At 38.5% G+C, this 72,089-nt stretch overlaps 2 protein-coding genes and 1 pseudogene across 2 annotated transcripts; all 3 read right to left on the bottom strand.

Annotated features, from left to right (window-relative positions):
• Nucleotides 1-24,585: 24,585 nt before the first annotated feature.
• On the bottom strand, nucleotides 24,586-24,875 carry LOC126079617 (60S ribosomal protein L37-like; annotated as a pseudogene).
• Nucleotides 24,876-33,606: 8,731 nt separating this feature from the next.
• Nucleotides 33,607-47,017, bottom strand: MS4A13 (membrane spanning 4-domains A13). The gene is made up of 5 exons (XM_049891840.1): nucleotides 46,883-47,017; nucleotides 43,432-43,488; nucleotides 42,339-42,458; nucleotides 34,474-34,569; nucleotides 33,607-33,768 (listed from the first exon to the last, which is right to left on the bottom strand). Exons 1-5 carry the CDS (start codon nucleotides 47,009-47,011, stop codon nucleotides 33,607-33,609), a joined length of 564 nt encoding a protein of 187 aa, XP_049747797.1. The 5' UTR covers nucleotides 47,012-47,017.
• A 5,042-nt stretch (nucleotides 47,018-52,059) lies between these two features.
• On the bottom strand, nucleotides 52,060-70,205 carry MS4A12 (membrane spanning 4-domains A12). Its single transcript, XM_049891839.1, has 8 exons — nucleotides 70,194-70,205; nucleotides 68,835-69,107; nucleotides 63,762-63,899; nucleotides 62,924-62,980; nucleotides 60,574-60,690; nucleotides 56,499-56,606; nucleotides 54,895-54,952; nucleotides 52,060-52,274 (listed from the first exon to the last, which is right to left on the bottom strand). The coding sequence occupies exons 1-8, from the start codon at nucleotides 70,203-70,205 to the stop codon at nucleotides 52,060-52,062; spliced, it is 978 nt and encodes a 325-aa protein (XP_049747796.1).
• Between the last annotated feature and the right edge of the window lie 1,884 nt (nucleotides 70,206-72,089).

Below are 72,089 nucleotides of genomic sequence, written 5' to 3'. Positions count from 1 at the left end.
ATGGTGAGGGCCTTTAGATGGGGCTTGGATTTTCTAAGGCACCATTTGGCCACCCTTTTTAAAGATTTATGTCTAGTTTCTTGTGGACGTTTGTCTTGCCAGCTCTGGGCTTTCTCCATGGGAAATGTTATTTGCATATATAGCTTATACTACAACCTTAAAAATAACTTTTAAGGCCTAATTTCCATCTTAGAATGCTCTCCTGAATTCCTAGACTCATATCTCCAACTTCCTACTAAATGTTTCTATGTGGATTATCCAGAACCACCTTAGATAAAAAATAACCCAATCTGAACTCATGATTTTCCCATAAAGCTTTTATCTTTCCTGCATTCCAATGAACAGCATCACCCATCCAGGTAACTGGGAGCCATTCCCCAAAATAACCAATCTCTAAATCCTTTTGATTTTATTTCCTAAACACAAAAAATTTCCTCCTTCTCTTCATCTCCCCATTAATCTAGTGTCAGCACGTATCATCTCACCCTGGAACACTGCACTAACATTCTAACTTAGAAAACCTGCTTTTAGTAGACTAATCTCCTCAGTTCCATTCTCCACATTGCTGCTATAATGAACTAATCAAGAGTGTAATCATGAGTCTACTTATTGTGCTTCCACAGAAGTCCGTCACTTCTAGGATGAAAATCCTAGGGTGTCATTAAGGTGATGTCAGGATCTTCCCTTATCTACATCACAGCCTTATTTCCCACTTGCTCTACTTTGACACTGTGCTTTATCCTCATCAAGCTACTTACTTTTCTGCAAATATGCTGTTCTTTTTACCCTTGGTCAGATCAGGTCAAGTTGCCTTGGCAATACGGAGACATTTTGATTAGAACTCTATTTTTGAATGACTCTGGTAAAGTTGGATAAGCAGGGAAATACCATTATCAGACATTATCACTTTTTTCTTGGACAGCATTTATCTATTTTCCATTTTCATTCAGTGCTCAGAGGCTGGCTCTTAATTTTAAATGACTGAAAACATTTTATTTTCTAAAATGTTTGGGTTTAATGTCAGTCTAGACAGCTTTAGTTCTTGAAAATTTGAATAAATTTAATAAAACTGAGGCATTATTTTCAAATTATCTTTATATTTTTACTTCCTCATTGCTTGATCTTCTATGAAAATGTCCCTTTGGGATTTTTTTTTTTTTCATATTTCAGTTACTAAGTCTTTATTGACAGATACTCCTTCCCTACCCTCTGACACATTTGTTACGAATAAGACCCAAAAGTCTTGCATCTGATTTGTAAATGAATGTGTTTATTGATTTCATATTCTCCCAGCCTAAAGGTCATAAACATTCTTAGTGTTCCTCACATTTCTTCACACAACTGTACTCTGTTTTTATTTCCTCTCTCTCTCTTTTTTTCAGATCAATGGCTGATCTACTATCAGTCATTTTTACTTCAATATGAATAAATTTCAAAGTCAGAGCTGCTGTTAGTCTATTCCCAGGAGAACCTGTGAGTAGAAAAAAGGGTTATATGGGCATTACTGGTTTTAACCAGACACATATGCAGTGTCTGAGAACTGGTCCTATTACCACCTGATTCCTGATCTCCTCCTACCTCCCCAAATCCCAACCCTCGGCACTTCCCTCAATCCAAATATTCCTCCAGTTCCAATGCTCCCAGGTGGCATGAATACAGAATATATTCCCATTAATCCCTGACTTCCCATGCCCTTTTGGAGTTTAGACAAATGCTCTTCATATTGTTGGAACCTAGTACTGTTTCTGGATTGCTCCTTTGGTTTGGGCCTGTGACATGAGTTTTGAAACTCAGTAGGCATGGAAGTGGAAGGGTCTATGACAAGAGTTCTCTGAATCAGTGTTGGATGAAACCAGAAGATAAATTTTCCAGATTTGGGATAGTAAGTGTAGAGAGGGTAGACTGATTTATGTACCCACCTACCTATCTGTCCATCTCTTTCTCTCTCTATTACCTATCTATCTATCTATCTATCTATCTATCTATCTATCTATCTATCTATCTATCTATCTATCTATCTATCTATCTATCTATCTATCTATCTATCTATCTATCTATCTATCTATCTATCTATCTATCTATCTATCTATCTATCTATCTATCTATCTATCTATCTATCTATCTATCTATCTATCTATCTATCTATCTATCTAATCTATCTATCTATCTATCTATCTATCTATCTATCTATCTATCTATCTATCTATCTATCTATCTATCTATCTATCTATCTATCTATCTATCTATCTACCTATCTACCTATCTATCTAATCAATCATCTACCTATCTACCATCTATCTATCATCTATCAATCTATCTAATCTATCATCTATCTATCTATGTCTATCTATTTATCTAATCTACCTACCTAATCTGTCTATCTATCATCTATCTGTCTTTGTCGAATAGTTTCTTCGCCAACTTTTCCTGCTGTCTCAATTCCCTAGCTCTAAAACAGCTAATTTTGAAAACATTAGAATATCCTGTATTTTTAGATCCAGCTTGTTCTACCAAATTATTAAATATAAGCCTGTTGCTGTCGAGTCAATTCCAACTCATAGTTACCCTATAGGACACAGTAGAACTGCCCCATGGTGTTTTTACAAGGAGCAGCTGGTGGATTCAAACTGCCAACCTTTTGGTTAGCAGCATGAGCTCTTAACCACTGCACTACCAGGACTTCAGGTTAAATATATAGGTCACATTTTTCAGTATGTCTATAATCCTGTGCCTCTGAATAATAACAAACTTCTTTGGTCCTGAGGGAATCTATGTTGAATAAAACAGGCCTGAGACAGAAAATGATACTATCCTCCTCTATTCTTTTACAAGGGTGGAGATATAGAAAAACAAAAACAAAAAAAGAAACCGAATTCATTCACAGTTTTATGTAGGATTAAAAAAACAAAAAAACTCAATTTTAAGCCAAGCAGACAAATAAAACAACAAACAAAAAAAACCCAAAGTGCTGAATTTGTCTAGACATTTTCAGCTTCCAGGAAAACTCTTTAGAGGGAACACTTTCAATGCGGTAATTCTATCAGTACCTTAGCACCTCAGAGTGGATTTTTAATAGGAGACTTATTTCCTGATTTATCAGAGAGAAGAGAAACACTATCAGTTATAGTTTTTAAAAATATATTGCTTTCCATGTCCAGTGAGATTCTGTGTTGAATATGAATAAAATATCTTTCTACAAGTTTGAAAAGAAAAATGCATAACTCACATATACATATATATATTTGTTTATGTTTTTATTGTTAGGTGCTGTCAAGCCAGTTTCAACTCATCGTGACCCCATATATGACAGAACAAAATACTGCCCAGTCCTGCACCATCCTCACATTCATTGTTATGCTTGAGTCCATTGTTGTAGGCCACTATGTCAATCTATCTCATTGATGGTCTTCCTCTTTTTTGCTGTCCTTCTCCAGGTAACGTGTCCAAAGTACATGAGATAAAGTCTCACCATCTTCACACCTAAGGAGCATTTTGGCCAAACTTCTTCCACAACAGATTTGTTCATTCTTCTGGCAATCCATGGTATATTCAATATTCTTTGCCAACACCATAATTCAAAAGCATCGATTCTTCATCAATCTTGCTTATTCACTGTCCAGCTTTCACATGCATATGAGGTGATTGAAAACATCATGGCTTGGGTCAGGTATACCTTAGTCCTTAAAGTGACATCTGCTTTTTAACACTTTGAAGAGATCTTTTGCAGCAGATTTGCCCAGTGCAATGAGTTGTTTGATTTCTTGACTGCTGCTTCCATGGGTGTTGATTGTGGATCCAAGTAAAATGAAATCCTTTACAACTTCAATTTTTTTGTTTTTTATCATGATGTCACTTATTGGTCCAGTTGTGAGGATTTTTGTTTTCTTTATGTGGAGATGTAATCCACACTGAAGGCTGTAGTCTCTGATTTTCATCAGTAAGTGCTTCAAGTCCTGTTCACTTTCAGCAAGCAAGGTTGTATCATGTGCATATAGAAGGTTGTTAAATGAGTTTTCCACCAATCTTGATGCCCAGGTCTTCTTCATATAGTCCAGCTTCTTAGATTATTTGCTCAGCACACAGACTGAATAAGTATGGTGAAAGGATATAACCTTAGCATATACCTTTATTTATTTATTTACTGTACTTTAGATGAAGGTTTACAGAGCAAATTAGTTTCTTACTAAACAACTAATACACATTGTTTTGTGACATTGGTTGCCAATTCCGTGATGAGTCAACACTCTCCCGTTCTTGACCTTGGATTCCCTGTTACCAGCTTTCCTGTCTCCTCCTGCCTTCTTGTCCTTGCTCCTGAACCAGTGTGCCCTGGGTCTGTCTAAGCTTTGGCTGAAGGGTGAACATGAGGAGTGACTTCAGTACTAAGTTAAAAGGGTGTCTGAGGGCCATACTCTCGGGGATTCTCCAGTCTCTGTCAGAGCATTAAGTCTGGTTGTTTTTTTGTGGGTTAGAATTTTCTTCTACATTTTTCTCCAGCTCTGTCTGGGACTTTCTACTGTGATCCATGTCATAGCAGTCGGTGGTAGCCAGGCACCGTCTAGTTGTGCTGGACTCAGACCGGAAGAGGCTGTGGTAGTTGTGGTCCATTAGTCCTTTGGACTAATCTTTCCCTTGTGCCTTTGGTTTTCTTCATTCTCCCTTGCTCCAGACAGGGTGACCACTCACAAGCTTTTAAGACCCCAGATGTCTCACCAAAGTAGGATGTAGAACATTTTCTGTATAAACTGTGTTATCCCAACTGAGCTAGATGTCCCCCGAGACCATGATCCCCAGCCCTCAGCCCAGTAATTCAGCCCCTCAGAGAGTTTGGATATGTCTATGAAGCTTCCATGACCTTGCCTTGGTCAAGTTGTGCTGACTTCCCTAGTATTGTGTACTGTTTTACCCTTCACCTTTTCGTGAGTTTTTATAATAGTGGTCTCATATAGTATTTGTCCTTTTGTGACTGACTTATTTCAGTCAGCATAATGCCCTCCAGATTCATCCATGTTGTGAGGTGTTTCACAGATTCATCATTGTTCTTTACTGTTGCGTAGTATTCCATTGTGATGCACACCTTTCTTGACTTTAAACCATGAAGTATCACCTTGTTCTTTTGAACGATTGCCTTTTGGTCTATATATAGGTTCTTCATGAGCTCAATTAAGTGTTTTGGAATTCTTGTTTTTTGCAATGTTATCCATAATTTGTTATGTTCCACACAGTTGAACGCCTTTGCGTAGTCAATAAAACACAGGTAAACACCTTTCCGGTATTCTCTGCTTTCAGCCAAGATCCATCTGACATTATCAATGATATCCCTGGTTGCACGTCCTCTTCTGAATCCAGCTTGAATTTCTTGCAGTTCCCTATCAATGTACGGTTGCAACCGCTTTTGAATGACCTTCAGCAAAATTTTACTTGTGTGTGATAGTAATGATATTGTTTGATAATTTCTGCTTTTGGTTGGATCACCTTTCTTTGGAATAGGCATAATTATGGACCCCTTTCAGTTTGTTGGCCAGGTAGCTGCCTTCCAAATTTCTTGGCATAGACGAGTGAGTACCTCCAACACTGCATCCATTTGCTGAAACATCTCAATTGGTATTCTAACAGTTCCTGGAGCCTTGTTTTTTCCCAATGCCTTCAGTGCAGCTTGGACCTCTTTTTTCAGTACCATTGGTTCTTGTTCCTATGCTACCCCCTGAAATGGTTGAAATTTGACCAATTCTTTTTCATACAGTGACTCCGTGTATTCCTTCCATCTTCTTTTGATGGTTCCTGTATTGTTTAATATTTTCCCTGTAGAATCCTTCAATATTGCAACTTGAAGCCTGAATTTTTTCTTCAGTTCTTTCAGCTTGAGAAATGCTGAGCATGTCCTTCCGTTTTGGTTTTCTAACTCCAGATCTTTGCACACTTCATTATAATGCTTTACTCTGTCTTCTTGAGCCACCCTTCGAAATCTTCTGTTCAGCTATTTTATTTCATCATTTCTTCCTTTCCCTTTAGTTACTCTATGTTCAAGAGCAAATTTTAGAGTCTTTTCTGACATCCGTTTCGGTCTTTTCTTTCCTGTCTTTTTCATGACCTCTTGCTTTCTTCATGTATGATGTCCTTGATGTCATTTCACAACTCATTTGGTCTTTGGACTTTAGTGTTCAACAAGTCAAATCTATTCTGATCTATAAATTCAGGTGGGATATACTCAAGGTAGTACTTTGGCTCTTGTGGACTTGTTCTAATTTTCTTCATCTTCAACTTGAACTTGTGTATGAGCAATTGATGTTCTGTCCCACAGTTGGTCCATAGCCTTGTTCTGACTGATGATATTGAGCTTTTAAATCATCTCTTTCCACAGATGTAGTTGATATGATTCCTGTGTATTCCATCTGGTGAAGTCCATGTGTATAGTCACTGTTTATGTTGTTGAAAAAAGATAGTTGCAATGAAGAAGTCCTTGGTCTTGCAAAATTCTATCATGCGAGCTCCAGCGTCATTTCTATCATCAAAGCCATATTTTCCAACTACCAATTCTTTTTCTTTGTTTCCAACTTTTGTATTCCAATAGCCAGTAATTACCAATGAGTCTTGATTGCATTATATGTTTATATATATGTATACGCAGGAAAAATTTTTAAGTATACAATAATGTAATATTATAAGTTCATAAAATAAATGAGAATAGAATAATGATTTTATGAATTATTCATATCAATATCTTTACCCAGTCGATACATTATTAACAGGTACTATTTATTATGTGAAATTTAAACTTAAAAATATGTCACAAGGTGTTTGGTGTGACAAAACTGGATAGACTTTTCAGTAGAGTGAGCTGTTTATCATTTCTCTGTATAAGTGGATATAGAAAGTTATCTTGGTGTTCATCTTTTTGGGTTCTTCCCTGAGCATATATGTAGTTATACAAATTTAAGGAGATTGGCACCTAATGTACAAAGAGAAAGAATGTAATAGAATTTCTTTTTATTGACAGGGGTAAGGGCTTGACAAAGAATGCCTTTCCTAGTACTTATTGGTATGCTGAGGTGGTTTTTGTGGATTAAAAAAAAAAAAAAACCCAAATCCGTTGCTGTCGAGTCAATTCTGACTCATAGGGGCCCTATAGAACTGAATAGAACTACTGAGGATAAAATGAATGCATTTGCATCGAGGACTAGAGGCACCTGGGGAGAAGGGAACTGAGATTATGACACATGTCCCTTTAGTTACCCTTACTAAGTGCACCTCCCTTGTGGACTGACATAGTCCCAATTAGATGTACTGTCAAGAAAAACCAGTATAAGGAACTCACCCAGAAGAAGAGATCTGGATGGGTGACTTTGGGCTCAACAAAAAGGCATAAGGGTTCTGGGATCTTCAATCAGAGAGACTGAAAGGAAACATTAACATTAAAAGTGTATTAGTAAAAATTCACAAAACTAAGTAAATATAAAAAGAATTTAAATAATTAAACTTTCAAATGATCTGTTGTGTAAGTTTGTAATATTTATACTTCTGAAATTATCATAGCTTAAAACTATATTAAGCCTTTTAGAACACTCTGTGTATTTTGATATATCTTCCCCTAGTCTGTGGCTTCCCTTTTCACTCTTTTAACAGGGACCTTTGAGGAACCAAACCAAACCGAATCACTCAGTTCCAACTCATAGCAACCCTATAGGACAGAGGGTTTCCAAGATGTGTTAGAATTGCTGACCTTTTGGTTAGCAGCTGAGCTCTTAACAACTGTGCCACCAGGGCTCCCTTTTGAGGAATAGATATTCTTAATTTTAATGTATACCATTTTATAAATATTTTTTCCCCTCATGGCCAGTGTTTTCTGTATCTATTTAAGAAATCTTTACCTTTCTCAAGATCATGAAGATATTCTCCTATGTTATAATCTAGAAGGCTGTATTACCTTTTACAGTTAGATCTACAATCTACCTAGAATTAATTTTTTTATTATGAAGAACTATTTATTGAAGGCACTATTCTTTATCTAGTACTCTGAAGTATGCTCTTTGTCATAAATTGAGGTTCATCTATATGTGCATCTACTTCTGAACTCTCTTTGGCCTGTTTTCCATATGCACTGTCTCAATAACTGTAGCTTGATAGTAAGTCTTGAGATCTGGTATCTGGTATCTTCATATCAACTTGGACATTCTTGGCACTTTTCATTTCCGCGTGGATTTAGAATCAGCCTGTTAATTTCAGTGATACTCAGCTGGTGGATGGGTTGGTCTGAAGGATCTGGGATGGCTTCACTAAGATGTTTGGCACATTAGCAGGTAAAGCTGACTCAGCTGGGTCTGTGAGGATAGCCTCTACAGGTGACCTCTTGGTGTGGAGTTCTCAGAGTAGTAGGGCTTTCTATATGGCAGCTCAGAGCTCCCAGAGACAGTGTTCTAAGATATAGGAAGTGAAGGCTTTGCTCTCTTCAGGCCTAGGTTCAGAATCACGCTGTCAACTCCACCGTATTCTATTACCAAAACATTCAAAATCCATTTAGATTTAAGGGAAGGGGGCATAGACTTGATCTCTGTATGGAAGGAGTGTCAAACAACTTGGGACCACTTTTAAACTACCACAGAGAGAACTGGCATCTTAAAAAAATTGAGCCCTCCAATCTATAAACAGGGCTTATCCCTCTACTTAAGTTTTGTTTGAATTATTTCAATAATATTATATAATTTTTACTTGGAGATCTTCCACAGTTTTTGCTAGATTTATTCTTTTTTGTTGTTGTTAGGTGCTGTTGAGTCCATTCTGACTCATAGTGACCCTACGTGCAACAGAATGAAACACTGCCAGGTCTTATGCTATCCTCAAAATCATTGTTATGCTTGAGCCCATTGTTGCAGTCATTGTGTCAATTCGTCTGATTGAAGGTTTTCCTTTTTTTCACTGACCCTCTACTTTACCAAGCATGATGTCCTTCTCTGGGGACTGATCCCTCCTGATAACATGTCCAAAGTATGTGAGATACAGTCTCGCCATCCTTACTTCTAAGGAGCATTCTGGTTGTACTTCTACCAAGACAGATTTATTTGTTCTTCTGGTAGTCCATGGTATATTCAATATTCTTTGCCAATGCCATAATTCAAAGTTGTCAATTCTTCTTTGGTCTTCCTTATTCATTGTCCAGCTTTTGCATGCATGTGAGGCTATTGAAAATACCATGGCTTGGGTCATGTGCACCTTAGTCTTCAACATGACATCTTTGCTTTTGAACACTTTAAAAGGGTCTTTTGCAGATTTGTCCGGTGCAGTGTGTTGTTTGATATCTTTTTGAGGCTATTATAAATGATATCCAAAAAAAAATCCCTTTTCTAATAGTTTGCTGTAGAAATACCATTTTTTTTATTGACATCATATCTCCAGTGACCTTGCTAAATTTGTTAATTTTAATTAATCTGTAGATTCTTTTGAATTTTCTACATACAGTAATAGCATGTTGTCTGTGAATAACGATAGATTCATTTCTTCCTTTTCTACTTTAGTACATTAATTTTTTTTTTCTTTTTTGCCTTATTGCACTAACTAGGATCTGGATACAATGAAGTAGAGATAAACCAAAAAACCATAACCAAACCGGTTGCTGTGGAGTCGATTCTGACTTATAGTGATCCTGTGGGATAGAGTAGAACTGCCCCATAAAGTTTCCGAAGAGTGCCTGGTGGATTTGAATGGTGGACCTTTTTGGTTAGCAGCCCTAGTACTTAACCACTATGCTGCTAGGGTTTCTGAAGTAGAAATAGTGGACGTGTTTTACTAATTCTGCACTCACCAGGAAAGGCATCAACATTTCACACACTTCACGTTTTCTGAAGATCAGATGAAAGAATTTCTCTTCTATTTTTACAATATGTTTGGATTTTATCAAGAAATCAATGGTATTTTTTTTCAAATGCCTTTCTGAAAGTATTGAGGTAGTAATATAACTTTCTCCTTTATTTTGCCAATGCCATGGATTATATTGATTAACTTAAAAAATTTTTAAGTTGGTATATAACACACATACTGTTGGGGTCTTTTCTTTTTCATGGACCTCTATTTTACCAAGCATGATATCCTTCTCCAGGAACTGGTGCCTCCTGACAACATGTCCAAAGTAAGTCTCACCATCTTCACATCTAAGGAGCATTCTGGCTGTATTTCTTCCAAGATAAATTTATTTGTTCTTCTGGCAATATACATGGTATATTCAATATTCTTTGCCAACACCATAATTGAGAAGCTTCAGTTCTTTTTTGGTCTTCCTTTTCATTGTCCAGCTTTCTCATGCATATCAGATGATTGAAAATACCATAGCTTGGGTCAGGTGCACCTTAGTCCTCAAAGTGACACACATAAAGTGTACAAATTTTAAGTATGCCATACTCTATTTTTTACGAATGTATGCACCTATGTAATCTCTACCCAAATCAATATATAGAATATTACCGGAACCTCAGATGCTTCATTCTCAATCCTCACTCAAAATCTGACTTCTATCATTGTAAATTAATTTTGCATATTTTTGAATTTAATTTAAATTTTATAGTATGTGCCTTTTGTGTCTGGCTACTGTTGCTCAAAGGAGCCGTGCTGGCCCAGTGGTTAGTGCTTGGCTACTAACTGAAAGGTCAGTGATTTGAACCCACCAGCTGCTCTGTGGGAGAAAGATGTGGCAGTCTGCTTCATAAAGATTACAGCTTTGGACTTCTGGCCAACATGGCATCATAGACAGAAGCACCACACCATTCCTCCACAGCAAAGACCTGAAAAACTAAGTAAAACAGAGATGAACATCGTTCCTGGAACCTGAAGTGTGAAATGAAGAGATAAAGAGCTCAGCCAAACACCTAATGGAATAAGAAACTGACAGAGAACAGAGAGCGAGGAGAGATACGTGTGGAGCTACCCTATCAGCTAATGCATCAGGGATTCACCATCTTGGACTCCTGTCAGAGATGGGTGGACACGGAGCATGGGAAAGCAGCTTCATGGAGCTTCCAGCAGGAGATAGAACACCTGGTAAACAACAATACACGCTTTCTCACTTCCATCCTCTCCCAGCTGCTCTGCCTCCATGGTTCCTGGCTGGCTATGGTGGCTTGGCTGGCTGGGAAGTGGAGCATCTGTGCTGCTTGGATTTGCCTGCCCACATTGGAGATCAGTGGACAGGGAGTACGGGAAAGCAGCTTCATGAAGTTTCCAGTAGGAAACAGAACACCTGGTAACCAGTGATATACACTTTCCTAACCCCCCCTCCCCCACTCCCCTTCAGCCTTCTCTGCTTACTGCTGGCTACAGTCTCTTGTCTGGGAGGCAACCGCTTCAGCCCCGGGCTGCTTGGATTCTCCCTGCCCACACTAGCTAGCTCCCTAAGTGTTATTTTTCTGTTGCTGGTGTTGCTTTTTTCTCTTCCTTTTGGTTTCTTCTGTGCCTCCCACCACCTCCCCCTCCTTTCTCCCAAACACCTGTCTCTGTGTGCCATCTTTGCTTCTTCTTGAAAGGCTGTGAATTGCTGTTCAACTGGGGAACCACTCTCCTGGCCCGCGGCACCATGCTGGTGGGAACCCTGGGGCTTTTTTTTTTTTACTTTGTTTTGCTTCATTCCGTTTTGTTTGTTTGTTTTCCTTTTATTTTTGCATATTGGGAGCCACTTCTAGTTGGCCTGCACTGCACAGGTTAGGAGTCACTTCTCCAGTCTGAGTAGCCCCTGGGGGCATTTCTTTTTTCTTTCTTTATTTTCTTTTTTTCTCTCTTTTTTGCTTTCTGTCTTTCTTCATTTCTCAGTTCTCATCTGTCTATATTTACCTTTTTTTTCCTGTCTCCTGAATACCTGGTGCTGTGTGACATCTATATCCACTCTACCCAGGCTGTACTGTGCAGTCTAGGAGCCACTTCACTGGTCTTCATGGCAGCAGCAATAGGACCCCTGGGGGCTTTTCTTTTCTATTTTTCTTCTTTTTCTTCAGATTTTAGCTAGTTATTTTTTCTTTCTTTTTCCCTTTTTCTTTTTTTTACCCTTTTCATTTTTCTCCATTTCTCATCTCTCAATTCCAAAGGCAAGCTCCCTTACCACTGTTTGTTTGTTTTTGGCTCCTGTTTCTCTCTCCTCTTTCCCATACTCATATTAGCTCCACACATTATAACCTCCCATCTCCTTCCTGTTTATCTGCACCATGCACTGAACATCAAACCCCCAGGCAGCACAGACATGGCCTACTGGAGCCTGCCCAGCACTGATTCCTGGCCTGCCCTGTCAACCCTACTACATACCACAAACAACCCATCCCAGCCCCTCCCCTTCAGCTGGACTTGCCCTGCTGCACCATAGCTGAGTGACTGGCACTGCCAACTGAAAAAGGAGGTGAAAAGTATCATGACCACAGAGAAGCAAACAACAAAGAACTGCAGCCTGCCTGCTCAGACATAACCAAATACAACAAAAAAGCATGACAAAACAAACAGATCTATAATCAATAAACAAAGAAAATAATTACTGAATGGCCTGAAGACAGCAGACAATATCAAAACATATATAAAAAAAGGACAGAATGGTTCCAGTAGGCATCCAAAATAAAACACCAGATGACTTTCCAGTAGAAGAAAATGCACGAAAACTACCTGACAGGTGATTAAAATCTCTAACATTCAGAGCTATCCAAGAGCTGAAGCAAAAAGTAGACAAAAATGAGGAAAAAATAGACATTTATGGAAAAGGCAGACAAATTCATGGAAAATACAGACCAAAAAAAAAAAAAAAAAGAAAGAATTCAGGAAAATAACACAGGAACAAAATACCAAAATAAATTCACAACTAGAAATCATACAAAAACAATTAGAAATCCGAAAGATAAACAACAAGATTTCAGAAATGCACAGTGTCATAGAAGGGCTGAGAAGCAGGTCTGAAGTGATGGAAGAAAGGATCAGTGAAATTGAAGGCAAGGACTTGGATACAATGCTGTTTGAGGAAAAATCAGAAAAAAGAATGAAGAAAAACGAAGAAATGCTGAGAATTATGTGGTATACAATGAAAAGCAAAAATTTGCAAGTGATTGGATTTCCAGAACAGGGGAGGAAAACGGAAAACACAGAGAGGGTCATTAAAGTACTGCTGACAGAAAACTTCCCTAATAACATGAATGATAAAAAGCTTACCATCCAAGAAGCTCAACGAACCCCATACAGGATAGACGCCAAAACAAAATCACCAGGGCATATCATAATCACACTTGCTACAACCAAAGAGAAAGAAAAAACCCTGAGAGTAAGCTCAAGAAAAACAAAAAGTCACATACAGAAGGGAAATAATAAGCTTTGATTATTTGGCAGACATCATGCAGGCAAGAAGCAATGGATGACATGTATAAAAGCTTGAAAGAAAAAAATTGCCAACCAAGAATAATATATCCTGCAAAATTTTCATTCAAATATGATGGTGAAAGAAGGACACTTCCAGATAAACAGAAATTAAGGGACTATGTAAAAACCAAACTTACAAGATTTATCAAAGGGAGTCCTTCAATCTGAGAACAAACAACATCAGACCACAGCCTGAATCTAGGATGCAAGATTGTATCAGCTATATATCAACCTAGGAAATGAACTCTCGAGGACTATCAAAAACCAAAAGAATTGTAACAGGGAACCAGAGAGGTTAATCTGTAAATGACAACAACGTCAGAACAATAAAATAGGGAATAAACAGTGTAGGTATAGAACTTTCTAAAGGAGAGGAAGGCAAGGTGATACCCACCCAAAACCCAGTGCCCTTGAGTTGATTCCGACTCATAGCAACCCTACAGGACAGAGTAGAACTTCCCCATGATACGAAGTAATAATAGACTAGCTCAAACCTAGAAAGATAAGGGTAAATGCAAAGAAAGTTAACAAACCTACTCATCAAAACAAAGAAGAAAACAAAGTCACAGTAAAAACAAAATCTACAAAAACGAAAGAAATGAAAAAGAAATTCACAAACCAAAGGAACTTAACACAGGAGAGTAAGAGGAACAATGAAAATGTCAGTGCCACAAAAAAAAGCACTACAAAATGACAGCAATAAATGCACACCTATCAATACTTCTTTTTAAATCAATAATTACGCTGAATGTAAATGGCGTAAACTTCTATGCAGCTTACGGTAGTCAAAACAACCTGGTACTGGTACAATGACAGATACATTGACCAACGGAACAGAATTGAGAAACCAGATGTAAATCCATCTACCTATGGTCACCTGATTTTCAACAAGGGCCCAAAGTCCATCAAATGGGGAAACGGCAGTCTTTTTAACAAATGGTGCTGGCAAAACTGGATGTCCATCTGCAAAAAAAAAAAGAAACAGGACCCATACCTCACACCATATACAAAAACTAATTTAAAATGGATCAAAGGCCTAAATATAAAGCCCAAAACTACAAAGCTCATAGAAGGAAAAACAGGGTCAACACTAGAGATCCTAATACACAGCATTAACAGGATACAACAACAACATACAAACTCCAGGAGATAAGCTAGATAACTGGTATCTTCTAAAAATTAAACAGTTATGCTCATCAAAAGAATTTACCAAAAGAGTAAAAAGAGAACCTACAGACTGGGAAAAAATTTTTGGCTATTACAAATCAGACAAAGGTCTAATCTGTAAAATCTACAAGAAAATCCAACACCTCTACAACAAAAACACAAATGATCCAATTAAAAAATGGGCAAAGGAAATGAACAGACAGTTCACCAAAGAAGACATTTGAGCAGTGAAGAGACACATGAGGAAATGCTCCTTATCACTAGCCATTAGAGAAATGCAAATCAAAACCACAACGAGATACCATGTCGCTCTGGTATTACTGGCACGAATTAAACAAAACAAAACAAAACAAAAACAGGAAATAAAAGTTTGAGAGGCTGCGGGAGATCAGAACTCTTACGCACTGCTCGTGGGAATACAAAATGATACAACCATTTTGGAAAACAAAATGGCACTTCCTTAGAAAGCTAGAAATAGAAATACCATATGATCCAGGAATCCCACTCCTAGGAATATATCCTAGAGAAATGAGAGTTGTCACACAAATAGACATATGCACACCCATGTTCACTGCAGCATTGTTCACAATAGCAAAATGATGGAAACAACCTAGATGCCCATCAACAAATGAATGGATAAACAAACTGTGGTATATACACACAATAGAGCATTACACAATGATAACAACGATGAATCTGTGAAGCATCTCATAACATGGATGAATCTGGAGGGCATTATGCTGAGTGAAATGTCAATCTCAGAAGAACAAATATTGTATGATACCACTACTGTAAAAACTCATGAGAGGGTTTACACACAAGAAGAAACAATCTTTGATGGTTACGAGAGAGGGGAGGGATGGTCATGGAAAAGCACTAAATCGAGAATAGATAAGCGGTAACTTTGGTGAAGGGTAAGACACAATACTGGGGAAGCCAGCACAACTTGTCCAAGGCAAGGTCATGGAAGCTCCATAGATACATCCAAACTCTCTGAGAGACTGAATTGCTGACCTGAGGGCTGTGGTCTCCGGGAGCATCTAGCTCAATTGGCATAACACAGTTTATAAAGAAAATATTCTACATTCTACTTTGGTGAGTAGTGTTGGGGGTCTTAAAAGCCTGTGAGCAGCTATCTAGGATACCCCACTGGTCTTACCCCTTCAGGAGCAAGGAAGAATGAAGAAAACTAAAGATACAAGGGAAAGATTAGTCCACAGGACTAATGGGCCACATCTACCATGGCCTCCACCAGACTGAGTCCAGTAAAAGTATATGGTGCCTGGCTACCACCACTGACTGCTCTGTCAGGGATCACAGTAGAGGCCGGGACAGAGCTGGAGAAAAATGTAGAACAAAATTCTAACTCAAAAAGAAAGACCAGACTTCCTGAGATAGGAGAAATGCTTAGAGTATGGCCCCCAGAGACGCTTTCAATTTAGTAATGAAGTCACTCCTGAGGTTCACCCTTCAGCCAAAGATTGCACAGGCCCATAAAACAAAACTAGACTATAGGGGCATACCAGCCCTGGGGCAAAGACTAGAATGCCGGGGGGTGGGGTGGGGTGGGGTGGGGGGGTGGAGAGACAGGAAAGCTGGTAATAGGGAACCCAAGGTTGAGAAGGGAGAGTGTTAACATGTCATGGAGTTGTTAACGAATGTAATATAACAACATGTGTACTAATTGTTTAGTAAGAAACTAGTTTGTTGTGTAAACCTTCATCTAAACTACAATTAAAAAACAAAAAGAACACATCCTTGTAGGCCCCTCTGTCCTGTAAGGTCGCTATGAGTGGGAATTGACTCAAATGCTAACAGATACTGTTGCTCAAGTTTGTGTCTACGATATTAGCTATGTCTGCTGTAGCAGTAATTTATTATTTTAATTACTTAGTATTATTTCAGTATAAGACTATAAGACAATTTATCCTTTCTACGGTTTGTGATCAGATTTCTCCTAGTTTGCTATTTTGACTAAAGTTGCTAGAAACATGCTTGCACATGTATTTTGGTCAACATATGAACTCATTTCTGTTGGTTATATACCTAGGAATTTAATTGCTGAGTCACAGGGTATGTCTATACTCAGCTTTAGTTGATTCTGCTCAAGAGTTTCCCAATTAATTTACACCCCCACCTGCAGTGTATGGGAGTCCCACATCTCATTGATAATTAGTATTTTCAATTTTTGTAATTTTTTACTCTGGTGTGTTTGTAGCAGGATCATATATATATATATATATATATATATATATATATATTTTGGCTTTAACAAACAGGAATTTATTTTCTCACGGTTTAGAAGGCTAGGAGTCTGAATTCAGGGTGCCAGCTCTTGGGGAAGGCTCTGTCCACTTTGGGGGGAAATTCTTGTCTCAGGTTCTCTAGAGTTCTTCTCAGTGTTCCTCGGAGATCTCCAAATGGCATCTGTCTTTCCCCATTTGTGCTTGTAGAGTGGTATGCCTCCACTGTCTTCAGATAGTATAGGCCTTCTCCCTACGTCTGCCTTCTTCTCTGCCTAATCTGCTTTTTTTTTTTAACAAAAATTTATTTAGCTTTAATTAAAAAATATTTTAAATTGTGTATTAGGTAAAAGTTTACAGAGGAAACTAGTTTTCCATTCAATACTTTGTACATAAAGTGTTTCATGACATTGGTTTCATTCCCTACAATGTGTCAGCACTCTCCCCATTTCTGTCCTGGGTTCCCTGTTTCTTTTCGTACAGTAGGATTTTAAAATTTCATTTCCTTTAATACTAGTGGTGTTGAGCATATTTTTGTATGCTTATGGTCACTTGATCACAGCAGCACCCCCTCATCTGTGGTTTTGCTTTCCTTGGTTTCAGTTACTCTCAGTCAACAGGGGTTCGAAAATGTTAAATGAGCACATAGCATGATGAAATCGCATACCGCCCCACTCCTTCATGTCATTTACATAACTTTTATTACAATGCATTATTATAATTGTTCTATTTTATTATTATTGTTGCTAATCTCTTACTGTGCCTAATTTATAAATTAAACTTTATCATAGGTGTGTAGGTATAGAACAAATTATAGTATATACAGGTTTCGGTACTATCTGAGGTTTCAGGTATCCATGGGAGGTCTTGAAACGTACCCCCTTCAGATAAGGAGGGAGTGCTTATCTTCTTTTGAGAAGTGTCTATTCAAGTTTTATGCCCCATTTTCTATTAGTCTTTTTCTTACTCATTTATGATTTACTTATATATCCTGGGTATGAATCTTATGTCAGAAATACATATTGAAATTATCTTCTCTCCTACTGTGACTTGCCTTTTCATTCATTTAATGGTGTTTGTGGGTAAACAAGTTTCAAATTTTAATGTAGTCTGATTTAATAATGTTTTCTTTATTGGTAGTCTTTTGTGTGTCCTATTTAATTTTTTTTTTCCTACCCCAAAGTAATGAAGGTATATTCCGTGTTATAACAGCTTTATACTTCTGTTATTTACATTTAGTACTTGAGTTATCTGAAATTGATTTTTATGTATTGTGAAGGTAGAGATCAAGGATTTTTTATTCTTTTATGGATATTAAATTAATTTGGCACTATTTAATGAAAACACTGCTCTTTTTTTGGTCTTACTTGTGTGGATCTACTTCTAGGTTCTTGAGTCTCTAGCGGAACATCGTATGATATAGTGCCAGAAGATGAGCCCCTCAGGTTGGGATGCACTCAAAATATGACTGGGGAACAGCTGCCTCCTCAAAGTAGAGTTGACCTTAATGATGTGAATGGAGTCAAGCTTTTGGGATCTTCATTTGATGATGTGGCATGACTCAAAATGAGAAGAAATAGCTGCAAACATCCATTAAAAATTGGAACCTGGAATGTATGTAGTATGAATCTAGGAAAATTGGAAATCGTCAAAAATGAAATTGAACACATAAAGATCGATATCCTAGGCATTAACGAGCTGAAATGGACTGGTATTGGTCATTCTGAATTGGAAAACCATACAGTCTACTATGCTGGGAATGACAACTTGAAGAGGAATAGCATTGCCTTCATCATCAAAAAGAACATTTCAAGGTTCTATCCTGAGGTATAACACTGCCAGTGATAGGATAATATCCATATGCATATAAGGAAGACCAGTTAATATGACAATTATTCAAATTTATGCACCAAACACTAAGGCCAAAGATGAAGAAATTGAAGATTTTTACCAACTTCTGCAGTCTGAAATTGATCAAACATGCAATCAGGATGCACTGATAATTACTGGAGATTGGCATGGGAAAGTTGGAAACAAAGAAGAAGGATCAGTAGTTGGGAAATATGGCCTTGGTGACAGAAGCAATTTTGGAGATCACATGACTGAATTCTGCAAGACCAACGACTTCTTGATTGCAAATACATTCTTTCACCAACATAAACGGCAACTATAAACATGGAAACCCTGGTGGCATAGTGGTTAAGTGCTATGGCTGCTAACCAAAAGGTCAGCAGTTCTAATCCACCAGGCATTCCTTGGAAACCCTATGGAGCAGTTCTACTCTGTCCTATAGGGTTGCTATAGGATCGTTATGAGTCAGAATTGACTCGACGGCAAGAGGTTTGGTTTTCTTTTTTTGATACACATGGACCTCTACAGATGGAATAAACAGGAATCAAATCGACTACATCTGTAGAAAGAGATGATAGAAAAGCTCAATACCATCAGCCAGGGGCCAACTGCGGAATAGACCATCAATTACTCATGTGCAAGTTCAAGTTGAAACTGAAAAAAATTAGAACAAGTCCATTGAGAGCCAAAGTATGATCTTGAGTATATTCCACCTGAATTTAGAGACCATCTCAAGAATAGACTTGACTTGTCAAAAATGACCAAAGACCAGATGAGCTGTGGAATGACATCAAAGACATCATACATGAATAAAGCAAGAGGTCATTAAAAAGACAGGAGAGAAAGAAAAGGCCTAAATGGATGTCAGGAGAGACTTTGAAACTTGCTCTTGAACGTCGAATAGCTAAAACAAAAGAAAAAATAATGAAGTAAAAGAACTGAACAGAAGATTTCAAAGGGCAGCTCAAGAAGACAAAGTTAAGTATTATGATGATATGTGCAAAGACCTGTAGATAGAAAACCAAAAGGGAAGAACATGCTTGGCATTTTTCAAGCTGAAAGAGCTGAAGAAAAAACTCAAGCCTTGAGTTACAATACTGAAGGATTCTACAGGGAAAATATTAAACGATGCAGGAAGTATCAAAAGAAGATAGAAGGAATACACAGAGTCACTATACCAAAAACAATTGGTCAAGTTCAACCATTTCAAGAGGTAACATGATCAGGAACTGATGGTAGTGAAGGAAGACGTCCAAGCTGCACTGAAGGCACTGGTGAAAAACAAGGCTCCAGGAATTGATGGAATACCAATTGAGATATTTTAACAAATGGATGCAGATCTGGAAGTGCTCACTCGTCTATGCCAAGAAACTTGGCCAACAGACTGGAAGAGACCCATATTTATGCCTATTCCCAAGAAAGGTGATCCAGCTGAATGCGGAATTATGGAACAATATCATTAATATCAAATGCAAGGAATATTTTGCTGAAGATCATATAAAAGTGGCTGCAGCGGTATATTGACAGGGAACTTCCAGAAATTCAAGCTGGATTTAGAAGAGGACATGGAATCAGGGATATCAATGCTGATGTAAGGTGAGTTCTAACTGAAAACGAAGACTACCATAAAGATGTTTACTGTGTTTTATTGACTGTGCAAAGGCATTTGACTGTGTGGATCATAACAAATTATGGATAACAGTGTGGGGAATGAGAATTCTGGAACACTTAATTGTGCTCATGAGGAATCTGTACATGGATCAAGAGGAAGCAGTTTGAACAGAACAAGGGGATATTGCATGGTTTAAAGTCAGGAAAGGTGTGCGTCAGGTTGTATCCTTTCACCATACCTATTCAATCTGTATGCTGAGCAAATAATCCAAGAAGCTGGATTATATGAAGAAGAACATGGCATCTGGATTGGAGGAAGACTCATTAACAACCTGTGTTATACAGATGACACAAGCTTGCGTGGTGAAAGTGAACAGGACTTGAAGCACTTACTGATGAAGATTAAAGACCACAGCCTTCGGTATGGATTACACCTCAACATAAAGAAAACAAAAAGTCTCACAACTGGATGAATAAACAACATCATGATAAACGTCATAAACAGAGAAAAGATTGAGGTTGTCAAGGATTTCGTTTTACTTGGATCCACAGTACCAATGGAAACAGTAGTCAAGAAATCAAAACATGCATTGCGTTGGGCAAATCAGCTGCAAAAGACCTCTTTAAAGGGTTGAAAAGCAAAGATGTCACCCTGAAGAATGAACAAGTCTGTCTTGGAAGAAGTGCAGCCAGAATGCTCCTTAGAAGTAAGGATGGTGAGATTACGTCTCACATACTTTGGACATATTATCAGAAGGGATCAGTCTCTGGAGAAGGACATCACGCTCTGTAAAATAGAGGGTCAGCAAAAAGAGGAAGACCCTCAATGAGATGGACTGACACAGTGGTTGCAACAACGGACTCAAGCATAGCAACAATTGTGAGGATGGCACAGGACCGGGCAGTGCTTCGTTCTGTTGTGCATAGGGTCCCAATGAATTGGAACTGACTTGATGGCATCTAACAACAACAAGTCTGTTCCATTGATCTATGTACCCACTCTCTCCCCAATATGATGCAGTCTTGATTACTGTAGACATATAATAAGTCTTGAATTCAGATAAGGTGATTTCTCCCACTTTATCCTTTTTTAGTATCATCTTAGCTATTCTTATTCTTTTGCCATTCCATGTAAGTTTTAGAATAATCTTATCTATATCTATAATAAATCTGAGATTTTGATAGAAATTGCATTAAACCTTTATATCAATTTAGGGAGAAGTGACATCTTTACTATTTTGAACACAGAAAATCTCTTCAGTTTTTAGATCTTTGATTTCTTTCATCAGTGTTTTTTCATTTGACGTATACAAGTTCTATACATATTTTGTTACACTTATACATAATGATTTCATTTCTTGAGTAACTGTAAATAGTACAGAACGTTAAATTTAGATTTCTACCTGTTAATTGCTGTTACGTTGTTGCTGTTAGGTGCCACCGAGTTGGTTCCAGCTCATGGTGACAGTGTGTACAGCTGAATGAAACACTGCCTGGTCCTGCACCATCCTCACAATCTTTGTTATGTTTGAGTCCATTGTTACAGCCATTGTGTCAATCCATCTTCTGGAGGGTCTTCCTCTTTTTCGCTGACCTTCTACTTTACCAAGCATGATGTCCTTCTCCAGGGACTGGTCTCTCCTGATAACATGTCCAAAGTACTTGAGATGAAGTCTTGCCATCCTTGCTTCCAAGGAGCACTCTAGCTGTCCTTCTTCCAAGACAGACTTATTTGTTCATCTGGCAATCCATGGTATATTCAATATTCTTCACCAACACCATGATTCAAAGGCATCAATTCTTCTTTGGTCTTCCTTATTCATTGTCCAGCTTTTGCATGCATATGAGGTGATTAAAAAACCATGGCTTGGGTCAGGCACACCTTAGTCCTCAAAGTGACATCTTTGGCTTTTAACACTTTAAAGAGGTCTTTTGCAGCAAATTTGCCCAATGCAATATGTTAGTGCTTTAAGTCCTCTTTGCTTTCAGCAAGCAAGTTTGTGCCATCTGCATGTTGCAGGTTGTTAGTCTTCTGCCAATCCGGATGCGGTGTTCTTCTTCATATAATCCAGCTTCTTGGATATTTGCCCAACATGCAGATTGAATAAGCATGATGAAAGGATAAAACAATGCTGTACACCTTTCTTGATTTTAAACGATGTAGTATCCCCTTGCTCTGTTCAAACAACTGCCTCTTGGTCTATGTACAGGTTCCACATGAGCATAATGAGTGTTCTGGACTTCCCATTCTCTGCAATGTTATCCATAATTTGTTATGATCCACACAAATTCCTTTGCACAGTCTAAAAAACACAGGTAAACATCGTTCTGGTATTCTCTGCTTTCAGCCAGGATCCATATGACATCAGCAATGATATCCCTTGACCCAAGTCCTCTTCTGAATCCAGCTTGAATTTCTGGCAGTTTCCTGTCAATGTTGGATATCCCGGTGGTGTAGTGGTTAAGAGCTACAGCTGTTAAGAGCTACGGCTGCTCATCAAAAGGTCGGCAGTTCAAATCCACCAGGCACTCCTTGGAAACCCTATGGGGGCAGTTGTACTCTGTCCTATAGGGTCGCTATGAGTAAGAACCGACTTGATGGCAACGGATTTTGTTTTTTTGTTTCCTGTCAATGTATTGCTGCAACCACTTTTGAATGCTCTTCAGCAAAATTTTACTTGCATGTGATATTAATGGTATTGTTTGCTACTTTCCACAGTCTGTTGGATCAACTTTCTTTGGAATGGGCAAAAATATGGATCTCTTCCAGTTGGTTGGCCTGGTAGCTGTCTTCTAAATTTCTTGGCATAGACGAGTGAGTACCTCCAGCTCTGCATTCCTTTGTTGAAACATGTCAGTTGGTATTTTGTCAATTCCTGGATCATTATTTTTTGCCAGTGCCTCCAGTGCAGCTTGGCCTTCTTCCTCAGTATCACCAGTATTGCTAGTATACAGAAATGAGATTGATTTTTGCATGTGGATCTTGTATCCTGAAACTTTGATGAACTCACTTATTAGTTCCAGAGTTTTTCTTTTTTCATTTCCTTGGAACTTTCTACATAGACAAGGATGTCATCTGCACTAGGGATATTTAATCCCCTTCCAATTTACATACCTTTTATTCCCCTTTCTTGTCTTATTATTTTGGGTAAAACTCCCACTACTATGTTGAATAGTAGTGGTGAGAGTGGACATTCTTGCCTTGTGCTCAATCTTAGGGGAAAATATTAATTCTTTCACCATTAAGTATGATGATAGTTGTAGAATTTTTGTAGATTTCTTTTTATCATTTTGAGAGCTTTTTTAGAGAGTTTTATTTTAAATGGATGTTGAATTTTTTGTCAAATTTTAAAACTCAGTCGACATGATCAAGTGATTTTTCTCCTTTAGTTCTGTTAGTTTGGTGAATTACATTGATGAATATTTAAATATTTAACCAGGCTTGTATCCCACTTGGTCATATTGTATAATACTTTTTATATATTGGTGAATTATATTTGTTAATATTTTGTCTAGAGTTTTTGGATCTGTATTCATGAGGGATATTGGTCTGTAGTTTTCTTTTTTTGGTACTGTCTTTGTACAGCTTTGGTATCAGGAGATAGTTGCTTCCTAGAATGAGGTGGGAAGTGTTTGCTCCTCTTCTACTTTTAGGAAGAGATTATGTAGAATTTATATTAGTTTTTCTTAAAATATTTGGTTGAATTTTCCAGTGAAACCATCTGGGCTTGGGAATTTATTTGCAGGAGGTTTTTAATTATGAATTCATTTAAAAAATACTTATAAATCCATTAAAATTATCTTTTTCATATTGGGCTAGCTGGTACTTTCCAAGGAATTGGTCCATTTCATCTAAGTGGTAAAATTTATGCCTGTAAAGTTGTTGGTGGTATTCCTGTATTGTCATTTTGATGTCTTCAGGATCTGTAGTGTTGTCTCCTGTTTCCTTCCTGTTATTAGTAATTTGTTTCCTTTCTTTTTTTTTTTTTATCTTTGTTGGTCTTTCTAGAGGTTTATCAATTTTATTGATATTTTCAAAGAACCAGCTTCTTGTTTCAGTTATTTTTTCTATTTTTCTGTTTCATTGATTTCTACTCTTTATTTTCTGCATACTTTTGCCTGCTGTGGTTTTTTTCCCCCCCCTGGATTCTTGAGGTCAGAGCTTATTCATTTAAGGTTTTCTCTATTTTCTAATGTAAGCATTAAATGCTATAAATTTCCTTCTCAGCACTGTTTTAGCTGAGTTACACAAATTTTGATATGCTGTATTTTCATCATCATGTAGCTCAGTACATTTAAAAAAATTTTAATACCAGAACATTTATTGCACAACTAAGGTTTGAACTCCTTAAGATGAACTGGATGCTGCAACAGCTGCCCTCTTGGGTTTAGATGTTGTTCCTTCACAGAATCCGTGACTGAATCTGCAGTATACAATTTTTAGGTGTCTCATTCAACCAGTACCAGTGGTCTTTCATCTTTTAGCCTTGGCACTCTAATTAGACTTCCTCTTGCACTTGGCAGGGCAGCCACATTTGCCACAGGTTGACCTCTGAAGGTGGTAGGCCTTACAGCCATAGCGGCGGCACAACGTGTCTTATTGTGGCGCTTTCCAAACGATTATGTTCCCTTTGTCATTTTGTTTCTGCCGCTGAGACCCTCAATACATTTTTAAAAGTTCCCCTGAGACTTCCTGTTTGACCCATGGATTATTTATTAATGTGTTGTTTAATTTTTATCCTTTCTTCTTAAAAGTTACCAGTATGTTGACTTCTAACAGGTATTTGTTTTACTTGCTTTGATTTTTAAGCAAATGGTACTCTGAAGCATGTAATCTTTTGTGTTTTATAATTTTGCTCATTCTATTTGTGAGAACCAACCATGTTGTTGTATGTTGTTAGGTGCCATCGAGTCCATTCCAACTCATAGTGACCCTATGTACAACAGAACAAAACACTGCCCGGTCCTGTGCTATCCTCACAGTCATTGCTATGCTTGAGACTGTTGCTGCAGCCCCTGTGTTAGTCCATCTCATTGAGGGTCTTCCTTTATTTCACTGACCCTCTACTTTACCAAGCATGATATCCTTCTCCAGGGACTGGCCCCTCCTGATAACATGTCCAAAGTACATAAGACGAAGTCTAGACATCATTGCTTCTAAGGAGAATTCTGGCTGTACCTCTTCAAAGACAGATTTGTTTATTCTTCTAGAAGTCCATGGTATATTCAATATTCTTCATTCAAAGTTGTCAATTATTCTTCAGTCTTCCTTATTCATTGTCCAGTTTTTCCATGGATATGAAGCAATTGAAAATACCAGGGCTTGGGTCAGGTGTATCTTAGTCCTCAAAGTGACATCTTTGGTTTTTAACACTTTAAAGAGGCCTTTTGCAACAGATTTGCCCAATGTAATGCATCTTTTGATTTCTGAACTGCTGCTTCCATGGGCATTGATTGTGAATCCAAGTAAAATGAAATCCTTGACAACTTTGATCTTTTCTCTGTTTATTGTGATGTTGCTTATTGGTCCAACTGTGAGGATTTTTGTTTTCTTTATGATGAGGTGCAATCCATACTGAAGGCTGTAATTGGCTCAGTAAACTCCCTTTAATCCCCTGCTCAGAGGTCGTTCTTCATAAAGACTTATGCCCTTTTATATCCCAACGGAAGAATAATTCTTTCTTCTGTCCTACTTCTGGAAACCCTGGTGGCATAGTGGTTAAGTGCTATGGCTGCTAACCAGGAGGTCAGCAGTTCAAATCCACCAGGCACCCCTTGGAAACTCCATGGGGCAGTTCTACTCTGTCCTATAGGGTTGCTATGAGTCGGAATTGACTCGATGGCAGTGGGTGGGTCTTACTTCTATTTTTCTTCTGTTAATGCATGTATCACACTGGATAGTCTTATTACCTATTTGTTTCCTCCCCTAGAATTAAAAACTTCTTGTGTTGAGGTGCCTTATTATTTAGTACTCCAAAAACCAAACCAAACCCAGTGCTATCGAGTTGATTCCGACTCATAGCGACCCTATAGGACAGGGTAGAATTGCCCCATAGAGTTTCCAAGGAGCGCCTGGTGGATTCGAACTGCCGACCCTTTGGTTAGCAGCTGTAGCACTTAGCTACTATGCCACCATGGTTTCCAGGGTTTAATAAATGCATTGACACAGAGCAGACAATTAAAGTGTGTTGAACTGGAAGAAATAAACTGAGCACTGACGTTTTTAGAACCAAGAAATCTTTACAGTATAACAATTGGTGAAACATCTTGGGAGACAAAGGCAGAAAACAAAACGCAACAGCACATTTAAAAGAGAGCTACGTGTACCCACTGACATGATAAATATTGCTGACCCAAGGTTTTCTGAAGTAGTGTTCCATATTAGAAGAGCGAGTGATTCTGAATTCAGAACAAACTGCCTGAGAAGTTCTTATTCTGGAAAGTCAGTTTGTTTTCTTTAAAAAACAATTGAACTGATTATCCAAGAAAGGAGAAGGAGGTGAATGAAAGGAGAAGAAAGCATAGACTTCAGGGCAGAAAGGAACTTTAATGAGAGAAGAAGCCAAAGAAGAACAATGAAGGGAATGCGAATTGGAGGGCTTTTGATTCATACTTCATTCAGGTAGAAGCTAGTTCAGGTTAAAAAAAAAACAAACAAACATAGACTGTGAAATATGCTGTTTACTTGTAAGGATATAAGTTATTTAAAGTTTTCCTGAGAATTATACAACATTCTCCAGGTCTATATAGCCTGCACTCTACAGACAACAAAAATCTTTTCCTGTGGTCTCTTACAAAAGCTGTTGTGGAGAGCTGACATTACTGAGTACCTAGTTAACAAATTCTTCCTTGCAATAATCTCATGTTTAAATAGAGAAAAGCTTTTCCCATGGGCCCTAGAAAAATATGTGCAGATCAATTTCTTGAATACTGAGGAGAAAAGATCCAATTTGTTTTCCATTTTCCTTTGCACAAAATCTATGGGTTTGTAGCAGCTTTGTTATAGATACATTATTATGGCCCACATCAGGTACCAGCACTGGGAAAAAAATCTCACATTTCTAAGGTTTTTAAAGAGTGCTCTCAGCTTCCTCTGCAGTAGCTATGGAATCTCCATGTCTTTGATTCTGGAAAAAAAAAAAAATTAGCCTCTTACAAATCATGTTTCTTAAAATTACACACGTAATGAATGGATACACATTATGGATACACATTTATGTGGATACACATAAAACACATTAGTGTTTTAAAATGCAAACAATACTGATGGTCATGGAGTAAAAAATTAAAGTGTCATTTGCAACCCTTCTTTTCCATAAACTCACTCTCTTAGTTTCCATTAGACTACTTTTCAGTTTTGGTATACTTCCAGAGTTTTATAATAAAAATAATCATGGTTTTCTTGAACATGAACAGATGCCAGGACCCCAAAAGTCCCCTTCTCATGACAGCTCCCAATTACTATCTATTACTTTCCTATAAAGGTAAGTTCTATCTTGACTTTTAGGTAATCAATTCTTTCTTTTCTTTCTAATTTTACCAACTAGGCTTGTATCCTCTAGTTTCGCCTAGTTTTAAACTTTATATAAATGAATTTATAATGTATGTATTCTTTGAAATCTGACTTTTTATATTCAGCATTGCATTTGTGAGATTCATCCATATTGTTCAGTGTGCTGGTATACAAAAAAAAAAAAAGAAACTCATTGCCATCGAGTTGATTTCGACTAATAGTGCCCCTACAAGACAGAGTAGAACTACCCTATCTGGTTTCCAAGGAGGAGTGGCTGGTGGATTGGAATCTCTGACGTTTTTGGTTAGCAGCAGAGCTCTTAACCACTATGCCACTAGGGGTCCAGTGTAGATATAAAATATAGTTCATTTAAATTGTTATGTAAATTCTATTAGAATAACATATCTCATTTTATTTACTATTCATCCATTTGGGTTATTTCCACTTTGGGGCTATTATGAATAATACTGCTATAAATAGTTCCTGGAAGTATACGTTGGTACATATGTGCATACATTTCTGTTGGATGCATACCAAGGATTGAATTTACTGATCAGAGGGTATGTACATCTTCATCTTTTGTAAATAATGCCTTCAGTGTTTTCAAAGTTGTTGCAATAATTTATACTCATGCCAGGAGTATGTGAGTTTTTTTTTTTAATCCATAATCTTTACCAACACTTGGAATTGCCAGTATTTTGAAATTTAGTCATTCTGTTACTTAATAGTATCTCATCATAGTTTTTTACTTAGTTTAATATTATTGAGACGGTTGGACTTGTGTCTGACATTTTGCTATTTGTTTTCTATGTATTACATGTCTTTTGTGTTCCCTCTATATCTTATTAATTTTTTATTAAATAAATACTTTCTATGTTTCATTTTAATTCCTCTGTTGATTTTTTAAAAACTATATTTTTGGGGGTTTCTTAGTCATTACTCTAGGGATTACCATATGCATTTTAATCTATCACAATCTACTTCAGATCAATACTAATTAAGTTCATATTTAAAGTATGTAAAATACAGCAACATTGTTCCAATATAGCTTTATTCCTTCTCCCTTTCTTTGTGCTGTTATTGTCATATATATCCATATATGTTATATAGTAGGAGCTCTGCTGGTACAGTGGTTAAGTGCTCAGCTGCTAACCAAAAGGTTGGTGGTTTGAACCCACCAGCCTCTCCGTGGGAGAAAGATGCGGAAGTCTGCTTCTGTAAAGATTACAGCCTTGGGAATTCTATAGGGACAGTTATACTGTGTCCTATAGGGTTGCTGTGAGCTGGAATTGACTGGACAGCAATGGATATATTTTATATTCAACATTACAGTGTTAAAATTATTGCTTTCTATAATCCTAGCTCTTAAAAAGGTTAAGAGAAGAAAGGAAGAAAACATATTTATCTATAAAACAAGGGTTGGTAAACTATGGCATGTTGGCCAAATGTGGCCCAATGCCTGTTTTTGTAAATAAAGTTTTATAGGAACAAAGCCATTTCCATTCATTTATGTATTGTCTATGTATGCTATAGGGTCGCTATGAGTCAGAATCGACTCGACGGCAACGGGTTTGGTTTTTGTTTTTTTCTATGGATGCTTTCATGGTATAAGGCAGAGTTGAGTAGTTGTGACTGATGGAATTAAGGTTGCTAATCAGTTAACCTTAAAATAAGGAGATTATCTTGGATTGTTTGAGTGGGTCCAACTCACTTTATGCAATTGTCTTTTTAAATCAGATATACAAAAGATTTTTTATAATCATCTGTGTAATTCTTTTTTACTGGTACTTCTTATTTCTTCGGTAAAGAGGATCACATTGGTGATTATAAGAAGAGTATAATCTAGCATAATTTCTTTATTCTGGAGTCCCTGGGTGGTGCAAATAGTTAACATGCTGGGCTGCTATCTGAAAGGTTAGAAATGAGTCTACCCAGAGGCATCTTGGAAGAAAAGCTTGCGGAAAAATCGGTCATTGAAAATTCTATGGAAGACAGTTCTGACACACATGGGGTCACCAGGAGTTAAAGGTGGCTCAAGGGCAGCTGGTCCTGATATTTGAGTTCTATCTGATGTAACTTCCTTTCAGTCTAAAAGAATTTCATTATTATTTATTGTAAGGTAGTTCTGTTAGTCACACATTTTCTGTACTTGTTTATAATGTCAATGTTATTTCACTTTCATTTATTTTTAACATCTAGAATTCTTGACAGTATTTTTCCCAAGCACTTTAATATGCTATCCCACTACCTTCTGGCCTCCATCGTTTCTGATGAGAAGCTGGCTGTTAATCTTATGTGGTACTCTCCTACAGGTAGTCTCCGGATTCCTAAGTTTGTCTTTAAGTTGAATTTGTATGTAAGTTGGAAGTTAGGTATGGTTAGTGTCTACCATCAGTAGTCAAATGTTTGTCTTAGTATGTAATATATAGTGTACCTTTCTATGCATAATAAAAAGTAAAGAAATACTTCTAGATACACTGTTGTTATTGTTAGGTGCTGCTGAGTCGGTTCCGACTCATAGTGACCCTATGCACAACAGAACGAAACACTGCCTGGTCCTGCACCATCCTTACAATTGTTGTTATGCTTGAGCTTGTTGTTGCAGCCACTGTGTCAATCCACCTCATTGAGGGTCTCCTCTTTTCCGCTGACCCTGTACTCTGGCAAGCATGATGTCCTTCTCCAGGGACTCATCCCTCCTGACAACATGCCCAAAGTATGTAAGATGCAGTCTCGCCATCCTTGCCTCTAAGGAGCATGCTGGCTGCACTTCTTCCAAGACAGATTTGTTTGTTCTTCTGGCAGTCCATGGTATATTCAATATTCTTCACCAACACCACAATTCAAAGGCGTCAACTCTTCTTTGGTCTTCCTTATTCATTGTCCAGCTTTCACATGCATATGATGCGATCGAAAATACCATGGCTTGGGTCAGGCGCACCTTAGTCTTCAAGGTGACATCTTTGCCCTTCAACACTTTGAAGAGGTACTTTGCAGATTTACCCAATGCAATGCGTCTTTTGATTTCCTGACTGCTGCTTCCATGGCTGTTGATGGTGGATCCAAGTAAAATTAAATCCTTGACAACTTCAATCTTTTCTCCATTTATCATGATGTTGCTCATTGGTCCAGTTGTGAGGATTTTTGTTTTCTTTATGTTCAGGTGCAGTCCATACTGAAGGCTGTGGTCTTTGATCTTCATTAGTAAGTGTTTCAAGTCCTCTTCACTTTCAGCAAGGAAGGTTGTGTCATCTGCATAATACAGGTTGTTAATGAGTCTTCCTCCAATCCTGATGCCATGTTCTTCTTCATATAGTCCAGCTTCTCGTATTATTTGCTCAGCATACAGATTAAATAGGCATGGTGAAAGTATACAACCCTGATGCACACCTTTCCTGACCTTAAACCAATCAGTATCCCCTTGTTCTGTCCGAACAACTGTCTCTTGATCTATGTAAAGGTTCCTCATGAGCACAATTAAGTGTTCTGGAATTCCCATTCTTCGCAATGTTATCCATAGTTTGTTATCCAGATACACTAAAACGTCTTTAACGTAATACAGTAACATACTGTATTATAACGTAATACAGTAATAATAATGTTTCATGTCTGTTGCAAAGTAGCACCATTGTATGTACCTTAAATTTTTAATGTGATAGGCTTTTCGGGGCTGGTTCATAACTATGGTTGTATATCAGTCAGGCACTCATAACCCAGGGGCTGCCTGTATAAGGAGAGTCATTTATTCATTGTGCTTTTAAGATATTCTCTTTTTCATCAGTTTGAATCCAAGGTGTCTAGGAGTGGATCTCTTTGTGTTTATTCCACTTGAAGATCACTGAGGTTCTTGGATGAACAGATTGGTATTTTTCATTAAATTTGGGATTTCTGACCATTATTTCTTCAAGTTTTTTCTGCTCCCATCCCCTTTTCTGAGACTGCCATTATGCATATGTTGGTACACTTAATGGTGTCCCAAAGGTATCTGAGGCTCGTTTCCTTTTCCTTCATTTTTTATTTCTACTTTTCAGGCTGGATGATCTCTATTGTTCTATCATCATGTTTGCCGATTTTGTTTTCTGACAGCTCAAATATGCCATTAAGTCACTCTAGTGAATTTTTGTTTTTGTACTTTTAAACTCTAGAATTTTCATTTGGTTATTTTTTTTATAATTCCTTCCCATTTTAATGATATTCTCATTTGATGAATCATTGCCGTCAGGCTTTACCTTCTTTTAAGAAATATGGTTTCCTTTAGTTCTTAGAAAGACTATCTTCTGACTGCTTTTTTCAAGTATGTGGGCCACTCTTTCCTGTCTCCATGTAATATGTCATTTTTTTTTTTTTGCTTAAAACTGGGTATTTTAGATAATATAACAACTTTGGATTCTGATCGCCCCATCTCCCCTCAGGAGTGGTTGTTATTACTGTTTTGTTTTTTAGTTACTTGCACAAATTGTGGAAACCTTGATGGTGTAGTGGATAAGTGCTACAGCTGCTAACCAAGAGGCTGGCAGTTCAAATCCGCCAGGTGCTCCTTGGAAGCTCTATGGGGCAGTTCTTCTCTGTCCTATAGGGTCACTATCAGTCAGAATTGACTCTATGGCAGTGGGTTTGGTTTGGCATGAATTGTGTGGAGTGTGTTTCTCTTGCAGTGTGTGGCCCCTGCTATATCTACTCATTTTATTTTTTTTATTTTTAAGCCTGTCTTCCTAGAGTTTGCCCTGGTCAGCATAAGCAGCTACCTTTTAGTCAGAGGTTGTGCTTAAACACCTTAAGCCAGTAAGATTTCCACCCTTTCCTAATGGATCAGTGTAACTTGAGGAATGCACTCAAAATTTAGACAGTTTACAAGTATGCCCACTTTTTGTTTGCAAGGTCTATTGTTCATTCAGGGATGAGTAGTTCACTAAGGCCCTCTCCAGTTTGTTATTGTTAGCTGCCATCAAGTTGATTTTGACTCATGGCAACCCCACGTGCTACATAACTTTCCATAGAGTTTTCTGGACTGTAATCTTAATGGAAGCAGATTGCCAAGCCTGTTCTTCCAAGGTGCAGCTGGGTGGGTTCAGACTACCAACATTTAGGTTAGCGTTTGAGTCCAGATCATTTGCACCACCTAGGAACTGGTTTGAGGAACGTTTTCCTGGTTTCTTTAGTGTGTGCTTAACCTTATGCATGTTTATGATCTTCTAGACCACGAGGGATAAGTAGGATATTATCAAGGCCCACTTGGCTATCTTGTTCTCTGGATCTCATTAAATTTCTGCCTGGTCTGTTGGTCAATTTCTTGCCCCAATTAGTATTTCAATCTCAAACTAGATGTGATGTTGATCTTTCCTGTTTGCCACTGAGATCACTACTGTTTTTAATAATACCTCTGGTCATGGAGCTTTCTATGCTCTGCTCCACATAAAATCAGCCCTCTTTAGCAGTGAGGCTGCTGGACCTCACTGTCTGACCTACCCAGATAAACTGCCAGATAAACTGGAATTGGGGGCAGGTGGAATGGGAGCAGCCCCAAGCTAAAACACCAGAGATCCACTGTTCTTACTGAGGTTCAGATTTTGTTGAATAAACACTTCTCAATTTGTTGTATGCCCTTAGGCAATTTCTAGAGCCTTTAAATGGTTGTATATTGAAAATCTGGTGCAGTTTTATCATTTCTTTTTAAGGAGAAGATGATGCCATGGCCACACTCAGCCATTCTGGAAGTCTCACTTCAGTCTCTATTCTTGGAAAACTCATCTTCCATATAGTCTTGCAGTTACTCCTGCACTTCAGTTCGGTCCTGCTCAGAGTGGTCTTTCCTGACTATCTTATGTAAAATAACCTTTGCCTTCTCTTTCCTCTGCTTTATACTTCTTCATAACATTTTTCCATTTCATGACATTTCTGTATTTCTTTGTTTACTGTCTGTCTGCCCCACTGGAATACAAGCTTCATGAAGGTAGGGTCATTGTCTGTCTTGTTCTTCACATCCTTAGAGCCTATTACAATGCCTAGCAAATAGTAGACCTTCAATAAATATTTGTGAAAGAATGAATGAATGTTAGATGTCTAGTTTTTTTTTTTCAATCTTGTGAAAAAAAAATCCTTCTCATAGGTTTTGTTAATATTGTGATGTTACAGCATTTTGGGATGCTATTAAACTTGACTCTGCAATTAACACTTCTAGGAGTCAACCATCGACAGTCTTGCATGCAAACATATATGCATTGGGATGTTCCCTGTAGCCTGTTTATAATGTAGAAAAATATAGAAGCAAACTAAATATGCAGTAATACAGTTCTGTTAAATAGTAAGGAAAACAATGAAACTATTAAAAAGCATCATTTGTGTGTGTTCCGTAATGGAAAGATATTTATGACTGTTGAGACAAATGCACATGGCAAAGCAGTACAAATATGATCACATAATAAAAAAGAAAACGGTGTGTTGCATCTGCTTTTTTGGGTAGATTTGGTTGTGTGGGTGTAACAGGGACAATATTAAGAGGACAATAACATTTTACTCTATAATTTTTTTTTACTTTTTTATTTGCTATTTCATGTATTAGCTTTGTAATTTTATAAACAATAAAGAAAAAAGTAAAGGTAATATTATAACATTCCATTTTTATTAGTTCCAAACATATTGCACCAGTGCGTTTCATCTACTCATAGAATGTGCGTATTAGAAACCAACATCTCTTGGTTTGCCTGAGGGTAGATGAATACTTACCAAATCAGTACAGGTGAAGAGTGAGTATACGAACGCAATGGAAATTTCCAAGTGGTAGGAGACCAGTAAAACACGCGACACTTCCCTCCCAAGTTTCTGAAACCAGAAAATAGGTGGGAATCTTATATTACTCTCTTCAATAACTTAAAACACATTCACGGAAGGTGCTCTTAGTATGAAAGTAAAGGAAAATAGAAAGAGTAGATAAGTCTCTTTTACCATTTCCCTAGGCTTTTCCACTTTGTCTTCTGCTCCAATTTTCCCAGCTTTCACTCCCCCAATTCATCACCTATAGCTTCCATCCATGCTCTTTACCGCTCAACACTGTTCCTTCTTACACCTCTTCATTCTCATTATTCTCTTCACTAGAGTCCCTGCACAGCTCATTATCCAAACTCTTCAGTAAATAAGATTTGACTGTCTTTTCTCTAGTGATAAGACAGCCCTGGGAGATTTTTTTTTTTTTTTTTTTATCATCAGGCAATCCTATCTATTAAAACAGCTATTATTACAAACAGGAGCATTGGTGGTGCAGTGGTTAGGAGTGCAGCTGGTAACCAAAAGGTTGGCAGTTTGAACCCACCAGCCACTCTTTAGAAACCCCGTGGGGCAGTTCGCCTTTGTCCTACAGCATTGCTAGGAGTAGGAAATGACTCAATGGCAATGGGTTTTGGTTTTATTACAAAGTTACTTGACACATGCAGTGATGAAAATCTCACATATATAATTTTTTTAATATGTGAAAGAATGAGTAAATTTCAGAAGTTCAAAAACAGTATTTCACTTGGAAGCATAAGGTGATTGTGATTGCTAGGATAAATAAAGCAGATACTTTCTGTTGTTATTAGAAAGGTATTTTCAACTATCCTATCTGATTGGTGAGTTGTATGAATAATATTGGTGCTCATTCAGAAAATAAATGTGTTTTTTGTGCTGGCTGTGGAAAGACAACAATAATATTTGGACCTAAGATGAATAATATAATAATTCTCTCTCTCCTTCAATTCCCACTTCACCTTCTGATGTCCCTTCTTTCAGTTTATTTAATAATTTATAAGCAAGAAAGTATCAGGTGGTAGAATTAGATGGTAAGAATGCAGCGACACATAAAATGCTCCTGTTTTCTCAGAGTTTAAAATCAAGCAGAAAAGAAAAATAGATAACATAAGGTAAAGTATGCCAAAATTGAAGAAAAAATTGCTCTAAAATTTTGGGGAACAGAAAGTTTACTTTAAGTCATTCATATCCAGGAAAGCTTCATAAAGAGGTATACCTGTTGCCATCAAGTCAATTCCAACTCATAATGAGGTAGGACCTTTGAAATAAGGGTAGGACTGAAAAAAGTGAAGGAGGAAATCAGCATTTTAGGCAGGTTTAAATTTTTATGAACTTCTTTGTCACCTATATTGTTAGAGGGAATTTAATAAGTGTGATAAAATATTTGAGAAATGGTGACATAAAATCGAATAAAGCTAAATACATATCATGACCTACACTACGTGGCTTTATGTGAGAAAAAAACTGAATGCAAAGATGTACATGACATATTTTGAGATAAGGACAAAATAAGTAGTGTTCATCATGTATGATATTAACAGGAAGATAATGAAAAGATTGCAGTAGAGGGTTTGAAATGCCAAGGCAAAGACTTTGGGTTTAATTTTGTTGGCTGAAAACACCTAATCATAACATTTTGGCTGGGAAGTACTTGTGACCTCATAGTTGGCAAGACAGAAAACGTCATTGTTCCCACACTTCTTAATTTATATGTGTTGGTGTTAGTCTCAAACTCTCCCCTTGGGAGTTGCAAGATGTCTTCCAGACAGTCTCAAATATGAAAATAGCAGAGAGACAGAGCTTGACACATGATTTGAGCCTCTGGACCCAGCTTAAGTATGTTGCCTTTTTTGCTTGTCAATTTGGGTTGTTTCCTGTCACTTACAACTGAGGGAACTCTAAATAATAAACGTTTAAATAAAGAATAAACAGAATTTTGTAATTGGAAAGATAGTTGACAGAGAGGGGTTAAGGATTACATTAACGTATTGAGCCTAGGAGACTAAACACAGGAGTCTAGAAGTACAGTACTTTAGAACCCCATTGCCGTTGAGTAGATTTTGTCTCAAAGTGACCCTACAGAACAGAGTAGAACTGCCCCATAGGGTTTCCAAGAAGCGGCTGGTGGATTTGAACTGCAGACCTTTGGTTAGCAGCTGAGCTCTTAACCACTGTGCCACCGGGGCTCCACAGTACTTTAGAGCAGGTATATAATTTCTGTTTATTGAGTTTTAGATGACAGAAGTATATCCAATGAGAAGTCAAGTTGATCATTACAGCAACAGTCAGGAGTTTGGGAGACAGAGAGAACAATTAACTAAGAGGTATGTATTAACATTTTCTCCATTTTCCAGATAAGGGGACTAAGGGAACCTGGGAGGTTAGGGAACTTGTCCAAGGATCACAAACAGCTAGTAAGTATATGAATAAAGGCAGTATGCTTTTAGACTCTACACTACTAACCAGTCTGTTATGTGAGAAGCATATTTTGTAGGTATGTAATTTTGAGAGTGCCTGAGCCTAGCTGGGAACACTGATAACTCGATGAGTTTATGGATTTAGCCAAGTCGCTTGCTTATGTTAGAAGAGTTGGCATATGGAAAATCTCATAAAGTGTTGGATGCCTTAGTAAAATGTAGGTACATAATTCTATAATGCCACTAGGAAAAGATGGGTTTGAGACGTAGGTCTAACATACAAATTGATTTTGTGTAGCTAATTACAACAAACAAAGCTGAATCCTGTGGGTTTGGGAGGTTGTAGAACTGATCACTAATATTGAGTCCAGATAAATACAATATGCAATGATTTGTAATACTGATTGCAAAAAGGAGATCTTGAAAATATGTCATCTTAAACTGAAGACTATAAGCTTATGGGTAAGAGCGATGAGCTAAAATAACCTGAAATAATTTTACATTTAATAACTTATTTTTTCCCTTCCCAAGCTCTGACCCATAATTAGTACTGAAACTTCCAGGCTGAATTTTTTGGGTAACTGAAGAATTTTCTTACAATTTATAGGGAAAATCTGGTGCACATTTATTTAAATCGATACATCGTTGTTGTGTTTAAGTGCTGTCAAGTGCTTCAAGTCCTCTTCACTTTCTGGACACAAGGTTGTGTCATCTACATATTGCAGGTTGTTAATGAGTCTTTCTCCAATCCTGATGCCAAGCTCTTCTTCATACAGTCCACCTTCGTGGATTATTAGCTCAGCATACAGATTGAATAAATATGGTGAAAGAATACAACTCTGATTGTAGTATTCCCTTCCTTTGTTGTAATGACTACCTCTTGGTCTGTGTACAGGTTCTGCAGGAGCACAATTAAGTCTGCTTGGATTAACATTCTTCGGAATGTTATCCATAATTTGCTATGATCCACATAGCTGAATGCCTTTGCATAGTCAATAAAACACAAGTAAAAATCTTTCTGGTATTTTCTGCTTTCAGCCAGGATCCATCTGACATCAGCAACGATATCCCTGGTTGCATGTTCTCTTCTGAATCCAGCTTGAATTTCTGGCAGTTCCCTGTGGATGTACTGTTACAACTGCTTTTGAATGATCTTCAGGAAAATTTTCCTTGTGTGTGATAGTAATGATATTGTTAGGTACGTTTCGACATTCTGCTGGATCACCTTTCTTTGGAATGGGCACAAATATGGATCTTTTCATCAGTTGGCCAGGTAGCTGTCTTCCAAATTTCTTGGCATAGACATGTGAGCACTTCCAGCACTGCATCCGTTTGTTGAAACATCTCAATTGGTAATCTGTCAATTCCTGGAGCCTTGTTTTTTCGCAGTGCCTTACAGTGCGGCTTGGGCCTCTTCTTTCAGTACCATCAGTTCCTCCTGAAATGGCTAAACGTGGGCCAATTCTTTTTGGTGTTGTGATTCTGTGTATTCCTTCTACCTTCCTTTGATGCTTCCTGTGTCATTTATTATTTCCCCCATAGAATCCTTCAGTATTGCAACTTGATGCTTGAATTTTTTCTTCAGTTCTTCCAGCCTGAGAAATGGCATGTGTGCTTTTCCCGTTTGGTTTTCTATTTCCAAATCTTTGCACATGTCATTACCATGCTTTACTTCATCTTCTCGAGCTGCCCTTTGAAATCTGCTCAGCTGTTTTACTTCATCATTTCTTCCTTTTACTTTAGCTATTCTATGTTCAAGAGCAAGTTTCAGAGTCTCTTCTGACATCCATTTTGATCTTTTCTTTCCTATCTTTCTAATGACCTCTTGCTTTCTTCGTGTATGATGTCCTTCCACAACTCGTCTGGTTCTTTAGTCAGTAGTGTTCAATGTGTCAAATCTATTCTTGAGGTGGTCTCTAAATTCAGGTAGGATATACTCAAGATCATACTTTGGCTCTCATGGACTTGTTCTTATTTTCTTCAGGTTCACCTTGAACTTGCATATGAACAACTGATGGTCTGTTCTGCAGTTGGCCCCTGGCCTTATTTTGACTGGTACTGAGCTTTTCTATCATCTCTTTCCACAGATGTAGTTGATTTGATTCCTGTGTGTTTTATCTGGTGAGGTCCATATTTATGCTGCTGAAAAAAGGATTTGCAAGGACTAAGTCATTGGTCTTGCAAAATTCTATCATGCAATCTCAAGTGTTGTTTCTATCGCCAAAGCCATTATTTGACAACTACCGATCCTTCTTCTTTGTTCCCAACTTTTGCATTACAATCGCCAGCAATTATCAATGCATCTTGACCGTGTGTTTGATCAATTTCAGACTGCAGAAGTGGGTAAAAATCTTCAGTTTCTTCATCTTTGGCCTTAGTGGTTGGAGCATAAATTTGAGTATGGATAGTATCCTATCACTGACCTTACTGTACTCCAGGACAGATCTTGAAATGTTCCTTTTGACAATGAATGCAATGCCATTGCTCTTCAATTCATCATTTCAGGTACAGAAGACCATATGCTTATCGATCCAAAATGGCCAATACCAGGCCATTTCAACTCACTAATGCCTAGGATATCCATGTTTATGTGTTCCATTTCATTTTTGATGACTTCCAATTTTCTTAGATTTATACTTCGTACATCCCATGTTCTGATTATTAATAGATGTTTGCAGCTGTTTCTTCTCATTTTGAGTGATGCCACATCAACAAATGAAGGTCCTGAAAACTTGACTCCATCCACGTCATTAAAGTTGACTCTAGTTTGAGACCTACCATCAATTGCTCATATGCAAGTTCAAGCTGAAGCTGAAAAAAATTAGAACTAGTCCACGAGAGCCAAAGTACAACCTTAAGCATATCCCATCTGAATTCAGAGACCATCTCAATAACAGATTTGACACACTGAACACTAATGACTGAAGGCCAGATGAGTTGTTGGATGACATCAAGGACATTATACATGAAAAAAGCAAGAGGTCATTAAAAAGACAGGGAAGAAAGAAAATACCAAAATGGGTGTCAGCAAACTCTGAAACTTGCTCTTGAATATAGGGTAGCTAAAGCAAACAGACGAAATGATGAAAAGAGCTGAGCAGATTTCAAAGGGTGGCTGAAGAAGACAAAGTATGATAATGAGCGCAAAGGCCTGAAAATAGAAAACCAAATGCATGGCATTTCTCAAGCTAAAAGAACTGAGTAAAAAATTCAAGCATGAAGTTGCAATACTGAAGGATTCTACAAGGAAAATATTAAATGACGCAAGAAGCATCAAAAGAAGACGGAAGGAATATACACAATCACTATACCAAAAAGAACTGGCTGATGTCAATCATTTCAAGAGGCAGCATATGATGAGGAACTGATGGTACTGAAGGAGGAGGTGCGAGCCGCACTGAAAGCATTGTGGAAAAACAAGGCTTCAGGAATTGATGGTATATCAATTGAGATGTTTCAACAAACGGATGCAGCGCTTGAAGTGCTCACTCGTCTATCCCAAGAAATTTGGAAGGCAGCTACCTGGCTGACCAACAGAGATCCATATCTGTGCCCATTCCAAAGGAAGGTGATCCAGCAGAATGTGGAAATTATTGAACAGTATCATTAATACTACACCAAAGTAAAATTTTCCTGAAGATCATTCAAAAGTGGCTGCAGCTGTACATCGCCAGGCAACTGCCAAAAATTCAGGCCGGATTCAGAAGAGGTTGTAGAATGAGGGTCATCACTGCTGATAACATATGGATCCTGGCTGAAAGCAGGGAACACCAGAAGGATGTTCACCTGTGTTTTATTGACTATGCAAAGGCATTTGGCTGTGTGGATCAGAACAAATCATGGGCAACACTGTGAAGAATGAGAATGCCAGAACACTTAATTTTGCTCATAAGGAATCTGTATGTAGATCCAGAGGCAGTCATTTGAACAGAACAAGGGGATACTGGGTGGTTTAATATCAGAAAAGGTGTGAATCAGGGTTGTATCTTTTCACCATTCTTATTCAATCTGTACGCTGAGCAAATCACCTGAGACGGGAGACTATATGAAGAAGAACAGGGTATCGGGATTGGAGAAAGACTCTTTAACAACCTACATCATGCAGATGACACAACCTTGTTTGCTGAAAGTGAAGAGGACTTGAAGTACTTACTGACGCAGATCAAAGACCATAGCCTTCAGTATGGATTACACCTCAACATAAAGAAAACAAAAATCCTCACAACTGGACCAATAAGCAACATGATGATAAATGGAGAAAATATTGGAGTTGTAAAGGATTTCATTTTACTTGGATCCACAATCAACACCCACGGAAGCGGCAGTCAAGAAATCAAAAGATATATTGCATTAGGCAAATCAGCTGCAAAACACCTCTTTAATGTGTTGAAAGGCAAAGATATCACCTTGAAGCCCAAGGTGCTCCTGAGTCAAGCTATGGCGTTTTCAATCACCTCATACGCATGTGAAGGCTGGACAATGAATAAGGAAGACCGAAAAAGAATTAATGCCTTTGAATTATGGTGTTGGTGACAAATACTGAATATACCATGGGCTGCAAAGACAGTGACTGTATCTCTTTTGGAAGAGTACAGACAGAATGCTCATTAGAAGCAGGGATGGTGAGACTACATCTCACATACTTTGGACATGTTATCACAAAGGATCAATCCCTGGAGAAGGACATCATGCTTGGTAAGTGGAGGGTCAGCAGAAAAGAGGAAGACTCTCAATGAGATGGATTGACACTGTGGCTGCAGCAATGGGGATTGTGAGGGTGGCACAGGACCCAGCAATGTTTTGTTCTGTTTTTTTACACAGGGTTGTTATGAGTCAGAAACGACTCGAGGGCACCTAACAACAACTACTTTGTGGAGGCTGCTCTTCACCAGTTATATTTTGAAGCAAGATAGGTTCATGTATATTTAGCTCTTTGGGACTTAGAACAAAATTCATGTGAGACATAAAAATAGACTGTGTATGAAAAGCTCTGTGCTAATGTGGCACTTACTAGGTGCCTGTAGTTCAAACTGTGTCAACAGCAGTATTCTTTTGTTGATCTGGAGATGGTTTTATGGTCCAGGATAATACTCTTCTTTCATTAAGAGAAATCATTGGTGAACCTGTCTAATGTATAGATACATATCACCAAGGCCTTCAATTTTCTTACTTGTTTTAACTGGGCAAGTCAAGGATTCAAACATTTATTAATATTTACAAAAACATATCATCTTAGAATTATTTTTGAATTGAAACTTTCAATCAAGAGCTCACTACTAAATCAGAGTTTCCTAAGGAACGATAAATGCTCCATTTTACCTCCTAAGGCTTGAAAACCACTGACAAGAATCATTTTGAAATTATGATGTTTCTATAGGATTGATCACTTACCGCTTGTCCATAATTCCTATATGACACAGAATGAAACTGAGACAATTCAATTATTGTTAGAATTAGTGCAATTATTGCAGCAATTATGGAGAGGATGTTCATGGACAAAGCACATGCAACCTAAGAAGATGATACAGGGGAAATTTATTATATTCAGAATAAGCTCTTTGATTAAATATTTTGTATTGCTTACAAAAGTCATTGAGTTAAAACTTTGATCTCGTTTCTAAGTTTTGAGAGTGTTGGTATGTTTGCCGTTAGAGTAAAATATTTTTCTGGTTTACGTGAAACCAATTTAATCTGGAGGAAAAATTAAAATACCATCAGATCACTAAGCATCAATCTTCCATTTGGGCTCAAAGATATTGTAGTTTACAGTCTTATGGGGAAATTGGGAAAAAAATCTATAAGTATGATTTGAACATAAAAGTTTCTCTGTTAAAAAAATTTAAAAAAACCAACCACTTGTAGAAATAAAGCCAAATGGGAATCAAGGAGTTTTAATCCTGCATTTTCATTTTTGTTATCTAGGGAAATGTATTAGTATCTTTGGACGATGGTTTTTTAATCTTTAGAACTATGAGATCATACTAATTAATTTCTAAACTATCTTTTAGCTCTACAACCTTAAGATTTTTTTCTTCCAATTATCTTTCTATACCATAGACAGAACTTCATTCTGGACAGATACTTATTTTGTTACAAGCTACAATCTTATTCCTTAACTGGAGAGCTCAGAAAATGAAGTTTTACAGAAATATTATGTCCATATATAAAGGTGTGAGGTCCTTTCAAAAATTTTTCAAATAGAAAAACGCTTACTATGTTAAAAGAATGTAGAACACCAAAAACAAAACAAAAAAATCTACACTTAAAATTTAGAAAGCTTTACATAATGCGATCACAAATCTCATGTCATCTGTTTGTCTACGTTGACTTATGTGTCCCTGGATATTCACTTAATTTCTTCATTTATTTTACAAGTAAGGTAGAGTCTTTTATTGTTTCGAGACTCACTATCTTTTCATTAAAGCCTATTTGCTTAACTTTTTAATAAGGGACTTCTAGAGGTACCCCAAACATTGCAACTTACCAGACAGTGACTTGCATGCCTTTCTGTTTTTATTATAAAGATTCCTGAAAGGATAAACTGGATATAAAAACATATATTTATAAATACCTACTGGTAATGCTTGTCAACTTAAAATTATTTTTTAGCAACTTGCTCTTTTAAGTCAATTATTTTTTACGATTCTCAGAATGACAAACTATAAAGAAATATCCCCTTTTTCGGTTTAAGCAGAAGGGGCCAAGAAAGTTTCTATCATGCAGTAATGAACTGAAAGCTGAACAGAGGCATCACTAGTAACACACGCACACAAATGCACACACACGCACGAGACAATGGGCAGAACTCAGGTTTAGAATATGCAGTCCTGAATCGGGGACCAAGTGCGCTTATAAGTGTGCATACTTTCTGAACTCATCCAATTATTACTTCTAATGCTGTCCTTCCTAATGAGATGATGCCGCTGATTATAATCACTGCATATGTATCCGGGTGTGGATAGTGGTCTATGAATCTATTATAAATTGCACATGTACAAAATGTATCTTTTAACTGAGACTAACCATTATTGAGGTAACAGCTGCTATTTACGCCTTTGCCTTTGTTTCTTAAAAAAAGAGGCTCCATTGTTTCATACCAGGCTATGTTCTCTATTTCCCACAACTGCAAAGATATGCCATATTGTTTGCAGGTAGGATGCAAAATTCCCTTGACATATTCCTTTTGCCTTAACTGTTTTAGTGGCTTTGACAAAGATCCAAGTCAAAAGCGAATTTAAAGCAAAATAGCATTCGTGCTACACACCATATACAGGGAGGCCAAATCTGAAGCTTACAAACTCCACAAGGACATCTCAAATCTATACACTCAGTAGAGTGCAACAATAGCTGAGATTTCCGAGGAACACAGTGAAGATTAAAAAAAAAAAAAAAAATTTTTTTTTTTTTTTACAGTGAAGATAAGCTCAGAATAAAGAATGAGAGTATCTTGTGAATTTTACACTAGAGTGCTCTCTAACTAGATCACCAAACCATGTGTTTTACAAAGATGCCTTTCAAAATTATGACCTAAGTGAGAAGTTCTGTACTGGATTCCATTTAATTGAAATGTTTGATAATTTATTCTAGGAGTTAAACATGCTATGTTTGTAACATAAAAGATTAAACACTGAGGGACACGGATCATTTATCTGGATTTTGGTCTAAAAATTCATTATTTTTCTCCTACTGTTTTCCAAGGCAATGCATTGACACTTGAGAGCCAGTGTATAAAGGCAGGGGTTCTTCTAGAGGTTACAGCTTCCTGTATAGCCCTCTCAAGTGGTATCCACCTTGGATCAGTCCCACGAATGGGTTAAATGGTTCCCTTGCTCCTTATTGCTGCTTCTAACCACTTTCTCTCCCCTAGCTTTGAATCACATATCAGCAGATTCCATCACTCATTATCCTTCCTGGCTGAAGTCATCTACTGACCCCTTGGTTTAGCATCAATTTCTAGATGATTTTAATTCTTGCCTCTGACTCTGTCTCCAATACCACTTAATTCTTGGTGATTTCAATGTACACATATGTAGTCACCATAAGTTGGAACTGACTTGATGGCAATTGGTTTCAACATACACACAAATGATCCTTCTAACACCCTGGGATTGTGGTTCTTTGAATTTCTCTCCTCCAACGTTTTGACTCCTCCCTATCCTAGTCACACACTTGCATATTCATTCTCTTGGCATCGTCTCTGCCAATAACCAACACCTTCCAAATCTCAACTTCAAGTACTCCACCTGAATCACTACCTGCTATCTTTTAGTTCATGCCCTCTCGTTCTCTAACTCCAAGAATTGACTTCCACTTGGATGTATAATCTGAGACCCTCACCTCCATGTTATATTCTTCTCTCCTTCATCAGCTTAAATTCCATGATCAACCATTACAAACACTCCCTTACATACAATCTCAACTCCTTTGTGTCTTTGTTTTATCACAATTGCTTGGTTAAAGCAAAATTTTGATTAAATGCAGTTCTCCTCCTACTATGACTCACACCTACACTGAACAGAGCCTGAGAAAGACACATGACTCATTTCACTATATAATCATGTTCCTGAACCTCAAGCGAGCCCTTAAGGGTGTATGGAAATCAGACTACTTTTCCATTATTCATGTACTCTCTTAACCTTCCTAGATGACTATTTCATATCCTCTTTTCTCTCCTCAAACAACCAATCTATTTTCCCATTTTCATTCTTAGCTCTAATTCACTGAGATACTTGAAGCCATCAGAAGAAAACTTCCATGTACTCCCAAAATCTCATCTACCTACCCATCAAAATCTGTTGTTACTCTGCCTTTTGTTCCTGTTACTATATTTTGACATTATCCCATTAGGGTTGCATAATTATTTGCTGTGGAGGGCTGTCCTATATACTGTAGAATGTTCAGAAATATTCTTGGCTTCTGCCCACTAGTTGCAAGTAGCATCCCCCCAGTTCTGTAGGGAAAAATCAACCCCAGTTGAGACCACTGCTAAAGATGAACTGTCCATGCTCTTTGCTATGATCGACTGACTTGTGCACTAAAATTCATCATCTCTTGTCTACACAGGTACATGGCTCCAAAAAAGCCCCCTACTCATTTGTTTTGTATCATCAATTTTCATTCTCTCTTGATTCAGCCCCATCAACAGACATATTATTTCTTCGAAATTTCCAACATATTAGTTCTTACAACTTACTACCAACCCTCTCTTGATACAACTTTCTCCCAGCTACTACCCCACTTCTTTAACCCCATTACAGCAGAGTCCTTGAAGGAGCTGCCTGCATTTACTGTCTCCAATTCCTCTCCTTCCATTATTTCTTAAATTAACTCCAATCAGGCTTTTGCCCCACCATTTCACTGAAACTATCTGTCAAGTTTGGTAGTGGCTTCCATATTGGTAAATCCAATGGGTAATTCTCAGCCCTTATCTTACTTAACATAATGGAGTTGAAGATATTTGATTTTTCCCCATTCCTGGTAACACTGTCTCTTCATTTGGTTTCCAGGATGCCATACTCTCCAGGTTTTCATCCTATCTTATGGCTGCCTACAAACCATGGAACAGTACAGGTAACCACAAATTTAAAAAATATATGAGTGTGGACTCTTTGTACAAGGAAACTAAAGTAAAGAAACTTAATTTGAGAATTAACTGTGCTAATGGATATCATGGTTAAGATTCTGTCTTTAACATATCTAGGGATAAGCTAACCTATTGTTGTCATTATGTATTCACTCTTGTATCCACAGCTCTTGGAATAGCACTCAATGATATTTGTTGAAAAGGAGTTTGATTTTGAATAAATTGCCAACATAAGATTTAGTTACATAATTCTCCTGAAAACTTTGGTTAGAACCTGTTCCCTACTGTCAACTATACAACATGTATCTTACTGAATGAATCAATCAATCAATATAAATTATATTCTACTCACAAAAACTCCCCATAAAGCACATCCCGTTTTGTAAGTTAAAGGTTCATATGTTCCAAAGACTCCGTGATTTTGTCCCATATACAAAAACATTACAAAATACCACATGAAAACATGAAAGGTGCCAATCATGATCTGGATAGCCTGTGAGAAAAGAATGTTATTAGTACTTAAACCATGTGATATATAACAGGATTCTAATGAGTGTTCATCATAAGAAACATTTGCAAAAAATAAAACAGCAATGAAATTAACCATGTATTTCTTATACTTGTTAGCCCAGAAAGAAAGCCCTAACCAGAAAGGTCTGAGATTTAACAAAGAGGATCCAGCCATGCTTGGAGCACCAGGCTATTCAGCAGTAGTAGAACTGGGCAATTATCCCATAAGAAAGTTGATAATCTGATGTTACCACAGGCTATCCTCCCTACCTATCAAGTAATGACATGAGAGAAGGATATTCAGGTTACTAGAGAGAACATGAAGTTACTAACCTACTTGGATGCAGGAAGCCATCTATCTAATAATTTATTGTACTTCGGAAATCTATTAAGCATGAAATACTTTATCTTTTCTTTCAAGGATTACTTGGTATGGATTTTTACACAAGCATGCTGTGAGGGTCGGGGACAGTCCAACACAGAGAAACAAAGGATATCCAAGGTGGAGTTGGTTGCACAAGGTCTTCACATTTGATAAGGGATGGATTAAGGTAGGGAGAATTATTACTCAACTTTTTTTTTTTAATGTATAAGAAGGTAATTATAGTCCCAGTAGATATCTTCCAGCAAATCTGTTTCTGAATTTATATGTGAACTGATGTTTCACATGAGAATCCCATTTTAATTACTTTTTAATTAAGAGGGTATGTTATTTTCATTTTCATATAAACATTTTTAATAGGAAGCTACTGAATGTTTTAACTTCAAGAGTTCTAGTTCTTTGTATGACAAGTGTCTATGAAATACATAAATGCAAGGGCTAATTTTAAAGATAAACTTTAGAGAAGATTTTTATATAGAGAGCCCCCCCCCTTTTTTAGTAACAATCATACATTTTTAGAGATTTAGAATTTAAGGTTTCCTCTGCATCAAATTTGAAAGAATGGTGTTGTTTCCATAGTTGCTTTGGATCTGAACGTAAGAATCATTCCACACTAGGTTGCAAGATCCTTGAGGGTCTGAACTTTGATTTTCTTATTTTTATGTCATGAGTCTGTAATATGTCAGATGGGCACAGAGCAGACACCTAGTAAGTATCTCTTGTATAAGCACATAGGTACCTAGAACATTAATTCCACATGACTTTCCCAACTGTTAAAGGAGTGGGTTTGCAAAATTGTTGCCCCTCTTATATGACTGGCAGTTGTTCTACATAAAACTATGAAATGCCTAGAGAACCATAACTTTTAAAGAACTCCACAAGGACGCAAGGCTGCCAGCGTGTGGGAAGGATAAGGGTTGTCTTATTTAAAAACAGTTCTTAATCTAGAGCCAATGAATGGGTACCAGGAGGTCGTAACTCTTCTGAAATTGGGTGAAAAGGCTTATGAATATGTATGTTATTCTGAGGAAAAGATTCAGAGCTTTCATCCTATACTCAAAGGGGCATGTGGCCCCTAAAAAGTTAAGAATCTCTGCTGAACAGTCCCCTAGGAGACTCTGACAATTGGTCTACACAGTAGCTACATTCAGAGGAAAAGTTCAAACTGAGTGGAAAAGTTTTCTCCCCTTCAGATGTGAAAGAGCATAATCCTCTTTCCTTGCTGTTTATTAAGAGAACTAGATCAACTGTCTGGAACCTTGAGTGTTTGTAACTTCACAGAATAGACAATTCTATAATTATCTGATAGCACAGATCAGAGACAGATCTTTTTTCTCAGAGTAAGGTCTCCTTTCTTGTCCTTTTATTCCTTATGTGGATTTCTCTCTTACGCTGTGTGTGTTAGCTTAGTCAGTATGCTTATATCTAAGCACATATTTGTTTATGGAGAGACATAGGATCAGTCAAAATTTGTAGAAGAGTTAATGTTAAAAAAAACAAAACCAGAAACTTTTACTCTGTTGACAACCAAATCTGTCCCTTTCCAGATCCAAGGATACTCCTTTTTAAATTGAAATAGTACGTGATCCCGAGTTTAGTCAGACAAAATGAAGTCACACTTACCCCTAAAACAAGACGATTCGTTGTAGAGATTTTTGAATTCAGACACTGAGCCATACTACCAGCATTTCCTCTGGATGATTCTAACTTTTGGTGATATCTTTATTAGCAACCTTCTGTAATACAATACAAAACATATACATATGATTTACTATAATACAGAAATTTGATTCTTATTGTTTTGCAACCACCTTCTCAAACTCAGAAGTGATAATTTTCTTTCCATGCCTTAATTCCTAGGGGCACCAGTTTGCATCCACCTGTTCTGAATAACAGCCTCCATAACCAAAAAGCCTCTTTCTATAACTAAAATAAACAGCGGTTATGTTACATATATTTCCTCTCAGTAGTAGACAGTATCTCAGATGGTAAAGTATAAAGAATATCTCAGGAACGATGATGGCGTAGTGGTTAAGAGCTTGGCTGCTAACCAAAAGGTGGGCAGTTTGAATCCACCAGCCACTCCCCGGAAACCTTATGGAGCACTTCGGCTTTCTATTGAGTCCATATGAGTTGGAATCATCTCGATGGCAATGGGTTGTTTTTTTTTTTCAGGAACACTGTTAGAGAAGTTTGATGAAAGCTTTCAAAAATTCATTTGAAATTCATAATCCCATGTTTGCATTTTCAAAACCAAGTTCTTGTACTTAAACTCGCAAGAAATATGGCTTGTGAAATTTTTTCTGACCAATGTTGTTACTGCTGTTAGGTGTTGGGTTAAGTCCTGTTAGGTCCTGACTCATAGTGACCTTACGTATAACAGAAAGAAATGTTGCCTGGTCCTGCGCCATCCTCATAATCGTTGCTGTATTAGACCCATACCTACCACCTAGTTCTATGTCAAGGAACCTTTTCTTCTATCAAGGAGCCCTTATCAGAGTTGCTTCCTCAATCCTAAAGGATTCTGCTGTTATTTTCTTTTCCCCCTGTCATTCCTGCATTTCTTGCTGGTGTTTTGATCATCTTAACGCATTAAAATAAAAATGTGGCTAATAATTGTATCCCCTTGTGACACTGTATCTCCCTGTGGATCTGAAATTACACTGTTCTCCATCTTTGATTATGGCACTTTTAGGTCAATAACATGAGTCATGCTACTTGGCTAACTGATCTTAAAACTCTTTTGAGCCTTGGTCTTCTCAAAAGGAGGAAGTTTGACTAAATGACCTCTCATTCCTTTCACCTTTAAAATCTGATAACTTGATTATTTTAGTGAGTCTTCTATGTTTCTTTAAAGGATTTTCTGAATGTCTCTTAATGCTACGAAGCATAGAGACAGAAAAAAGCTAGATAAGAATGCAGGAGCTAGTAATAGCAAAAGAGAAACAATAATATGCTAGTAATTCAACTATAAGTAGAAAGCTTTATCCATTCAAACACCATCTTTGAGAAATCCCAAAGAACAGGTTTATGCCTATCCACCACTAAGATTAATCACTCTTGTTATGATTAAATAAAAGCCATTGGAATTACAGAATTCATGTAGAATAATGAAAAGTCATATCCAGGTATGACTATTATTTTTCATTTTTCAGATAACAGGACAATAATGAAAGTAACCCAAACCCACTACAGTGGAGTCAATTCTGACTCATAATGACCCCACAGGGTTTCTAAGGCTGCAAATCCCTACAGAAGCAGACTGCCACATCTTTCTCCCATAGAGCTGCTGACCTTTCAGTTAGCAGTCAATCGCTTTAACCACTGTGCCACCAGGGCTCCTATAATAAAAATAATAAACCCTGATTTGTGTACAGAAAAATTCTTTTCAAATTCACAGCAACATGAAGTCACTTTGGGAGTAGGGCTGTTATCTCCCTCAGGCCCCTGCCAAAACCACTTCAAATGAAGTATTGATAAAAATACCAATTAGAAAAAAGGGTGTGTGTTTAATTGATGGAAGGAAGAAACCAATTCTACAATGTATTTCTGGAATAACTGATGGTTGGATCTTTTTTTTTTTTTTTTGAAGTTGTATGTTCAGCTACTGTACAACTCAGTTCAGTATCCTGTATGGTAAAACACATAAATCATTTGTTTTTATTTTCTGGTGATCATATCATTAATCCAAAAGCAGCTGCAGGGCAAGTCCCCTAGCCCTATTCCCAACCCCACTGGGTGCCGTACATAAAAATTCTGGAACAGCTGCAGAGAGCTCACATCCAGAAACTACTTCGCCATCTTTATCATCTTTAGCAGGGATAAGATTTCTGTCTTCACAGTGAAGTTCAAATTCTTCAGTAGGCAGCAAGGCCCTTCAGGAATTGCTCCCTGCCCACCTTCCCAGCCCCATCCTGGCCACTGCCCTGGTTTCAGTCTTAACAGCTGCAGCGGTAATGTTTTTTGAGAAGCCTCCTCTGACTCGAGTCTGATACCCCTCCTCTCCTTGCTCCTCTAATATTCTGTGCATAATTCCCAACCCAGTGTCCAGGGCCATTTGTCGGCCAGGGTGGAACGAACGACTCAATGCGTCACGAAATAAAGAATGGGCGGTGGGGTTGAGGGGGAAGGTCACTTATATCAGTCTCCATGTCCCTTTATGACTCTCGAAACTTAAATTCCAATTCATTACCCGCATTTTGGAGCCCTGGTGGTGCAGTGGCTAAGCATTTGGCTGCTCACCAAAAGGTCAGCAGTTCCAACCCACCAGCTGCTCCTTGGAAACCCTACGGGGCAGATCTGCTCTGTTCTATAGTGTTGCTATGAGTCAGAATCGACTGATGGCAACAGGTTACCGGCATTTTACTTGTTCGCGGTCCAAAGGATTGAGTTTCACCCTCTCAGCCGCCAGGGCCCAGATTAACTGTCTACCACGCCGGCCAGTCACTCTGCCCCTGGGTGCGCTTGTCCAGCACCCCGTCTAGGTCCTCACATCAGCACCCTGGCCCCCTCGGCTCAAGCGGCTGAATTCAGCTGCGGCGCCCTTAGCGCCAGGTGCCCGGACCCAGCTGAGCGGCCATCACCGAGGTAGCCCCGAGCCTGGGACCTCCCCAACCCTAGCGCTCCAGTCAGGCCTCTCAGGACCCCAACGGCAGCCACGTGGTCCCTGTGCGCCTGCGCAGCCACTCAGGGGCGGGGGAAAGAGGGCCGCTGCGCAGACTCTTCAGGACGCTTCCTGTCTCGTTGGTGCTTCCTGTCACGTGGGTAGTCCAACGTGTTTTCTGCGGAAATGGCTGTTCCAAACCTCGGTTCCTGGTATGGTTCTTTCTGGTACGCGGTTTATACACACCAGCTGTAAAGTGACCAGATTACTGACAAAAAGTCAGTTTTTCACTTTCTGTGCCCCCCCCAAGGAAAAAAATTGACCATAAATGCAGTTTAGAAGATGTAAATGTTGAGAAAGGTCAGTAGCGAAATCAATGAATCGCTTTTTAAAAGCATAAGTAGCCAAAGAAGAAAATTAATGGAGTATTTAGTAAGACTCCAGAAAGACTTTTTTACTTAATTTAAATTTTTATCTTATTTTTTTGTGGTAAAATATGTGTAACAAAGTTGGCCATTTTAGCAATTGTAAGTGTATAATTCAGTGGCATTAATTATAGTCACAATGTTGTGTAACCATCACCACTTCGTATTTCCCAAAATTTTTCATCACCGGAAACTATGTACCCATTAATTAACTCCCCATTTCCCCCTTCCTCCAGTCCCTGAGTGACTTTGGTCCACCTTCTGAGGAGGATTTATCTTTCAGGTTATGTTGTTGTTAGGTGCCCTGGAGTTGATTCTGACTCATAGAGACCCTATGTTTGAGCTCATTGTTACACCTACTGTGTCAATCCATCTAAAGGGTTTCCCTCTTTTTCATTGACCCTCTACCAAGTACGATGTCTTTCTTCAAGGATTGTTCCCCCTGAGAACATGTCCAATACATGTGAAACGAAATCTCGCCATTCTTGCTTCTAATTAGCAGTCTGGCTTTTCCTCCAAGACAGATTTGTTTGTTCTTCTGGAAGTCTGTGGTACAGTCAGTATCCTTTACCAAGACCATAATTCAAAGGCATGAATTCTTTTTTCATTGTCCAGCTTTCCCATGCGTCTGAGGTGAATGAAAATACCATGGCTTGGGTCAGGTGCACCCTAGTCCTCATAGTGACGTCTTTGCTTTTTAACATTTTAAAGAGGTCTTTTGCAGGAGATTTGCTCAATGCGATATGTTGTTTGATTTCTTAATTGCTGCTTCCATGGGTGTTGATTGTGAATCCAAGTAAAACGAAATCCTTGACAACTGCAGTCTTTTCTCTGTTTATCATGATATTTTAGGTTATACATGATGTTAATTTGGTATTTGATGTGGACAGTAGTTAAAAACAATATTTGTGAAGAAATGTGTGAAGAAGTAGGAGTGACAGAAGATACAGAAGAGTCAGACCTGGAAAGGTGGATGAGAAAGTGGGGAAAAAAATCAAGCAAACAATATACTTTTAAATTAACTGACAAATACACAGCTTTGTTATGCAGCTATCATGACTTACTGAGACATTCAAGTACTTGGAAAGCAGACATTTCCTGCAGCTACCAAATCTTATGAGCTCCCATTTAACTCACCTGAACATGTCTTCAACCTCAGGGTTTTGGATTTGGTAGAAGCAAGAGTCAATTTAGATGCATTGGAGCCCTGTTGTAGCTTACTGCCAAAATTGATTGATTGGGGAATAGTGGCATACCTTTTCCTTTCGACTAAGGTTTAGCCAACAGTCTCTGGAAATCATCTTGAATTTGATGATTTTCTTGGACAGGGGCCCAATTTCACAGTATCCAACTTTAGCTTAGGCTAGAGGATAGAGCCCAACTGTGAGGCAGATTTCCTTGGCACTTCTTAATTCCTCTGATAATATCACAGACCAGTAAACCAACATTGATTTTTCTCTATTTCTAGAACTTGTATTTGGAAATTCAGAATTCACCTTGTTAATCTTTATCCTTTGGTATGGAAAAACTCTCTGTATCATTCAACAATGAAGGAACAACTGATCATGGTTTGACATCTGATCTGACTTACTTTTGATCCTTTGTCTTTTTAAATATTTCTCTGTGTGGCTTATGTTGTTTATTTCCCTGGAATTGGTTCCCAGTATTCCAAAGACATTAAGAAGAAATGTGCTGGAACCACCATGCTCGATAAAAAAAAAAAAAAAAAAAATTTTTATCGATACAATGTTGTTAAAACCATTACTGAGGAGCATTAAAAGAACCCTGATGGCTACAATCCCTGATAAAACATCTTGTTCAAATTGCTCTGAGGAATCTCATTTCATTTGTAGAGAGGAGAAAACAGATGCTTCCTCTGTATAAATACCAATATGTTCTAGTAAGAAAGACAGAAATATATCTATATAACATTGAGGAAAATAAGAATTTGAGTTCACTGTAGAAGTGTTATCGATCTAGTATAATAGATATGTATATACACACACGTGCTCATACATGTGTGCATAATGCAATAGATTTCAGTTTTTGTATAGTCACCATTAGAACTAGGTACAATTTTTTAATAAAATGCAAATGATAATAACAGTTTTAAATTACTAATATTTTGCATTTACTATATCCAGGCGGAAGCCCTGGTAGTTTAGTGATCAAGAGCTATGACTGCTAACCAAAAGGCCAAAAGGTCAGCAGTTCAAATCCACCAGGCGCTCCTTGGAAACCCTATGGGGCAGTTCTACTCTGACCTATAGGGTTGCTATGAGTCAGAATCAACTTGACGGCAATGGTTTTTTTTTTTTTAAATATCCAGACAATACGTTAAATGCTCTGCATGGCTTATCTTGCTTAAACCTCACGACATCCCTATGGTGTCGTCGTGATTCCCATTTTTATAGAGAAGAATAATGAGTACAAGGGCAGCTTACAAGCAGTTATAAGCAGTGTTCGAGCAAAGCCTGCCACTTTTCTGCACTGTATTAAGTTCTAGGGTGAAATGGAGAAACTCAGTAATTTGTGAGTAAGGTCTGTTCTATTCCTTTTAGAGCCAGGATCCAGAGGGCCACTCTGGGAATTCAGGCAGCTATTTTCAAGCCTGTCACCAAGTTGGGGAAAGAACAGGACTCAGGCAAGTAAAAGGCCCCAAAACTTTCCTACCATTTTGATGTTGCCTTTTTCTTGATTCAGCATTTGCTTGAAACCCTTGACTCTTGCTGTAAACCTTTGACTCCTTCCAGAGTTCTGAAAAAGTCGAGTCTGACAGTTTTTGCCTGTTTCTTGATGTTTTTTAAAGGGGGAGGGGCATGGATAGTCTTACTTCTTTATCTTACTCCTGTTGTTTTTCCCATTGTCTTTTTAGCATGCTCACATTTCCCCCATTTCATAAAACAAAAAACGAAAACCAGGCTAAAACCTCCTCAGTGTACCGTTCTTGTCCTGCTATTTCCCCGTCACAAATGAGTTTAATGTACTTGCAAATACTCTGTAAATAAAAAAGCAATGTAGATATCCAAGAGGCATGTTTGGTCATATTCATGTACCCACTAACATGCCCCTTCCCTCCATTAAGGGCAATTGAGCTTTTGCTTTCTGGACAGAAGGTGGAGGAGGGGATGAGTAAGGAAACCCCAGTGACTGCGGCACTCCGAAAATCATCATGAGAGGAATTTTATCAGTCTTGCTTGCAGTGTTCCGTCAGATCTACTGCTGTACAACCAATATCAAACCAAAATGAATTTTAAGAAATACAAAAAAGGCTTGTGTTCCTAATAGCATTTTATTGAGGAAAAGGTAACATCAGCGGGGCAGTTTCTAACTTCAGGAGAGTTGCAGGGTCATATTTTGGTCCTCTGGTCCTTTGCCTTTGCCTAATAGTGATGAGTAGGAAGAAACAGTGGCAACGGCGATAGAGTTATCATTAAAGATAAGCCTAAGAAAAAAATTTCAAACACAGTCTTAAAAGATTGGTAATCAACTTGAACAGTAGAAGTCAGCTTCTTAAGTTTCTGAAGAGTAGTTTTATTCCATACAGTTGGACTGGTGTGCCTTTTTTTAATATCTGGGGCCATAAGCTGGTTGCCCATCATTTGTGAGAGGAACTGAGGAAGGTGCTGATGTCGAGGGGTTTCCATACATAGTTGGAATAACCACAACAGGCTGTAAAAAGTGAATAAAAACAAGCAATATTGTCACTGCAATCCTGTTCAGTTCACCCCGTTGTCCCATCATAGTCAAGAATAAAGAGTGCTCCAGGTAGCCAGCGAGCCCGCAATGGGTTTTTTTTTTTTTTGTTGTTGCCATTGAGTCGACTCTGGCTCACGGAGACCCCTTGTGTGCAGAGTAGAACTGCACTCCATAAGGTTTTAAAGGCTGCGACCTTTTGGAAGCAGATCATGAGGCCTTCCGAGGCATCTCTGGGTTGGTTTGAACTGCCAAAGTTTTGGTTCATAGTTCAGGGCTTAACCATTTGCACCATTTATGTCTGTATCCAGCACATATTCAGATTATTTCACAGAGAATAGATGCAACTTACCGGGTTGGTATCAATGGCTTGAGTGGAAGAATGGGCTGAAACACAAGTTATGCAAAACTCCAAGAGGGAGAAGATCACCAACATGGCTGAAATTCCTTTCCCAGAAAGCTGAAATCAGGAATACAAGTGCCAAAATTTTGGCTAATCAACAGGGCCTCACACAAGCTTTGAAAAATGACTTATTCATAATATGCTATTGTTCATAATCAACTCATTCCATGATTATTTACTGTATTATTGTTAAATGCTTATTTCAGGGACTGTGGATTTGTTTTGGATTTCCTTTAAAATGCTGTAAGACCTTTCTTTGGCAAGCAAGCTATTTCATTCAGAAACATGAAAAAGGAAGTCAGTTTTTTTTTTCTGTGCAATGACTTGTTTTTATAAAAATATTAATGCTTATTTTTAAAATAAAATCAAGCACCATGGAAAAGAAGAATCAGTTACCCCAAATTCTACTTCCTAGAATTAGCCAAGTTAACATTTGCTGCCTATTATTTGATGCCATTATTCTAGATCTATGTGTATAGGCAACAGGCAAATAGAAGAATGGATTCAATGAATTCATGGAGAGACAGAGAGAGAAAGACAGAAGGAGGGAGACAGAACATGAGAGTGAACAAATGAGAGAGAAAAAAATTCTTTTAAGACTGGAACCATATTATTCTTCCTATTTTGAAATAAAAACATTAAATCTACTTGAATTTCAAAGAAGAAAAGGAGTCACATGGAACGGATTTCTGAACTTTGGGGAAATACTTCTTCGTTACCAGAAATACTGATTTTATAAGATTCTCCTTAAATTAAAAACAAGTATGAATTCTCTGAAGAAGCTGAAGTTATTTTTAAATGTATATGTTTTAATCTTAGATGGTTATAAGTGACTGCTTATTATGAAAAATGAGGTGATTAACGTTCTTATTTTACATCTCTTACCTCTCTTCACCTCTCAGTTTTTGTTGATTATATATTCTTTTTTCTTGAGTGAAACATTATATCATTTATATTCGGTTCTGTAACTGTCACATCCCCAGTTGTGCAGTCTTAGTTAAATATTTAAATGATTTAGTACTGCCCACTGATATCTTTATACAGCTTCTCCCTACCTTTCTGAATTCTTTAATTCAAACCAGGTATGACTGAATATTACATTAATGTTTTATTAGGAGGGCCCATGTGCTCTTGTTGTTTTACTGATAAAATCTTCTTCTTGTCTTTATGCCTACAGAAGAATTTGATTGCCTATATTGTTTTTGAGTCATAGTTTCCTTTTGTCAAAACTTTGTAAATAGAAAAGCATTGTAGATATCCAAGAGGCACTTTTGATATTCATGTTCCTGCTAACATGCCCTTCCCTCCACTAAGGGCAAATGAAGTCAAGACTTGACTTCATTATCATCCCTCATGGAATGCTGCTGGGGTGATGATTGAGGCAGACAGATTTTTTTCCAGCTTGTAGATAATTTGCCTTTTCTGCCCAAAACCTTAAATAATCTGTTTTTTAATAAACCTTACACCTTAACGAGGGTGTATATCTCTGAATTATTTTGCATTCCTTTTTCCTAATATAGGTTGTTCCCTTTCAGTCTATAAATTAATTCAGCTCTTCCCTTATTTCAGAGATTTTTTTTTTTTCTGTACCATGTGTTGGATTTTCTAACTCAGGGAAGCCAATCATCATATGTTGGATCAGGTTTGCTCATTTTCCATGCTTATTCTATCCTCTCAAATTACTTTAGTATATTTGTCTTTTCTAGTACTATGATTATTTTACATGTTTCTTACCTATCATTTTTATCTGAGTCCATTCTGTTTCTTGCTGTGTGTGATGTCTTTATTAAATTTATGATAATGTTTATTTTTGGTATTCAATTACTTTCTGTAGCTCTACAAAGTTCTTTTTATTTCATTCTGCATTTTATGTTCTTATTAAGATTTTCTGTACCATAAAATGCTCACAGGGAATCTACTATTGATAACTGGGTACTGTTTTCTTCCATATTGTTTTTTTTTTAACCTGTAATTATTATTATTATTTTTTTAACACTGGTATCCTGTGGTAGGACATGGATTGATTTGCTACCTGGTAATTCTCTTTGCTGTTTATAAGTCGAAAAGTTTAATATGAATATCTGGAAACCAGGATGCTAGGTCTGGGTTACGTGGCAATCACAGAGCAGTTTCATTGTCCTGTATGTAGGTCAGAAAATTGGGCTAGGACTTGAGGATGTGACTTATCAGGTTGGTAATGACTTAAACTATGAAAATGACAAAACTCAATGTTCTTCTGATTTATGTGATCTACATTTCCCTCAAATTGGGCACATCTTGTGGGGAAGAATGAAGGCATTGAGGATTTGCATTCGTTTTATCATCTGGAGTGTCTTTTGTCCTAATTAGCTGGAGTGTATCTTTACTTAAAATGATTAATAAACATCTGAGTGTTTCCTCATCCTTTTTTTATTCCTTTCCTTCTTTTAATCACTTTGATGTATTTGGATAGTTTCTCTGCCATTTGTTTTAATCTTCTTCATTCTTAAAGTGAAGAACTCTGTACAAACCTTCTATTTGTTCAGATATAGTGTAGGTGAATTTTCCTTGATTTGCATATCTACTTATCTGGGTCAAATTTGTCTTTTTTCTTCCCAGTTAAAATTTCAGGGCTAGGTGCTGTTTTCTGTCCATTCTACTGAAGGCTAATCTTGCAGTGGTTGGTGGGGCAAGAGAGAGTTTAGCTGGCACTGAGCTTCATTCTCATTAGTGAATATGGACTTTACTTTTTCTTTCTTCTGAGAGTCTGCTAAATGTCCTTTAGCAAGGCCTGCTTCATGGCCATAGAGGCTCTGATACCTGTGAATTTCTGGCCTTTTCTCCACATTAGCAAAGTGAAGTGGAAGGTGTTAACTCTGGTGGCCCTTTCCTACTTCTACTGAGAGCCTGGGTGCTTCACAGAGGCTTCTACATTCTAGAATTTGCTTTATCTTTTCTCAGGATAGACTGCTTTCCACATTAGTCTTCTTAGCTCGAGACTGGAAGGCATTAGTGAGAATTTTCAGTATTTTTTTGCTTCTTTTCTCAATTTTGTTCCTGTGAAGTAGAGTGAGGGCTAGAAGCCTTACTTTATTCTACTAGCAGAGTCACAGTAGGATCATTTGTTTCGCTACTTGGATGCTAACTTCAAAGCTGGGTTTTGATCATATTTTCATCCTTTTTGTTTGCTTTGTGGAGGTTAAATTTTGTGTTCTTACCTCAGTCCATCTTACTTACCAAGAGATCTCCTCATCTATTCTTGCCTTTTTGTAAGCTTTTCTCTACAGTACAAATGGAATAGTCCTTTTAAAATAAAATCTGATTATACTAATTCTCTGTTTATAACCCTTCTGTGGCTTCCTTTTGCTCTCAAAGACCAAAGTCCTTAGCATGGCCCGTAAGGCAAGGTGACACCTTACAATGCATCCTCATTTTCTTTTCCACCGCCTTTACTATCTGCATCCTGGCTACCACACCACACATAACATAACAGAGTCCTAACATAATAAAATTCCAAGCTCCATCTATATAAAGATAATGAATGGATGACTCTGTGTTAACAACATAAAGAAACGTGCTTTATTCTGCAATGCTTTCATTTTTTGGGGTGTCACCAATAAAAATAGGATGTTCCTATCAATGCCCTTTTTCTCTCATCCCATTTTTCTCAAAAATTTTTAAGTAAGCTCCTCAATAACTTGGCTATCTTACGTACATAGAATTTCGAATCTTCGGAAAAGAATTTCTGGGTATTGTTAGAAGTCTTAGAGACTTATCCCAATATTTAGCTGTTGTTCACGTGATTAACAATAGGATGGGCCAAGAAGGGATGCCCTTTCTGCCTGAGTTTATCTGGATAGGTAACTCTTTCACTTTATTCTACAGTCCTAGAAACCACATGATTGGGAATAGAGCTGGAATAGAAACAGGGATTTTCCACTAGAGTTGCTGTACAGCAATAATAGAAAAACAAAAAACAAAAACAACCCACGCAAGTGTGGAAGGAAAGAAGGCACGTGGTAGATTATTACGGATTGTTACTTACCAATGCCCAATAGTCTTGTCTGGGTGCCCCATTGATGCTCATGTCCACCACCAACAGAATCATTCCAATGCCAGCAAAGGCAGCACTAACAACGTTCATTCCCAGGCTGCCTTTCAACTAATGGAGATAATGGGAAAAATAAATTGAATATAGGATAAATGCAATTAAATGAAATAAAAGTCTACCAACTTTAATGGTTCCTAATCTTGGAAATCATGAAAATACTTTTTTGATGTTGAAATGATTTTTTTGTTGTTGTTTTCTCTGCCCTTCAGGGTAGTTACCATAAAAATCTACTCAGCCTCAATGTAGGGTGTTTCTTAAAAATCTGTAGCAAAATGTAAATAAGTCAAAGCTCATCTATTTGTCTAGAAACTACACGTGCAATAATAGTCCTTTTTAAAAAATGATAAAACAATGAACTTTTAATGAGCATTTTTCTGTGATAAGCACTGGGCTAAGTTATTTAAATACATTATCTCATTTAACTCTTACAACCACCCTCCCACTGCCATTGAGTCAATTCCGACTCATAGCGACCCTATAGGACAGAGTAGAACTGCCCCGTAGAGTTTCCAAGGAGTGCCTGGCAGATCTGAACTGCCAGCCTCTTGGTTAGCAGCCGTAGCACTGAACCACTATGCCACCAGTGCTCCCTTACAACTATCCTATGAGATAGTAAAACAGCATCCAATTTCATAGATGGGAAAGTACATACATGCAAAATTTTTAATTACAAATTTAGGAATTAGCGAAATCCCTGAAGTCTCTCTAGTGACCAGGTGAAAAACCCCAGCTTTAGAAGAAGGTACTCTTCAGGTTTTTGGAGGTAGGGGTGTAGGGGAAGAACACAGAACTTCCCCCCGTTTCTGCATTAAGATTTTGACATACACCAGAATAGTTGTGGAATCAAGGCTTCAGCAGGCTGGCTAGGGGTGGTACAAGCAGAATTCCCAGAATGCGCTACTGTTTCAGCGTGCTGTGGCTCCTGAGGGTCTCCAGAAGATGCCAAGGAAAGTCGCCTTAGCTATGGTTTCAGAAGGTGTTTCCTCCAAACGGACAGCTTCTACGCTTGCACAGTCTCAGAGGGAAGGATTCATGAGTAATGCAGAGAAGGTATGTTTTATTTTATTTTTGGGTTACAAAAGGAGTAGTTAATCAGAATTAAACCTGTTGCCATCAAGGTGATTCTGACTGATGATGACCCCACGTGTTACAGAGTAGAACTGAGATCCACAGGGTTTTTTTTGGCTGCAATCTTTACAGTAGCGGATCGGCAGACCTTTCTTCTATGGTGTGGCTAAGTGGGTTTGAAGGCCAACCTTTAGGTTAGTAGTCAAGCACAATCTGTTTCGTGCCACCTAGGGACCTTTGGTTAGGATTAGGCTGATTTTTTTTTTTTTAATTATATGCTTCATTTATTTTTGTTTTTCTCTTATCTGGGGAAGCACATGATTCTGTGCTCCCATTTCTACATCTTTCCCCTCGTGCTGGATTAAATAAAACCTTGAAACCACTCTGCTCTGTTGTTGTTGGTAGTTGCCGCTGAGTCAATTCCGAGTCACGGTGACCCCATGTGTTTCAGAGTAGAACTGCTCCATAGGGTTTTCAAGACTGTAACCTTTCAGAAGAAGATTGCCTGGCCTTTCTTCCGAGGTGCCTCTGGATGGGTTTGAACAGCCAACCTTTGGGTTAGTAGTCCAGTGCTTAAACAAGTGTGCCAGCCAGGGATTCCATCTAGTTGGCTCTAGTTGTTGGCAAATCATTTTATTTATCCTAACTCAGAAATATGCTGGGAAATTATGGAAGGTAGGGTGCTGTGATTAAGGGAATTGAAAGCCCTGTCTCAGTGATTGTTTTGTAAATCCTCATATGTGCCAAGCTAGGTGTTTTTAATGGTGATTTAACTAATGGTAAAGCAAGAACTCAATAAGAATAGGAGGTATACACTAATAAAACATAAAAATGCAAGGTAGAACTGAGAATGGCTAAACAGTAGTGTCTTTGTTATTGAAGTGACAACAAGTTTTTGTTTCTTGGCTCCTGGATTCTTTTTCTAGTATAGTGCAACCCAGCTGAACCAAGGGGCCTTTAGCTCAAGTTTAAACAATCCTTATCTTTACTAGTTCCTACCTTTGTGAGCTCGAGAATGTGGAGCCCTGTCATCTTTGAGGGGAAGATTGTACAGACCATTCTCACCCCAGCACACATACCATGGGGGTCACTGATGGACGTTTGGGAAAAAAATGCTCCCATGTGCACTGTCTGAATCCGCTTTCTCAATTTTCTACCCCAAATAAATTAAACCAGTCTTCAAATAGGTTTAATAAGTAGGAACATTCTAACTTACCAGGCAACGTGAAAACACCTTGGCAGCCGATATGGAAAGTGAGCCAGAAATGATGAACTGTAGAAACAGACAAAATTATGTGTGACATTGTGAGTTCTCTAATTGCTCCTGGGAACCGTCTTCTCGTTATATGAAAGGTGGACCTTGTTGTTTTCCTCTCAAAACTTCTCTGCAGATTTCTCAGTTTTCTGGATTGACTCTCAGGGACCATATCTCGGACTTCCTCTTTTTATTTTGTTTTCGCTCCTTAGTTTCTTATATATAAACAGCTCTTATTGTCTTGTAAACTTACCTACCTTCCTCACTTTAATGATTCCCGTGCTTACTACCAGCCTTTTCTCGTGGTCACTTGTATCTTTTGAATCATGTTTCTAGTCACCCCCTTTTTGACACCCCCCCCCAACACATAAAATATTTCCGTGTATAATATAATAGCCAAAACCAAACCCATTGCCTTCCAGCTCAGAGCGACCCTACAGGACAGAGTAGAACTGCCCCCGTAGAGTTTCCAAGGAGCGCCTGGTGGATTTGAACTGTCGACCTTTTGATTGGCAGCTGTAGCTCTTAACCACTACACCAACAGGGCTTCCAATAATGTAATAGGGAACTAAAACTTTGGCTTGCTAATTACTTGATCGGAATAAACTTTAGGGTATGCATTTAAGCTGCAAGTTAAAATGGAGAACGAAGGTTCTCATTTATGTGTGACCAGAGCCCTTAGTTTCCCTTAGTTCTCCCAGCTAATCAGTTGCAGGGCTTATTGAGGAGTGGGTTGTACATGGGAGGTAGTTCTGTGTTTATAACCTGGGAAGGAGAGGTGTTCTAGCCATCTACTCACAGAGATGCCGCCCCAGAATGTATATCCACTAATAAAAGAAAGGGAGGCAAAACCAAGAGCCATTTTATAACTGTCGTTCATGAGACCCAAAATAACTCCGAAGCCGATGTGCATCACTCCAATCACGATCTGGATGCCCTGAACACAGAAAACACAGGCATGTTAAGATGGTGTCTCCATTTCCAGGCCTTTGAAACATTGCTGTCATTGCTGCTGCTGCTTATTTAGTGTCTGCTTTGGCAAGATTCGTGGTTGTCATTTAGGCATACCTCTAAAATAGGAGGTGGGCTGTTAAGATTTGGACATACACTACAATAACTGGGGGACCAAGACCTCAGCATAAGGACTTGTTTCGAGTATTTGGGTAGGATTTCTAGGGGTGGCCCAGGAAGAGTTCTTCAGAAAGTGCTACCATCAAGCACCCATCAGCATCACTTGAAGGAGCCCTGGTGGTGCAGTGATTAAGCTCTTGGGTGCTAACTGAAAGGTCAGCAGTTCGAACCCACCAGCCTCTCCAAGGGGAGAAAGATGTGGCAGTCTGCTTCTGTCAAGATTACGGCCTTGGAAATCCTATGGGGCAGTTCTACTCTGTCCTATAGGGTGGCTATGAGTTGGAATTGACTCTACTGTAATGGGTAGCATTTGCTGAGGAGTCCCTTAACAAACAATTAAGCATTAGACACTAACTGAAAAGCTCGTGGTTCAAATTCATCCAGCAGTCCCTGGGAAGAAAGGCCTGGCAATCTGCTGCTGAAAGGTCACACCCTTGGGAACCCTATGGAGTATATTTCTACTCTACAAGCATAGGGTTGCCATGAGTTGGAGTCAACTTGGTGGCAATGGGGCTTTTGCTTTTTTTTTTTTGGTTAGCACCCCTGGGAGAGGGCAGTGGTGGTTCAGTGGTAGAATTCTCGCCTTCCATGCTGGGAGGCCTAGGTTCGATTCCTGGTCAATTTACTTCATGAGCAGCCACCACCCATCTGTCAGTAGAGGCTTGGGTGTTGCTGTGATACTTTAGCTGTGACTTCAGTGACCTCAGTGGTTCTTTTCCAAACAAACCAAACCTCTGCTGGGTAGTCCCAGTTGGGGGAAAGGATCAATGAAGATAAGAGCTTTTACTGAGCATTAACTATGTGCCTGGCACTGTTCTGAACACTTTCCATGGGTTGTTTTATGTACTCCTCCCAGCAAGTGGGTGGGTACACAGAAACATAGAGAAGTGTCCAAGGTCACACAATTACTAAGGGACAGACCTGGGAATTTAATGCAAAAAACCATTTTTCTAACAATTCAGAACTGCCTCTATCAGGCTAAGCTTACCCCCGTCTCTTTCGTAAAGTCTCGATTGCACCAGTACAATTAAGCTATCTTTTTTTTTTTTTTTTAATTTTCTTTCTAAATTTCTGTTGCATCTTATGATACAAATCAGACCTGTTATTACTTGGTTTGTACCCATTATATTGTTCCTTTATTATCACAGGTATATATTTTCTTATCATCTAGGAGATGGGGACACTCTTCTGCTTATTTCTGCCACTTGTTGAACCTTCCTCAGTCCCAGATAAACACAGATTTGTGGGAGATAAGTGTTGCTAGACTGGACCAAAACTCAATTGTAGATTTACAATTTGTTTCTTCTCTCAGTTCATATTTTATCTCTCCAGGGAAACTGCGAGCATGTTTCTTGTTAGTGTGATTGCTATGTTTATTTCGTCAATAAATAGCTACTGAACAAATGGAATTAAAATTAAAATCAAACAAAGAAATGAAAGCCTACAACTTCTTAGATAGTGCCAAGAGATTAATACTGATCTTTTTTTTTTTTTGAATAATAAAGTTCTTTGAGACTCTGGTAAAAGCTAGGAGCCATCTCCTCTGGAAAAAATGTTCATGCATACTCGCAGACACCACACTTTTCCATATAACTTCAGCGGGATCCTGGGCCTCCTCCAGCCAACCCATGGATTTCAGCTGAAGATTTCCTGCATAAGACATTATATTTGGCTTTCACAAGCTCTTCTCTAGAGCAACAATTCGATCATCTGGCTACAAACTTTCCATCCTCAACCTTGCCTTCATTTGGATTAATAAAGGCAATCTTTTCTCAGTGTAGTCCTGGCTGTATCATTTACTGTTCCTGAGTGGTTAACATGCTTGGCTGTTAACCAAAAGATTGGAGGTGCAAGTTCACCCAGAGGCACCTTGGAAGGAAGACATGGTGACCTACTTCCAAAAAATCAGCAATTGAAAACCCTATAGAGCACAGTTCTACTCTGACATACACGGAGTTGCGATGGGTTGGAATTGACTTGATGGCAATTGATACTGGTAAACAATTTACTGATCAAAATTGCTCACAGGCCAAAACAAAAAATGAAAAAACCCAAACCAGTTGCCCTCAAGTCAGTTCCGACTCATGGCACAAACTGTTAAGCACTTGCCTAATACCAGAAAGGTTGGTGGCTCAGACCCACTCAGAGGCACCTCGGAAGAAAGGCCTGGTGATCTGCTTTCAAAAGGTCATAGTCTTGGAAACTCCACGGGTGCAGTTCTGCTCTGCAACACAGGGGGTCACCATGAGCTCATCGGCCAGATTTAGTAATTTGGACATATAATGTGCTCTGTATTTTTAGCCACAGAACCATTTTAAGTTCTAAGTTGTTTTGTGCAGATGCGTCATGTCCAACCACCTGATGTTCCCTGCGCTGTTGTGGTCACTGGGGCAGAGTGGGCTGCTAATGGCATAGATGCAGTCTACGGGGAGAGGAAGTAGTTTCTGCCAACTGGAGCTAAAAAAAAAAACCAAACAAACTGCATTTATCCCTTTAAAATACTTTTATGGCTTGCTTCTCAGTACCAGGCAGGAGCACCAATGGCTCCTCATTCTGCTCAGAATGAAAGCCAGAGCCTTCCTTCCTCCAGGCTTTTTGGGTCTGGCCCCCATTGCCCCTCTGCTCTTTTTCTAGTCTACTCCCTTCCTCCCACATTCTGTTCTACTTTATTGGCCTCCTCTCTGTTCTTCAAACAACACACATTGGCATCAGAAGACCTTTACGCTGGCTGGTCACTCTGCTTGGGAACTCTTCCCTGCTATCTGTGTGACTTGCCCCTCACTTCCTTCAAGTCTTTGCTCAAATGTCATCTTTAAGGAAGTTGGCCAACCATGACCAACCTTAAATTATTATGCCCTCACTGTGTGGCACTTCTTGTCTTTTACACACTTCCTGCAATGGGCGTTTTTTTTTTTAAACACACTTGGCTGTTAACTGAAAGGTCGGCAGTTGGAACCCACCAGCCTCTCCGTGGGAGGACGGGAGGAAGATGTGGCAGTCTGCTTCTGTAAAGATTAACACCTTGCCGTCTAGTCAGTTCTGACTCATAGTGACCCAATAGGACAGAGTAGAACTGCAACATACGGTTTCCAAGGAGTGGCTGGTGGATCCGAACTGCCGATCTTTTGGTTAGCAGCCGTAGCTTGCCATAGTTCTTGACCACTGGCCACCAGGGCTCCCCCTAAAGATTACAGCCTTGGAAATTCTGTGGGGCAGTTCTACTCTGTTCTATAGGGTCACTATGAGTAGGAATTGACTTGATGGCAAGGATTTTTTTTTTTTTTTTAAACACACTATGCCATTTCATTGTTCATTATCTTTATAGTCTGATTTCCCCCACTAGGTTGTAGGCTCCATGAGGACAGAGGTTGTGTCTGTTTTATAGTCTCTGAAATATTCCTTAACACCTGTGTGGAACCGGCTGCACCTGGTGGGTTCGAACTACCCACATTTTGGTTAGCAGCCTTGCTCTTAACCACTGTGCCACCAGGGCTCCATATGGGGTTCTAGTTTGTCTCATTTGCTCAACAGAAGCAGAGGATTCTGCCTATTTTTCTCTATCTGGTAGGCGGAGGATCCAACTGAAGGCCTCTCTTACCCATGTGACTGAGGGGCTGCTTCCCTGTCCAAAGCTTAAACCTGTGCTTATTTTTGCTTTCCTAAAACTGTAACACTTGAGCTAGGTAGTAAGGTCACCAGAAGCGTGCCTGGCACATTATGGACACTCCATGTAATTTCCTGAAGGCTCCAGCTAAGAGGTTAGAAATGCACACAGGGAGAGGCTTAGTGCAATTGTGATAGTGGTACGGATGAGGCACCTGCACCGCAAAGGGACTAACAACATTACCTAGGCTGGTGGAGTTCTTGCCTATAAGTACGGCCCGTTTCACAATGCCTGAAGAGACAAGACGGTGGTTGTTCAATGTGCCCCTTGCAGAAGTGAGGTGTTAGTTGTTGCTGTTGGGTGCCATCCAGTCAATTTCGACTCATGGTGACCTCAGGTGACAGAGTAGAACTGCCCCATAGGGTTTTCTAGGCTGTAATCTTTATAGGAAAACCCTGGTGGCATAGCAGTTAAGTGCTACGGCTGCTAACCAAAGGGTCGGCAGTTCAAATCCACCAGGCACTCCTTGGAAACTCTGTGGGGGCAGTTCTACTCTGTCCTATAGAAGCTGTGGGATGGGTTCGAACCACCAACCTTTCCATTAGCAGCTGAGTACTTAACCATTGTACTACCAGGCCACCAGGGTGGTAGTTAAGTTATAACATCTCCAAAGACACTGGGGATTGAATGGCCATTGATTTTTTTCACACCCAACCTTCCTGGGAGAAGGTCCATTTTCAGTACCTCGCCTTTTAAGGCATCCATGGATGTTCATTTTAATGTGATTTCACTCACATACAAGCACCAGGCTTGTAACCAATCCAGAGATAGGATTGAAGGTGCCCACAGTGTCCTTTGCTGAAGTGAGATCAAGTTAGACATAGTGGTGTTCCCAGTGTTAATATTATGGCATCGTCCTGCTAGGAGGAGTTCTTTGCCACCTGTTACGTTCTTGCCTGAATCTAAAATAAAACGATCTCAGTGTAGAGTATATATGCAAAGTCATCATTTCGACCTGAGCTTTTTAATTTTTGGGCAGTATGTAACGATGATCATAAACTTTCTCCACCTGTAACTTGTAGGTACAATACAACCTTGTAAATGCAGAAGTAAAATTCCAGTAGTACGTAGACTTACCCCTAGTATCTGTGCTTCTTCTTTAAAGTTGATTGCCTCTGTTCCTGTAGCAGAATTTACCATCTGTATATTTGCTTGGTCATGCTGAAAGCTACTGTAGATTCCGGGAGAAGTGACGAAAGGAGGCTGACTGCCTGGAGCTTGATTTACTGGGTTTATTACACCCGGAGGTTGTTGAGACCAAGAAGCCATAGTATTTATTGGTGGATATGGATTGGCTGCAGTTTCACTCATTCTAGTTTGAGTTGTTGGCTTGGGTGATACAAATGTGTCCTAGATTCTATGAAACATACCAAAAATGATACATTTATCAGAAAGGAAACTGAATAAATTCTTGGCATTTTCCAATTCCTGTATATGGAGCCCTGGTGGTGCAGTGGATAAAAGCTATGACTGCTAACCAAAAGGTCGGCAGTTCGAATCCACCAACCTCTCTTTGGAAACCCTATGGGCAGGCAGTTCTACTTTTCCCTATAGGGTCGCTGTAAGTTGGAAAAAAACCAAAAAATGAGTCAGAATCGACTCGACGGCACTGGGTTTGGGGTAAGTTGGAATCAACTCAATGGCAATGGGTATTGAAACATATTTATATATATATATATATATTGACATTACTCAAGTTCATTATATCTGAAGAATATTGGTAAGAGGGAAGGGGCTGTGGCTGTCAGAATAATGTCCTGCAAAGATGTCCATGTTTTAATCCCCAGAACCTGTGAATATGTTAGATTGCATAGCAGAGAGGAATTTAGGTTGCAGACAGAATTAAGGTTCCTAATTAGCTGACCTTAAAATAAGGTGATTATCCTGGATTATTTTGGTGGGCCCAGTATAATCACAAGTTTCCTTAGAAGTAAAAGAGGGAGACAGAAGAAGAGAGTCAGAGAAAGAGAGGTGATAATGGAAGCAGGGTCAGAGAGATACTACGTTGCTGGCTTTGGAGATGGAGGAAGGGGCCATGAGCCAAGGAAAGTTGCCTCTAGAAGCTGGAAAAAGCAAGAAAATGGATTTCTCTCTAGAGTCTCTAGAAGGAAACGCAGCTCTGTCAAAGCTTGACCTTAGTTCAATGAGACTGCAGTTGGGCTTCTGATCTACAGAACTGTCAGCTAATAAATTTGTGTTGTATTAAACCACTACATTTGAGATAACCTGTTACAGCAGCAAGCAGAGAAGTAATAAACAGGGGCCGAGAATACAATTGAATAGCAAGAAAGGCAGCTGAAGGTTTGAAATTTTTTGTCAGTAATTGGAAAAGTAGATAATTCACTTATGGTCTATTAAGTTGATTCTTTTGTTCTTTGAGAATAATATGCTTGAGATTCCCTAGTTCATTTTTGTCCTTCTGGAAGCTTAGAGTACCTTAGGCCCCATGCGGTCAAAAGGAATTTTTGTTGGGAATAAACCAGCACAATTGGATATAGGCAGCAATCACTATTGATTCTTGAAAAAAGTCATGACACTTAAAAAGTTTGTCTTCAGCATCATCAGATTCTTTTTTTTAGTGCTTTTCAAATCATTTTCTTATGCTTCATGGATATCAAGAAAATAGCAGTTATAAACCCCTTCACCCTAGGGGTAACAGTGGTTGGCTGCTATGGCTGCTAGTCAAAAGGTTGGCAGTTTGAACCCACCAGCTGCTCCTTGGAAACCTTATGGGGCAGTTCTACTCTGTTCTACAGGGTACCTATGAGTCAGAATTGATTCGATGGCAATGGGTTTGGTTTTTGAGGTTTTTTTTTTTCACCCTAGGTATGAAGTATGAATAGCATGCTAGTACATTGTACCACTGGCGTTTTAATAGGGACACTTATTTCGGACCAGGGGTATTTACCTTGTTTCTGCTATCAGACTTTGTACTCATGGTGTTGTTGTTGTTATTGAGTTGATTCTGATTATAGCAACCTCATGTGACAGAGTAGACCTGCCCCGCAGGGTTTCCTAGGCTGTAATCTTTATGGGAACGGATCGCTAGGTCTTTCTGCTGCGGAGACGGAGCCACTGGATGGGTTTCAACCACTAGCCTTCCAGTTAACAGCCAAGTGCTTAACTGCTGTGCCACCAGGGCTCCTCATGTAGTCATAGAATCGTGAAATCTGAGGGTGGGAAAGAGCTCTTTCAATCCTTCTGTCCTGTTTCCCCTTGGTTTACAGAGACATTGAAGCTCAGGTAGCTTAAATGACTTGCTCAAGGTTACATAACAAATGTGTGGCAAAGTCAGGACTAGAACATTGGGCTTTTGACTGCTGGTCCAGAGCTCCCCAATTCCAGCCGTAGTGCTTCACTCTGGACGCTTGCAGAGCTTGTCTTCCAGGCCAGCCTTGGTGAAAGGCTAATGACTATGCACTTACTACCCAACAGCAAACTGCAGCCTTCCGACCCTGTGGAGAGAACTTCATAATCCAGGCTGACCTCTTAGTGATTAAATAACTTAAATTGGAAAGGTCTCTCCTCAACTAGTCTCTGGTGAGCTGTCTAGAGAGTTAACATTTATTTAACACTTCCTGTATGTACAGTATGGAAACCCTGGTGGCATAGTGGTTAAGAGCCATGGCTGCTAACCAAAAGGTTGGCAGTTCGAATCCACCATGTGCTCCTTGGAAACTCTGTGGGGTAGTTCTGTTCTGTCCTATAGGGTCATTATGAGTCAGGATCGACTTGACGGCAATAAGTATAGGTACAGGTATGTACAGGAGGGGACATATAGTGTTGTGGTTAGGAGCATGAACTCTGAATTGGAATCCTGGCTCTTTGGCAAGTTTCTTAACCTCTCTTTGCCTTGGTTTCTTATCTGTAAAATGGGAATAATGAGAGTATCTCCCTTATAGAGTCACTTTGAGTGTTAAAGAGTTATTCCATGTAAAGTTCTTAGAATTGTGCCTGCCACATAGTAAACACTACTTGGGTTGGTTATTATTATTATCGCTGTGTTAAGTACATGAGATACAATATCTCTCTTAGTCTTTACAAAACCTCATGAGGTAGGTACTATTATTATCCCCATTTCACAGATGAAAGAATTGAATCTAGAACCTACACTCATAACCACTTCTCTAAGCTGCCCAGATGCTAGCTACATCTGAAAAAGGTTGAAAACTCAACAGAAAGAGGGGGAGGGCACATAATTTTGAAACCTCTGATTTCAAAGGGATGAGTTTTTAAAAAGCGGAAACAAAATTCAATCCAAAAAAATGTTATTTTAAATAAGTTAAAATCAACAGCCCCATGACTATGACACCTGATGACTCTCAAACAGTG

The sequence above is a fragment of the Elephas maximus genome, chromosome 7, assembly GCF_024166365.1.
Source record: "Elephas maximus indicus isolate mEleMax1 chromosome 7, mEleMax1 primary haplotype, whole genome shotgun sequence".
Lineage (NCBI taxonomy): Eukaryota > Metazoa > Chordata > Mammalia > Proboscidea > Elephantidae > Elephas > Elephas maximus.
The sequence above is the reverse complement of the archived record's forward strand: the minus strand, read 5'-3'. Positions and strand labels throughout refer to the sequence as shown.

Coding starts and splice junctions, on each gene's coding strand:
- MS4A13 (XM_049891840.1), bottom strand. CDS start 47,011: ATGATTGGCACCTTTCATGTTTTCATGTGGTATTTTGTAATGTTTTTG. Junction 43,489..46,882: donor GTGCTTTATGGGGAGTTTTT/GTGAGTAGAATA, acceptor TTTTATATCCAG/TTTATCCTTTCAGGAATCTT. Junction 33,769..34,473: donor TCTTCACCTGTACTGATTTG/GTAAGTATTCAT, acceptor TATTTATTGAAG/GTCTACTATTTGCTAGGCAT.
- MS4A12 (XM_049891839.1), bottom strand. Junction 62,981..63,761: donor CATTCTGGGGCGGCATCTCT/GTGAGTAGATGG, acceptor CTGTTTCTACAG/TTCATCATTTCTGGCTCACT. Junction 56,607..60,573: donor GACAAGACTATTGGGCATTG/GTAAGTAACAAT, acceptor TCCTGATTTCAG/CTTTCTGGGAAAGGAATTTC.